Source organism: Zingiber officinale, chromosome 4B (genome assembly GCF_018446385.1).
Source record: "Zingiber officinale cultivar Zhangliang chromosome 4B, Zo_v1.1, whole genome shotgun sequence".
NCBI lineage: Eukaryota > Viridiplantae > Streptophyta > Magnoliopsida > Zingiberales > Zingiberaceae > Zingiber > Zingiber officinale.
Genome location: NC_055993.1, coordinates 13222657 through 13294745, shown reverse-complemented (window position 1 = coordinate 13294745; position 72089 = coordinate 13222657). Strand labels below are relative to the sequence as shown.

The 72089-nt window shown below is 37.1% G+C and overlaps 2 protein-coding genes across 3 annotated transcripts; one reads left to right on the top strand and one right to left on the bottom strand.

The window, feature by feature from the left end:
* Positions 1 to 22022: 22022 nt before the first annotated feature.
* On the top strand, positions 22023 to 25278 carry LOC121977410 ((S)-beta-bisabolene synthase). Of its 2 annotated transcripts, none has more exons than XM_042529992.1 (8): positions 22023 to 22152; positions 22900 to 23043; positions 23209 to 23464; positions 23550 to 23922; positions 23994 to 24215; positions 24291 to 24426; positions 24558 to 24809; positions 24956 to 25278. In XM_042529992.1, exons 2-8 carry the CDS (start codon positions 22924 to 22926, stop codon positions 25256 to 25258), a joined length of 1662 nt encoding a protein of 553 aa, XP_042385926.1. In that variant the 5' UTR covers positions 22023 to 22152; positions 22900 to 22923; the 3' UTR covers positions 25259 to 25278. The 2 variants fall into 2 exon arrangements, with proteins under 2 accessions (XP_042385926.1, XP_042385925.1); XM_042529991.1 differs by having other exon boundaries at positions 22047 to 22152; positions 22888 to 23043.
* Positions 25279 to 36626: 11348 nt separating this feature from the next.
* LOC121978120 lies at positions 36627 to 38150 on the bottom strand. Its single transcript, XM_042530499.1, has one exon. The coding sequence runs from the start codon at positions 38148 to 38150 to the stop codon at positions 36627 to 36629; it is 1524 nt and encodes a 507-aa protein (XP_042386433.1).
* Between the last annotated feature and the right edge of the window lie 33939 nt (positions 38151 to 72089).

The following is a 72089-nucleotide window of genomic DNA, read 5'->3' as shown; positions in this document are numbered from 1 at the left end:
GATGAGACCAAGCCAACTAGTGAGCCAATATATGATGAGGTACTTTATGATGATGATGATGGTAATCAACAATGCAATCAAGGTTCATATAACGAATGAAGCAATCTAATGCTTCAGATTTGTGAGAAATCAAATACACATGACCGAACCTAGAGAAATCATCAATAAATGTAATGAAATAGGAAGCTCCATGTCTAGCCTTCACATTCATTGGACCACAAATATCCGAATGAATTAACTGCAATGTTGATTCAGATCTAATAGCCTTACCAAATGGTTTCCTAGTTGCTTTTCCAGCAAGACAATGCTCACATATAGACAATTGAATCTTAGCCCGAGTGCCCAATAGACCCCCTCTAGCTAACTGATTCATACGTTCTTGTCCTATGTGTCCTAATCTAGCATGCCAAACCTCATCAGTTATATCTACATCACTAGTTAAAGCAATGTTTGAAAAACAACCATCAATTACATAATCGACATCTGGCTCTACATCAAGAACCATAAAACCATTTGTTAAAAAACCATATCTGATTGACACTGAGTCAATCTTAAGTTCAACAGACTGATTATAAAAATTAATACAATACCCTAAATCAAGAAGACACGTAACGGAAATAAGATTCCGTCGAATTTCAGGAGCATACAGGACATCATGTAGAAACAAAACTCTACCACCACGGAGGTTGAGATTGCAATTGCCGACTCCTTTGACTTCAACTCTTGCATTGTTTCCCACATAGATCCACTTGTTGCCAGCTGGTACCCGACGGTACTCAACAAATGTAACTCGTTCCCGGGCTACATGGTTGGTTGCTCCCGAATCTATAATCTACAAAGGATAAGAATCAGCTAACAACACTGAACTAGCAATAAAATGCTCTTGAAAAGAAGACACACTTGGATTTACCTTTTTCGGCTCAGTGCACTCCCGAGCAAAGTGGCCCTTTTTGCCACAGTTAAAACAAGTCAACTTGTTTTTAGGTTTCTTTCCAGTCTTCTTGACTATCTTCTTGATTGGGCCCTGACCCACACTAGCAGCTTCCCTTTTCTTTCCCTTCCTTTTCTTGAACCATTTCCTTTTTTTGGATCCATATGATCCAGCAGAACCAACAGCCACATAGGCTTGTCCAGAAATCCTTACGGATTCAACTCTCTCCGCCTCCAATTCTACATGGCGTGAGACATCAGTGAAAGTCTTGATACTCTCACTATGAGTTAAGGTCTGCTTCATGGTCTCCCAAGAATCTGGAAGTGAACGTATAACTGCTTGAACCTGTTGTTCATCAGTCAACTCATGACCAGCAGTTTTAAGCTCCCGAATCATGTTCGACATCTCCCTGAGGTGTTGAACAATTGATACATTTGGACGCTTTTTTTATATGTCAAACTTGATTGTCAGCTGTCGAAGCTTGCTCAGACTTACTCCATTGTATTTTTCTTTAAGAGCTACCCAAACTGCATGAGCCGTAAGATATGACTCATACTCAAAAGCTAGGTCGTCTACCATTGAACTAATCAATATACCCTTTGCAGTGGAGTCCTTTTTCTTCCATGCCTTATAGGCATCAAGATCTCGTCTGTGTTGTGTAGTGGGACCATTTACAAGTACTTCCATAACCTGATTTACAGTCTCTAGAACTTCTTGTTCCTCAAGTACATATTGTATCTTGAGGTGCCAGATCTTATAGTTATCCCCATTAAGTTTTTCACCTTTGTTGAGTTCAGCTATTATGTTTTTGGTTGCCATAATCTATCATAAATAAACACATTATTTAGTATTCAGTGTATATCATATGTATGCAATTTATGATTGACTTAATATCACTTTGAGTTGGTTTACAAAATCAAGTGACAACTATGTTTTCACTCATCATCCGTATGACCAATCAAATTAATATTAATTAATTATATTACATACATTCCAACAAATGAACTAATCATTTATCATATCATGAATTCTTTAATTAAATGAACTAATAATTTAATATATCATGTTTTTTTAATTAAATAACTAATCATTTAATACATCATGAACTAATCATGCATCATGTTAAGCAAACAGCATAAATAAATGAACACATCATTAACATAAAATTATGCTGCATATTGTTAACATATAACTAATTGACATGAATGAAATGGACTAACTATTGTTCATACAAAACGACAATAAAAATAACAGAACTCTAATAAACTAGATAGACAACTACCACTCCCACTAGGACAGACACTAGTGCAGTGGCCAAAATAATCCCTCTCAGCCTAAATTTATTTGGGGTAATCACAGGCAGGACGGCTTCAAGATTTTCAATTGGATCCCACACACACTCTCCCAGATCCTCTTCAGATTCATCTTGATCCTCCCATGGATTTTCAGGATCTTCTGAATGCTCTTCAGATTCTTCTAGATCCTCCTCTGGAGGATCTTCAGGATCTTCTGAATCCTCTTCAGATTCATCTGGATCCTCCTCTGGGTCTTCAGGACCCCAATAGAGATGAAGCAACTGTCTGCACATCTCTGAATACGAGATGTGTCCATCATAATCATCCGAAAGTTGGAATGCTATCTGCCTAAGGTTTTCTAGCAGTGAATAGACTAGAGCAAATCTTCTGTGTGTGTCTTCGACTGGAAATTCTTCTCGCTAGAGTTTCCAGAACAACCAATCGAGTCGACCAATAAGCCATCCGAGTCCTTGAACAGGGTCGAAATCAAGCTCCTTAATCTCCTCCCAAAGCTCATGTTGTCGTAAATCACGACTAGCCATATGAAAAATTGAAAATAAATAAGTCAGTACAAAACAGACTAACCAGTATAAAATCGGCTTATTTCAATTTATACAGACATAGTACCAACATAATAAATCAAGAAAAATAAATCTTCTCGATTTTCAGGAGTTTAAGTCGACAATTAGAACTAATCTAATTGGTTAGACCCATTGAATTGGTTGATTAGGGATCCAGATCCTAAGCTTGGTTCATTGTCCATAATTAGAACTAATCTAATTGGACAGAGATTTTTGTACCTATATTCTGTTACTTTTTCTCTAAGTCCATTTCTACCAATTTCAGACTTATTGATCAAACTCAGGTCCGTTTGATCAAACCAATGCCCATTGGTTTAAGTCCGACCAATTAGAATAAATCTAATTGTTTTGATCACATATGACCTAATAGAAGAAATCTGGTCATTTGATCATATTTGGTTCAAGTCCAATTAATCAACCCAAATTTATTCGGGTTTAGATCAAATTTATTTGATTAAACCAACTAATGATTCAATCTAAATTTGATCTAATTGGACCAATCAGATTAAACCCATATAATTAATTAAAAAATGGACCAATGATCCTAATTTTAATTAATTTCACCATGCATATAAAAAAAATTTAAACACATAAGCTTAAATTTTTTGCATGAAAAAAAAAACCATACGAAACTAAAAGTTTCGTTTTTTTTTTATTTAATTGCATGCAGCAATTCACGTTTTTTTTTATTTGATTTTTCTTAAATGAAACTTTTTCTCACGAAGTACTGTGCTTCGGCATTTTCACGTTTTCTTCACCGATTTTTTCGCCACTGCCCACGTCGCACACGACGCTCAAGCCACGCACGCCGCTCACACATTGACGAATGCTGGTCATGACCCATCACCTCCCCTCTGCAACCAGCCTCATAGCGACGAACACTATGCAGAAATTGCAAGAGGCCACCTCAAGCATGCCGCCGGCCAACATAAATGTTGTCGCCGGCCATGTATCATTTCCCTTAGTGTCCACAAATGACGCAAACCTTCTGCAGGAGGCTGCCATGAATACAGTCACCGACCAATATCGGAGACAAATTATTTGAGTGTTCCTTGGGGCCTATTGTGTCGACAATTGAAGCATATCGCGACATGGACAGGATTTTGCCATGGTTTTGACGACAGGCAACAAAATTAATCGGAGTGGCAGTAAATAAGAGGGCATCGATTTCAAACGGGAGATCGTACATGCATTTAGAACTAACACAGCTCTGATACCAATGTAGATCTATATTCTAAATGCATGATAGACGAATAAAATAAAAGCGATAAAAACTTATAGCGATCTCCCGCAGATCCGCAATCGGCAATGGTGAAACTCGCTGTCAGAAGAGCGATCACAGGATCAGAAAGCCCTCCGCAATTCCACAAACCAAATCCCACCGCCTTGAATATTCTCCTCGCTTACTCTCGTCTCCAACCCACGAATGATCTCTTGGACGCACCCCCTTTATATAGGGAAATAAACCTGGGGCATAATGAACTTTTCCATTATGAGTAGTGGAGAACGTGGCCATGTTCCCACATCCCCACTATCCCCATTTCCAACATGACTAGACTCAATTCCTGCTGCCATCCTATTGTTTGACTGGGCATCCACTCCGATGGCTTCTCCTCGACGTAACTGAGAACCTTATCTTTTTTAAAAAAATGCTCATCAAACATTTGTCAGCCATTTTAAATGCAAGGTAGTGTTGGTTGCTACTCGGAAAACCTATAGATTCCACTGTACAAAAATTTTGTACAAAGATCTGAACCTTTTCCTAGCTACCATGTGTTCTTTTAAATTAAATTTTGGATCGCCTGCGGAACTTAACACGTTTGATCCAAAACTTAATCTATTTGTTCTTTTAGGTTTTGACTTGGATCTCCTGCGGAACTTAACACGTTCGACCCAAGTCTCCTTAAGTTATTAATTCCATTAAATATTAATTTCCATAAAAGGTTCCCAGTACTGACGTGGCGAGGCACATGGCCTTCTTGGATATGGGAGCAACCACCACCGACTAGACAAAACCTTTAATAGAAAGCTAATATTTAATTTCCTAAAATAACTTTAGGTTAACCAAAGAGAACAATCAAATCACAAGGAAAAGAAAGAAACAAAAGAACACAATTTCGAAAAAACATATTCGAAATTCTAGAACGTAAGCCTCTTGTATTTGGTATTATTTCCATAAATAACTAGCATGATGCGGAAATAAAATTTACTAGTTATACCTTGTAGAAAAACCTCTTGATCTTCTACCGATTCCTCTTCTAACCTCGGACGTTGTGTGGGCAACGATCTTCCGAGACGAGAAACCACCAATCACCTTCTTCTCCTCCTAGCTAGGTTCGCCAACAAAGAGGAAGCTTCACCAAGGAAGAAAAACAAAATACTAACCAAGCTCCAAGAGATGCTAGCTTTCTCTCCTTCTTCTTCTTCTCCGAGTAGTATCCGGCCACCACAAGAGCTCCAATAGAAGGGTAGGGTTCGGCCACCACAAGAGGAAGAGAGGGAGAGGTTGGCCGGCCACACCAAGGAACAAAAGAGGGAGAGGAATAATAGATGTTGTGTCTTGTGAAGGCACCCTCACCCCTTCTTTTATATTCCTTGGCCTAGGCAAATTAGGAAATTTAATTACAATAAAATTTCCTTAATTTCCTTGACATGATTTAATTGAGAAAAATTAAATAAAATTTCCCAATTTAATCTCTAATGGCCGGCCACTTCTAGAGGAAATAAATTAGACAAGTTTTAATCAACAAATTAAAACTTCCTAATTTGTTTCCGGAAATTTTAAAAATAAAATTTCTCTTTAAAAATCTCTTCAGGGTTAATAAAATAAATTTCTATAATTTTAATTTTATCAACATGTGGATAATTTTTAAAGAGAAAATAAAATAACTCATCAATCTACAAATAAGGAAAGAGATCTAATCTCTTTCTTTAATCTTTTGTAGATCTTTTACAAGAGAGATATTTTAATTTTAATTCTCTTTAAAAAATTATTTCTTCCACATAATAAAAACTAAAATTAAAATCCCTTTTTAATTTAATTTGGCCGGCCCCACTAGCTTGGGTTCAAGCTAGGGCCGGCCACCCAATAATATACCTAGGCCGGCCCTAGCTTGGTTCCCAAGCTAGCTTGGCCGGCCCCTTATTAGTGGGTATAGAAGGTGGGTATAGGTGGGTATAAAACTTCTACAAATAAGAGGCTACGATAGGGACCGAGAGGAGGAATTGGTTTTGGTCTCCCGATAAAATTAAGCATCCCGTGTTCGCCCCGAACACACAACTTAATTTTATCAATGATAATTCATTCCACTAGAGAATTATCATTGAACTACCGCACCAATCCCAAATTACATTTTTGGGCTCCTTCTTATTATGAGTGTGTTAGTCTCCCTGTGTTTAAGATATCAAATGTCCACTAATTAAGTGAGTTACTGACAACTCATTTAATTAATATCTAAGTCCAAGAGTAGTACCACTCAACCTTATTATCATGTCGGACTAAGTCCACCTGCAGGGTTTAACATGACAATCCTTATGAGCTCCTCTTGAGGACATTATCAACCTAGTATCTCTAGGACACAGTTTCCTTCTATAATCAACAACACACACTATAAGTGATACCATTTCCCAACTTATCGGGTTTATTGATTCAACGAACTAAATCTCACCCATTGATAAATTAAAGAAATAAATATCAAATATATGTGCTTGTTATTATATTAGGATTAAGAGCACACACTTCCATAATAACCGAGGTCTTTGTTTCTTTATAAAGCCAGTATAAAAGAAACGACCTCAAATGGTCCTACTCAATACACTCTGAGTGTACTAGTGTAATTATATAGTCAAGATAAACTAATACCTAATTACACTACGACCTTCCAATGGTTCGTTCCTTTCCATCATGGTCGTGAGCTACTGTTTATAATTTATAAGGTACTGATAACATGATCTTCTGTGTGTGACACCACACACCATGTCATCTACAATATAAATTAATTGAACAACTACATTTATCATAAATGTAGACATTTGACCAATGTGATTCTTATTTCTAGATAAATGTTTATACCAAAAGCTAGGCTTTTAGTATACACTCCAACAATCTCCCACTTATACTAAAAGACTAAGCTGCTATATCTGCTGCCATACATCTGATTCCTAACCCTTCAACATGCCCATCAAAAGCTCTTGCCTTAAGGACCTCAGTGGAAGGATCAATAGGTCATCACCTGATGCAATCTAGGCGGCAACAAATTCTCCTCGTTTATACGATTTCTCGTATTGGGTGGTACTTGCGCTCTATTGTGTTTACTTGCCTTATAGACTTATGGTTTCTTCGAGTTTGCTACTGCACCAACATTATTACAATAAATTGTAATCTTTGGACAAACCAGAAATCATATCTAAGTCTATCTTGAGGTTATTGAGTCATACAGCTTTTAATGGCTACCTCAGAGGCTTGCCATATACTAAGCTTCTATGGTGGAGTCCAGAAAAAACACCTATGCTTATCACTCTTCCATAGTTATGACTTTACCTCCTAAAATAAACACAAAACCCCGAGGTTGACTTATTATTGTCCCTATCCGATTGGAGGTCAAAATCCATACAACCCATAGGAACCAAATTAACTGCCTTGTAAGCTAGCATATAATCTTTAGTGCCTCTAAGGTACTTTAATATATGCTTTACTGCAGTCCAATGTCCTTGTCTAGGGTTACTTTGATATCTGCTAACTATGCCCTTGGCAAAACAGATTTCTGATCTCGTGCATAGCATACATTAGGTTGTCTAACTGCCGAAGCATAAAGAACTGCCTACATGTCCTCAATCTCCTTTGATGTCATCGGAGACATCTCTTTAGATAAAGACACTCCATGCTTAAAAGGTAAGAAACCTTTCTAGGAATTTTGCATGCTTAAAACGAGCAAGGATTTTTCCGATGTATCAAGCTTGGGATAAATATATTTTTTCTTGCGATCCCTTATTACTTTGATCTCAAAAATATATACATTCTCCCAAGTCCTTTATATCGAATTATTTGGACAACCATACCCTTACTTCTGACAACATTTTGATATTGTTTCCAACTACCAAAAATGTTATCTACGTATAGTACAAGAAATACCACCACGTTTCCATCACATCTTTTGTATACACAAAACTTTATCCGTTTACTCAATAAATCCATAGGTGTGGATTACTTTGATAAACTGGATGTTCCAAGACCTTGAAGCTTTGGTTCATCCATTGATCGATTGAGCTTGCACACAAGATGCTCTTAGCACTTTGCAATGAACCCTTCGGTTGCTTTATATGGATGCTTTCTTCAAGACTTCTATTAAGGAATGCCGTCTTGACATCCACTTGCCAAATAGATAAAAGAATCGGATAGACTTAAGCATGGCTACCGGTGAAAAAGGTTTCCTTTTCATCAAGCCTGCTTTGAAGGTTTCTACCTTCCTCTCCCACTTTTCTATTATAGACCTTTTACACCCAAAGGCTTTTACACCACTTGGTGGTTCTACAAGCTTCCAGATTTTATTAGAATACATATATTCTAATTCTATTATTCATTACTCTTTACCAAGATGCTTCATATTTATCTTGGAGTGCTTCGTCATATGTCCGGAGATCAGGTTCATGTCCTTCAGGATCGAGTTCAAAACTCTCCCAAAACATGAATCTTTTAAGGTTGCTTAACAACCCTCCCACTACGACAAGGCATTTTCGCAATTGTGTATCATTTGTGATACGTGTTGCGGTTTTCTTGTGGTATCTCATCTTGTACAGTTGGTACTAGATTAGACATGTCTTTATTATTTTCTTAAGAACAAATTTACTTATGAGCACGTGGTTCATTATATAGTCCTTTTCTAAAATCATTGATGTTATCAATGACCTTCGATTTTAAGACTATAAACCTACTTTTGTTTATCTAGGATAACTTACAAACAAGTGAACTCCTATCCAACTTATCATTATCTCTCTTTAACATATATGTTGGATTACCTGAATCCGAATATGCTTCAAAATAGGCTTACGCCTATTCAGCAATTCTATATGAGTAGAGAGTTATGACTTGGAAGACACTATGTTCACTTTCATTTTCAGAGTTTATCCTTAAAACAAATTTGGTAATTTTCTGAATAACTCATCATCTATCTAATTATTCCATAAGAGTTCTTTACCTTCTTTCTACTACACCATTCTGTTGGGGTGTACCAGATGCAGTTAGTTGGGATTGAAATCAACTTCTGATAAGTGACTCCTAAAATCTCTCAAGAGGTACTTGCCACTACGATCTTCCATAGTGACTTTTTCTTTATTCCTCCACATCTACCTTGTACTCTTTGAACTAATCAAAGTACTTAGTCTTGCGGTACATTAAGTAAATTTATTTGTATCTTGAATAGTTGTCTATAAATTAGACAAAATATTCAATACTACCTCTTGTCTGGATAGTCATAGGATCACACAAATCAGAATGAACCGATTTCAACATATCTTTGACTCCATACCCCTTGGATTTAAAAGCTTCTTGGTTATTTTTCTTACAAGTAAGACTCGCAGGTTGGAAAGATTTCCACTACCAATGAACCCAAAAGTTCATCAGCTACCAATGAATCCTACTCAAGTATAACCTAGCTTTATATGCCAAAGATATAATTGGTTCATTTCCGAAGGTTGCTTTCTCTTAAAATTAGAAGATGTGTTACTAATTTCCATTTGTTGCATCGTGGGAGTTATTGGATTATAAATTGTCAACCATCATACCAGAATAGATAACTTTCCTATTTTTCTTGATAACAACTTTGTTATCAAAATAGACACAATATCTATAATAGTTTAGAAACTGAAATCAGGTTCTTTCTAAACTTGGTACGTAAAGACAATTACTTAAAATCCATATTTTATTCTTATCAAAGGATAAACATCTCCCACTGCAACAGCTACCACTTTTACAGTAGTGCCCATGTGGACGGTGATTTACCTTTCATTTAGTTGTCGGGTTTCTTGGAACCCTGCAATGAATTGCAGACATGATTAATGGCATCTTGTATCTACACTCCAGGTTCTGGTAGATAACACCACTGGACATGTTTCAACTAATGAATTAAATACATCTAAATTGTTCTTAGTTCTAAGAAGACAGTCTACCTTAATGTCCAAGTCCTATTTCCAATCATTACAATTGGGACTAATAAGTCTTTTTCTATAGTATGACTACTAGGGATTGACAAACATCCTAAGAATCACAAAAATATTTGGTCAAGATCAACTCCTTAAAATCTCCATGAATTTTGTGTATACAAAATCGAAGAGGAGATTTTATTCATTAATTTTATTATCTCGTCAACTTTACTTTATGATGAATAAAATTAATAGTTGATCTGTCTTTGATCAAATATTTGGTCAAAACTCTTTGAATTTAAAATAAAATATTGATTCCTCAAACAATATTATTTAAATTCACCAACACCTCAAACACCGTGAATTTTGCATGCCACGTTAGTGTGGACGTATACAAATTCAACATTTGTAAAAGGAGGTTTTACCCATTAACTATCTTGTCAACGTATCTTTATGACAAATAAAATTATCTCAAACACCGTTAATTTTGTATGCCACGTTAGTGTAGACGTATACAAAATCAATCATTTGTAAGAGGGGTTTTAACCCTTTAATTTTATTATCTTGTCAACCTAGTTTTATGACAAATTAATAGTTGGTTTCATTTGGTCACACAAATAATAGCAGTGACTCCGATGGGGAGGATACTATTAGATGTGTCTAAGTGTATACCATTACTTGACACTAAGTCCATTAATAAGATTATGCCCCTTCCGTTGGGGAAGATCACACGCTCTTAATTAACTTCCTATAGTCATCCAAAAATGGAAGTCTGTTCTAGTGATCCACAAACAAGCTCATCCGTTATGGAGGAAGGCACTCAGAGCCAACGCGCAAGCTTGTTTGCATCACTTACAAACCAGTAATGGAGACCATGGGATTTATTTAAAAATCCCTCTTCCACTTAGTTATTTATAAACGAGGAATTTTAACTATGCTAGCCTACTAGTCATGTATACTAACATGCACACACAGCACAATATAAAAGCAATAAATAGAAAATCTAATTTTCAACTATTATGGCTTTTATCTCTAGTTGTCCTCCGTGTGTTGTCATCCCAAGCTGCTGCCATATTTGGCCACCGCCACCGGGTCTAGCTGTCACATCCATCTTGCTACTAGTTCCGCTACGCCTCTGGTCCTTAGAAGGTTCCACGCTTTGCAAGATTCGATCCGCGACATACATAGAATTTTACATTTTGATCCTATATTCCATAAAAGGAATGTACATGTATCTAGATCAAAAATAAAATCCTAATAAAACTAAATACAACTCCTGCTGTATTTTAATACAATCATGCACACACAGATAAATGCCCTTGACATGTCCAAGGGTCCAATCACACACATAATAACTAAAAGTCATAATAGTTGGATCCTGCATCCACAAAGTTAGCACATCCTACTATTAACCTGCCTAAATTATGTATGACATGTGCATAATTAAACTAAAACCAAATACACAGAGGCAAAACCCTAGCTCTGATACCAATTGTTGGTTGCTACTCGGAAAACCTATAGATTCCACTGTACAAAAATTTTGTACAAAGATCTGAACCTTTTCCTAGCTACCATGTGTTCTTTTAAATTAAATTTTGGATCGCCTACGGAACTTAACACGTTTGATCCAAAACTTAATCTATTTGTTCTTTTAGGTTTTGACTTGGATCTCCTGCGGAACTTAACACGTTCGACCCAAGTCTCCTTAAGTTATTAATTCCATAAAATATTAATTTCCATAAAAGGTTCCCAGTACTGACGTGGCGAGGCACATGGCCTTCTTGGATATGGGAGCAACCACCACCGACTAGACAAAACCTTTAATAGAAAGCTAATATTTAATTTCCTAAAATAACTTTAGGTTAACCAAAGAAAACAATCAAATCACAAGGAAAAGAAAGAAACAAAAGAACACAATTTCGAAAAAACATATTCGAAATTCTAGAACGTAAGCCTCTTGTATTTGGTATTATTTCCATAAATAACTAGCATGATGCGGAAATAAAATTTACTAGTTATACCTTGTAGAAAAACCTCTTGATCTTCTACCGTATTCCTCTTCTAACCTCGGACGTTGTGTGGGCAACGATCTTCCGAGACGAGAAACCACCAATCACCTTCTTCTCCTCCTAGCTAGGTTCGGCCAACAAAGAGGAAGCTTCACCAAGGAAGAAAAACAAAATACTAACCAAGCTCCAAGAGATGCTAGCTTTCTCTCCTTCTTCTTCTTCTCCGAGTAGTATCCGGCCACCACAAGAGCTCCAATAGAAGGGTAGGGTTCGGCCACCACAAGAGGAAGAGAGGGAGAGGTTGGCCGGCCACACCAAGGAACAAAAGAGGGAGAGGAATAATAGATGTTGTGTCTTGTGAAGGCACCCTCACCCCTTCTTTTATATTCCTTGGCCTAGGCAAATTAGGAAATTTAATTACAATAAAATTTCCTTAATTTCCTTGACATGATTTAATTGAGAAAAATTAAATAAAATTTCCCAATTTAATCTCTAATGGCCGGCCACTTCTAGAGGAAATAAATTAGACAAGTTTTAATCAACAAATTAAAACTTCCTAATTTGTTTCCGGAAATTTTAAAAATAAAATTTCTCTTTAAAAATCTCTTCAGGGTTAATAAAATAAATTTCTATAATTTTAATTTTATCAACATGTGGATAATTTTTAAAGAGAAAATAAAATAACTCATCAATCTACAAATAAGGAAAGAGATCTAATCTCTTTCTTTAATCTTTTGTAGATCTTTTACAAGAGAGATATTTTAATTTTAATTCTCTTTAAAAAATTATTTCTTCCACATAATAAAAACTAAAATTAAAATCCCTTTTTAATTTAATTTGGCCGGCCCCACTAGCTTGGGTTCAAGCTAGGGCCGGCCACCCTAGGCCGGCCCTAGCTTGGTTCCCAAGCTAGCTTGGCCGGCCCCTTATTAGTGGGTATAGAAGGTGGGTATAGGTGGGTATAAAACTTCTACAAATAAGAGGCTACGATAGGGACCGAGAGGAGGAATTGGCTTTGGTCTCCGATAAAATTAAGCATCCCGTGTTCGCACACACAACTTAATTTTATCAATGATAATTCATTCCACTAGAGAATTATCATTGAACTACCGCACCAATCCCAAATTACATTTTTGGGCTCCTTCTTATTATGAGTGTGTTAGTCTCCTGTGTTTAAGATATCAAATGTCCACTAATTAAGTGAGTTATTGACAACTCATTTAATTAATATCTAAGTCCAAGAGTAGTACCACTCAACCTTATTATCATGTCGGACTAAGTCCACTGCAGGGTTTAACATGACAATCTTTATGAGCTCCTCTTGAGGACATTATCAACCTAGTATCTCTAGGACACAGTTTCCTTCTATAATCAACAACACACACTATAAGTGATACCATTTCCCAACTTATCGGGTTTATTGATTCAACGAACTAAATCTCACCCATTGATAAATTAAAGAAATAAATATCAAATATATGTGCTTGTTATTACATTAGGATTAAGAGCACACACTTCCATAATAACCGAGGTCTTTGTTTCTTTATAAAGTCAGTATAAAAGAAACGACCTCAAATGGTCCTACTCAATACACTCTGAGTGTACTAGTGTAATTATATAGTCAAGATAAACTAATACCTAATTACACTACGACCTTCCAATGGTTCGTTCCTTTCCATCATGGTCGTGAGCTACTGTTTATAATTTATAAGCTACTGATAACATGATCTTCTATGTGTGACACCACACACCATGTCATCTACAATATAAATTAATTGAACAACTACATTTATCATAAATGTAGACATTCGACCAATGTGATTCTTATTTCTAGATAAATGTTTATACCAAAAGCTAGGCTTTTAGTATACACTCCAACAGGTAGGGCATCAGTGACAACATATCAGTGCAATGATTTGATGCACCATCCATAAAAAAAATAATGCTTTTTAAAAAAATTGTTGTCTTTTAAGTGTTGGAAAATCTCAATTTTCTTGTAGTGCTCGCCTCTGACTCGTCCTTGGTATGCCCCTTTTACCACCGCATCATAAGTTTTCCCCTCAAATTTAGTTAAAGGAGGCTGTAAGTCCGACTGACTGGAGAAGCAGTGTCTTCAGTGACTTTTCCGCCCGATCGGACATTCTCTATTCTAGAGCCTCCGATCAGCTCACATCTTCGTTAATCAAGAGTTGTGAGTCTTTGGTATGCCTCTTTTACCACCGCATTATCTGTATTTTTAATTTATTTAGGAATTTTAGAATTACGATTCTTTTTCCTTTTTTATTAGGATTCCTTTCCTTTCTTCATAAGCTAGGAATTGAGATCTATAAATTGAGATTTATTTTCTTTTTTAGATATTAGGGTCTAGAATCTATATAAACATTTGTTTAGCTGTTGAGAAATTAATCCAACTCAGTTGGTATCAGAGATGGCAATGTCTGATTGAGGAAACCGAGCGACGGATCCAATGGAAAGTTGTGGTGGTGGTGCTTGTCGTCATGCCAAGCAGGTTCCAATTGAGGAAGCCTCGTACCATTGTCGTAGCACCCAAGACGTGGTTAAGGATTTATAGAGGCAAGCTGTAGATTCAATCTAGCATGATTTACAGAGGCAAGTTGCAAATATATCCTAGTGCCTAGCAGAGATGGTGCAAATTCGTGAAGATAGTGAGGTACGTGGTCGAGAGGATTGATATGGAGATCTCAAACTTTGAGTTGATTTATCTAAATTTTTGGTATGTTACAGATTGAGAATTTTGTTGATTGGATCAATAAAGTATAGCAGATTTTTAACTATAAGCAAGTTTCAGAACGGATGAAGGTAAAGTTGGTTGTCTTCAAGCTGTCCAACATTGACATGGTGGGAGCACTTGCGACGCTTACGGAATTGACAAGGACAATGCCAAAATCAAGGATTGTGAGAAGATGAAGAAGAAGATCAAGATGAAAGGTCACTTTCTTCTCTTTAATTATACTTAAACTTCGTCCAGGAATGATTATGTTTTGTCATAGAGAGTGATAGCTTCGACACTCAAGATGATCTTGATGGATTTGAAGATGATTTAGAGGAAGAATTTGACTAGAAGAAGTTAATGAACCTGACATACTATAAGTTGAGAAAGATGCAATAATTGAAGAGAATCTTGATCTTAAATTAGAGATGACGACGAGATCGAATTATTTAGTGATCCAACTTACGACGAAGATGACACCAAGCCAACTAGTGAGCCAATATATGATGAGGTACTTTATGATGATGATGATGATGATGGTAATCAACAATGCAATCAAGGTTCGATAGCTGCCAAGCTGTGGAGGTCTCGGGCGTGACCATCTCTTCTCTCGGTGATCGTCCCAATACGGACAAAATTCATTTATAGAACTTTGTGGGTGTCATAATCTACAATTGGATAAACATAGCATAAACAGTTGAGCAAATCACAACTGAGGGAGTCTAAGAAAACTCTACAAAAAGTGATCTACAATTGAATAATAATCTCTACGAAGGAAGACAAATTTATCGTGTTGGTACGATGGACCAATAAAGGGAGAGATGCACACCAGAACAGGTTCCAAAGGAACAACACACTGAGGATTCAAGAATTGTTCTTCCACTTGCCCTATCGAATTCAACAAAGCAATCAAGTAGGCAACAAGATTTGCAAAGTTCATTGCAGTCAGGATCCTCTGGACCACAACCCCTAATCTACTCTTAGACCATAGATTGTTTATAGGTGAAATTCTATAGATTCCACCTGTATAGTAGGTGGGGTCCATAAATCCTCACTTATGAATAAGTTGGTTCATCCTCTCGATCGCACTTTGCGGTCTAGAGAATCTATGCACAATTCACTGGAGCAAGTCTGCTTAGCATCAAAGGTTTCTGAACTCTTGAAAGCATTTAGGGAGAGTGAATCTAAAGCAAACTATCATATCATGTGGTAAAAGGTTATTCGTTCTTCCTCAACGTCCTCGTAAACTCATTCCTAGGTTAATACGGAGAAGATAAATTACGGGTGACTACTAGTCATTAGTACAAATGGTAAGGTATAGGAGAAGACATACTTGGATAGGTCGAGTTTCGATTCAAAGACCTCATGTGACAACACTCTATGCTTTAATCATCGCACCACCCCAAGGAGACACAAACTATGATATCATGTGACAAAAGACGATTCGATCACCCCAGCATCCCCGCCAACCCATCCCTAAGCTAATATATAGAAGATAAATCACAAATGACTATGAACCATTAGTATAAATGACCAAAATATGAAAAAAAAAAAAAAACATATTTGGATGCTTGAGTTTTTACTCTAAAATTTCATATGACAATATTCAATACCTAAACTACCGCACTATCCGAAGGGATAAAATATGATACCATGAATCAAGGGTAGGAAGAGTTGTCCCCAAGGCCGGCTCAAGGCATAGGCCATTAAAGCCTATGCCTAGGGCCCCAATATTACTGGGGCCCATTGATTGAATAATTAATTAGACATTAAAAAAATTAAATTGGATCATTAATATTAATTAATGATAGCATACGCATTAATAAATATCTAACTCATTAATTGTATCTTATCAATTAATTTATTATTCCTATTCATATCTTATACGTATCCTTATTTCCTCATCATTACAATTAGCTAAGATTTTATTTTATTTAATCTTATTTCCTCATAATTGCACTTGCCAAAATTTTATTCTATTTAATTATATATCTTATAAAACTAATAAACTCTTTCCTTCTCAATGTCTCTAAAAAATACTAATTATTCTCTCACCAGTACTTCGTGCCTATTTCTTTTCTAATCATTAATTTTGTACGTTTATGCTCTCGTCGGTATCTTTTGATTCTGTAAGTTTATGCTCTCTCGCGCGGGGAAGAGTGTTTATGCTCTCTCGCCGGTGATACTCTTAGATAACGCTCTTCTTCTCGCTTGTCAATAATATTTCTTTCACACTCTTTCTTTTTTTCCTCGATAATAACATGAATCGGAGATTTTTTTTTATCCATACAATGTAAAGTAAAATGCTTCATAAAAAAAAATTCAAAATTAAAATTAATAAAATTTTATTTACATTCAACAATGTCTCAAAAAGATCAAATAATTTAACAATGTTAAAAAAAATTATCTAAATATTAGCAAGAAAACTAAATTTTATAAAAAAAATAATATTTTATTTTTTAAAAAATAAATCAATTTTTTTTTTAAATCGGTCATTCTTAATCCCAAATTCAAATGAAAAAAAACTTGAGCAAAAAATTTAAAAACATATTAAAGGACTTTTATTATTATTATTATTATTGCCTAGGGCCTCGGAGAATCTTGAGACGGTCCTAGTTGTCCCCATCCTTTATCAATAAAAGTATCATGAATATGTTCCAATTAGATCAATTTGACCTTTGACCATCATTAGCAAATGTGATCATGCCGATAATCCAAAACATAAAGTGACTAAAATCCAGCCGACATGCTAATATATTTTATAAATTTGGTGTGAGATAATTTTTTTGTTATGTCATCATTAATACTATTTTAAATTTATGGATGAATTTTTTTTTAATATGGTATGCTTGATATAAGAGAATTTATATATTATTATTATTATTTTAATAATTTTATCATTTTTTTATATTTAGGATACTTTTATTCTTTAGGATATTTTTAATAATTTTTTACTTTTTATATTTTTAATTTGTTGAAGGATTTTAGAATTGTTAGTTGTTTTTCTTTTTTTTTTTTGGAGATTTTATTTTTTTTATGAGTTAGGAATTGAGATCTATGTTAGAATTATTTTCTTCTTTAGATATTAAATTTTAGAGTTTATATAAATATCAGCTTAGTTTAACACGGTGTTATTTCATCCTCTCCTTAAACTCATTTTCTTATTAATTTCACATAATAATTATTATTCTATCCGGCGTTAGAGACAAATTTATTTTGCGCTCCGTCAATCTTTGAACTCTAGTCACATAGGAATTCTCAAGTTGTGCTTCACATTAGCATATAAAATTTTAAAGACGACAACGGGCCATCTTTATCCTTCGAGGAGGCTCCCACATTAGCATTAGGGTGCTGGTGATTTTTCAATGCTGATATGAATGTTTGCACTATGCTAAAATGTTATTCTTCTCAATTAAATTCGTGTTTTTTCTTCTTATTTATTTTATTTTATTTTATTTTGACAATTCCTGTATTCAACTTTTATTAATTCTATGAGTGTTCATCGACCACTAAATTAAATTAAAAAAATATAGATAAGTTTGTAATGGACTATTCAACATCACAAATAATTTTAATTCCTTAAGTATATCCTAGTGGTTTAAATGTAGACGATAAATTTTACTTACCACTACATAGTCCGAGGGCTCAAAATGATGTATTTATAATATGTACCCTTTAACCAATAATTTCTAAGTATCAATAATAATCTTAAGGTTCGGAATATTAATTATATATAAAATATTAAATAGAAAAAAATTCTCACACCGTTTGATATTCGGCAATTTATCAATAGACAGATTTTTAAATTTATCAAAAGACATATTATTTTTATATTCACTAAAGAACTTAATTTTTTAAGTACATTTTTTATTTTATCCTTCTTACTTTTTTCTTTTTACTGTCGTTTCTTACTTTCTCTTCTATTTACTCTTTCCTATGTATACAACCAATTTAATTTTTCTTCTCCGCTCTTCTCTTTCCTCTTTTTTATTCCATGTGTGCATGTATAACATAGGCTTGATATTTAAATCATATCAGGCCACAACGTTTAAAGTTTAGTTATTTTTTGATAACATTTTAATACATTTGGAGAAGTCGAAATAATCAATAGATGACATATTTAAATTCTTTGTAACCCCAGAAATCAACAGAAACTAATCCATTATTTATTTTGACTTCTACGGAGGTGTAAAATTATAATAATCATGAATTGGTAAAAATCCTCATGTGTGGGCCTAATATGATTCATATCAGGCCCAATGTATAAGGATTATTTTGCTGATTCTTTCTTATTATATTTTAACATCTTTTAGAAGTCAAAATAAATAGTGGATAGTATATTTGAACTTCTTATAATATCAGAAATTCACAGGAACTAAAATGAATGCAATCGGAGTTCTCTAAGTCCATCAGTGAGTTTTGACCGAAATCCACTTATCGACCTAGAGGCCTCAGATTGCAGTCATTTAAGGTCATGTGGATTTTTAAAATTACAAGGAGTTCAAATATGTTCTCTATAATTATTTTTGATATTTCTAATGGTGGACCAAGGGTTTTGAAAATACTAAATCTCTCTTTCTTTCATTTTTCTTTTTTTCTATTATTAGATTTGATATCTCCCTATATCAAGCTCAGAGGCTCAACATAGGTTTGATCTCCTATAACAAAGTTGAGAAAAAAAAAATGATAAAAAAAAATTCAGTTAAATTTGTAAAGAAGATAGAATGAAAAGATGATTATAAAAAATGCACCTTTTAATAAATATTAAAATAATATGTACTTTTTAGTAAATTTAAAAATTTAAATACATCTGTAGGTAAATTATCCTTTGATATTTAATAGTGGTGCGGTTATAATTTTTTTTTTTAATTTTGAGATGGATGTCATGTGCAGGAGAAACGTAATCATATCGTGTTTTTTTGCTGTATATAAAATATTAAAGACGACATCGTGCCATCTTTATCCTTCGAGGGGACTTTCACATCCATCAGCGTGAGTTGATTGTTCAACGCTAATTAATGAACGTTTACACTATGCTAAAAGAACTTTCTTCACAATTGTATTCTTCATTTTCCTTCCCAATTATTTATTTATTTTATTTTATGATAATTAAGATATCCGGCCCTTTTAAATCATTGAAGTGACCCACTAAATCAACTAAATTAAATTGGAAATGTAGATAGTGCTAAGGACATCTCAACGCTACAAATAATTTAAACTCATTAAGTGTGTCTCATTCGTTCAAATATGGAAGATAAATTTTTTTGAATTCCTTATATTTTTGAACACTAAGTTCATAAAAAGTCTTACGATATTGATGTTCTTATCATTTATAGTCCAAAGCTCAAAATGATCCATTTATGATATGTACTGACTCATAATTTATAGGTAACTGATGGTTACTCTAATGTTTTGGGTCAATTTTTAACGAAAATAAAATACATTAGATTTCACCTCATATAAAAGACTCTTATGCTAAAATAAAATATCTTATCTATCTATATTTAATTTAATTGAGTAAGATACTATATTAATTTTTTTTCCATAATAATCTTTAGATTCAGAATATTAATTATATATAAAATATTAAATGCCACAACGAAGAGGCGGCTTTCACTTTTTTTTTTTTTTTTTTTTTTTTTTATGAAAGAGTCAAGAAGGTGACGGTTCCATTTTTGCTTCCATAAATAAATAATAGATAAATTCTTTTAATTTTTAGTAGAATGATAGATTTCACCGTCACCTTCAAAAAATAATACATGCATTAACATGTTTAGAGATAGCCCATACCTTCATAAAAAACAAAATAAGAGCATTTATTTTATAGTTATAAAATAAAGAATAACTCTCCTGGTTTCCTTCCTTCCGATCGACTACTCCCTTTATAAAATTCAATTTTCATTGAGAATTAAGACTAGAATTCATCTATAAAATCAGATCAACATGCAGATGGCTAATTCATCTATAAAATCAGACCAACATGCCGATGGCTCTTCAGGCTTTTGATCGCAAGGTTGCAGGCTTCGATCCCAGCTTTTGGGATGACTATTTTATTACAAATCAAAATCAGAGAGTTCTCTTTTGCTTGAAAAGCATGCCGAGTTTATATTGTGTAAATTTTGTGAGATCGTTTGTTTCCTAATAACCACAACTATATGCTCAAATTTCTAAGAAGACCCTTCGACAAATTATCAAATTCATTCCATAAGTTTTGTAAATTTATTTATTAGGACTAAAGAATTTATATATCTACATAATGATATGATATTGTCCACTTTAAACTTAAATCTTTGTGGATATGTTTTTGGACTCTATCTAAAAGACTTCATACCAATATAGATATCTTCCATCTTTTAAACACGTGTTCTTTTTTTATTATTTTCAATATGAAACTTTTATTATATTCCCAACATTTCTGACCCTTGAAACTCTACTTTTAGAGTTCCTAAATTTCTTTGGTCTTCTTGATGTCACAAATCCTTGGATAAATAATTTTGCTTACCCCCTTGTTGGACAATCCTCAATGTTGAAACATTTTTCTTCACATTCTCCTTGTATTCCTTCTTCCTTCTCTTTTTCTTCCGTCCGAGAAGAGGTACCATGTCTCTCTTTGTAATCTTCTTCAATCATGTTCTATATATATATTTTGTGAAAAAAGATGGTTTCCATTTGCAAATTTCAATAATCATAATGTTCTCCTTTGAAAATTAGAATCTAACTTGTTGGGTATAAGAAAATAGAGTTTGGAGTCGATAAAGTCATTTTTTCTTATAATTAATAGATGTGAATGCTGTTTCCAAGCACGCCTCTATTTTTCCAAGTTATTGTTTATTTTTTATTAAAGTAAGCAATAAGTCCATTCTTTCTTTTAAAATCAATAAATGTACTATTTTATTTATTGCATCGCATCATGATCAATATGTCTTCCTTTAGCAAAACTTATAAATAAATAAATAAATAATTATATTTAGAATTATTTATTTTTATCAATTTGATGTAAACAATTATTTTGATTTTTCTTACAATACTAAATCTATTAAAATAATCTTTTAATCAGTATGAATAATTATAAATTATAACTTAAATGTTAAACTGGAAAATCGGAATAAAGAAATCCAGATAAAATATATATTAGATATATTTTATAATTTTAAAATCAAAATAAAAGGCATTTATTTTATCATTTAAAATAAAGAATAACTGGCCTTTGTTTCAAACTTTGAATTGTCTTTAAATTTCCTTTTCATCCAACTACCCTCTTTAAAAAATTCAATTTTCATGGAAATTTAAGACTAGAAATCATCTATAAAATCAGACAACAAACAAATGTCTCTTCACGCTTTTCAAAATCATATACAAATCATGGAGCTTGTTGATACTCCATCAATCAAGGTTTGATTATTGATAGCTTTCAGATTTCGATCCCAGCTTTTTGGATGACTACTTTATTACAAATCAAAAATCACAGGTATGTACATATCAATACTGTTGAAAGAATGAGAAAAGGTGATAATAATTTTTTGAATGATTTTGTTGATGAAAATATGAAATCAATAGAATATTATTATTATTATTATTATTTAATATTTTTATTATTAGTTAAATAATTTATATAAGTAAGTCTTTTAATTTTATTAATAAAATTATTCAGAAATAATTATTTTCTATTTACTTTATTTCTATCTCAGATAACTCAGCCATCATTTTTTAAGACTAATGTATCTCTTTTAGAATATATAAAATCCTCATTTTCTAGACGTCGGTTTAAACTAGATTACTTATCAACAAAAACTTTGGCCGTTAGTATATTTTGGAGAAAATTCAAAGACACGTTCTTTCTTTTAAAATCAATAATATTATTTTATTTATTGTATCTTCCATCATTATATCTCTTTACCATAACTCTTAAATAAAAAATTTCGTTTAATTTTGGTAGAATAGTAGATGCACTAAATAATCTTTGAATCAGTAAGAATAACTATACGTTAAACTGAAAAATCTGAATAATAATCCAGATTAAAAAAAGATGTAACAGATATATTAAAGTCTGTAAACTCGTGTCCCTTCAAAAAAAATTAAAAATAGGAGCATTTATTTTATAACTTTAAAATTTCCCTTCCTTCCGACTACCCTCATTAGAAAATGCTACTTTATAAAATTTAAGGTTAGAAATCAACTATAAATATAATCTAACAAACCGCAGATGGCTCTTCAGGCTTTTCAAAATCATATACAAGTCATGGAGCTTGTTGATACTCCATCACTCGAGGTTTTCGAAGACGTGGTTGTTGATCGTCAGGTTGCAGGCTTCGATCCTAGCTTTTGGGGTGACTACTTTATTACAAATCAGAAATCACAGGTATCTATACACATCAGTACTTAGCTTGTTCGTATCGTTTCAATGCTTTGGATGATGCATCCTTCAGATATTAATTAGTATTGCATTGCAGTAATCGATCAATATATACATAATTCACTATATATATAGTTAATATATCAATTTTCCCGTGCATCCATGATGTAGTCTGAGGCATGGATGAATGAAAGAGCTGAAGAGCTCAAGAATGAAGTAAGGAGCATGTTCCAAAACGTGACTGGCATCCTACAAACCATGAATCTAATTGATACAATTCAACTTCTTGGACTTGATTACCATTTCATGGAGGAAATAGCCAAAGCTTTAGACCATCTCAAGGATGTTGACATGAGCAAATACGGGCTCTATGAGGTTGCTCTTCATTTTCGACTGCTTAGACAAAAAGGATTCAACATTTCTTCAGGTATATATTCAATGTTTTATTCTTATATATTTAGAGACCTAGCTTGATGGTTATTTATATATTTAGTGCATAATATATAATGCAGATGTATTTAAAAAGTACAAGGATAAGGAGGGAAAATTTATGGAAGAACTAAAAGATGATGCTAAGGGTCTCCTGAGCTTATATAACGCGGCTTACTTTGGAACTAAAAAAGAGACTATACTCGACGAAGCTATTTCTTTTACTAAAGATAATCTTACATCTTTGTTAAAAGATTTAAATCCTCCATTTGCAAAGCTAGTGTCTCTCACTCTCAAGACACCTATTCAACGAAGCATGAAACGAATTTTCACAAGAAGCTACATCTCTATTTACCAAGATGAACCAACACTAAATGAAACAATACTTGAGCTTGCAAAGTTGGACTTCAACATGTTACAATGTCTCCACCAGAAGGAGCTCAAGAAAATATGCGCGTAAGTTTTTGTCGTAAAATGAATCAAATATTTAGATGTATATGGGTGCAAGTATTTAAACCATTTTGCAGGTGGTGGAATAATTTGAATTTAGACATTATGCATCTAAATTTTATTCGAGACCGAGTGGTGGAATGTTATTGTTGGTCGATGGTGATACGTCATGAACCTAGTTGTTCTCGTGCTCGACTAATATCAACTAAGCTACTTATGTTAATTACTGTCTTGGACGACACCTATGACAGCTACAGCACACTAGAAGAGAGTCGACTACTTACAGACGCAATCCAAAGGCATGATTGACATCTATAATAAATTGTCACGTTTTAACTTTTTTAAGATCAGCTACCAAGCTTTTATTCATGCAGGTGGAACCCTAATGAAGTAGATCAACTACCAGAATACTTGAGGGATTTCTTTCTCAAAATGTTGAACATTTTTCAAGAATTTGAAAATGAACTTGCACCGGAGGAGAAATTTCGAATATTGTACCTCAAAGAAGAAGTATGTCTATGCATCTCGGTAACATTTATTTCCACTTCATATATATATATATATATATATATATATATATATATATATATATATATATATATATAACCAGGTCTTATTATCTGTCAATTAACTATTTGCAGTGGAAAATTCAATCTCAAAGTTACTTCAAGGAATGCCAATGGAGGGATGACAATTATGTGCCCAAGTTAGAAGAGCACATGCGTCTTTCAATCATAAGTGTGGGATTTGTCTTGTTTTATTGCGGATTTTTGAGTGGCATGGAGGAGGCAGTGGCCACAAAGGATGCATTTGAATGGTTCGCAAGCTTTCCTAAGATCATAGAAGCTTGTGCAACAATTATTCGTATCACTAATGACATAACTTCAATGGAGGTACATAATAAAGTAGCCATAACTTATAGAACGATTTTTTTTTTTTTTTTGTTTTGGTGAATTCATAATCCCAAAAGGAAATCTAGAACATATGCAAGTTCGTATATGGAATTGATATTATTTTATTTTATATTTTTTGGATGAAGCGAGAACAAAAGAGGGCACATGTTGCCTCAACGGTAGATTGCTATATGAAGGAATATGGAACATCAAAAGATGTTGCATGCGAGAAGCTCCTAGGCTTTGTTGAAGATGCATGGAAGACTATCAACGAGGAACTCCTTACTGAAACTGGATTGTCCAGGGAAGTAATTGAACTATCATTCCACTCTGCGCAAACTACAGAATTTGTATACAAGCATGTCGACGCATTTACAGAACCTAATACCACGATGAAGGAAAATATATTTTCTCTACTTGTTCATCCTATCCCTATTTGTTGGCAGTAGTTGCTGCAATCATCTACTATTTGATATCTTATATTGTTGTGTGCTTAAGTTATTATTGTTAGAAAATTAGTTTGGTGACTATTAGGTATAAGATGACTATTTCACAATTAGACCGTCGTAAATCAATTTCTCAAGTGAATGAGAAATTATTGTTTAATGAAGGATTGGTCTGATATGATCGGACGAAAATTTGATTCGCATACGAGTTGAATTCATGGATGAACGTTAACTTAAATATGTGGAACCATTGATGGGTATGAAATTATAATTAATTTTATTAATTAATTTATTGATTGATTAAAAGATTAATTATTGTGATATTAATTAATTAATTAATATTTACAATAGTTAAGTAAATAGTTAATCATATTAATCAATTAAATTAATTAATCATAATGAAAAGGTTTAAGTGAAAAGATACATTCCATATCCTTTCACCACTTGAAAAAAACCTTTCACCTCTTGGGAGTAACCCTTCATCACTATAAAACAAACTTCATTACTTCCACTCAATACACTCAATTCTCAAGTTGTGAATTCTCTTCTTGGGTTTTCTTCTCTTTCTCCTCGTTTAAGAGTTTCAAGGTTTCAAAAGTTCAGCAGGGTTCAAAATTTGGAGTGCTCTTATTTGAGACGCAAGTTGTTGTATCTTGGGAGACTATTGCCAATAAACCGTAAGCACCTAGGGGGGCAATATCGTCTTAAGGAAAGAAGGCCTAGCCTTCATCTCGACTTTAATATTCTTATCCTTAGAAATAAGTTTACCCAAAGGGGTTGTGTCAATATCCGAAGGGATAAATCGATGACCAACGATATTAAGTCGGTAGCGATAAAACCAAGAAGGGTATGTCTCTTACCCGAAGGGGTACTTCGATAACTGAAAGGGGACGTTGAAAGTATAAATGGGACAAGGTCCACATCGCCATACCGAGCTCCACCTATTAGAGTCATTGACTCATCGTCGAGATGACTAATCGGACCCAATTGTTGGATCTCAATACAAAGATCAATATACTTGTATTTTTCTTAAAGAAAAATATTCAACAATCTTAAGACGATATTGGCGATTATGACGATCGTGGGTCTCACTCCTACTAGAGAGAAATTGAAGAAATTCTCCGTAATCATCTACAAGCAATGACAGTAAAAGACATTGTATTACTTGAAGAAAATGCATTTTTTAAGTTTACTATCAAAAGATGTCTTAGCGCATCTAAAAGTGAACCTCATATAATGTGAGAGTTACTTGCAAGGAAGAATGGAATTTTCCTATGTGAGAATCATTCCTTAAAAGGATAGACAACAAAATTATACCATGTGTATAATGATCAAGGCTTTGTGGGGGTCATTTGACCAAAGTCACAAAGTTGAGGATAGTGAGTTTAAACTATCCAAAAAAATGACTAATGAAGGTCTTCAGATAGAAGATCAGGCCAACTTAGTAAAAAGATAGACTTGAGTCTAACTCAATAAGACCTAAGTGGAGATCAAAATAGATCAGTTAGAATGATTGCATTACATGTGTTGCAAGTGACTAAGAATTGAGTTAAGTGTCTTACAAAGAATAAATGTAATCATGGTCAGCACTGCAATCAAACGACTATAGCTACGGCTCGATAAGATTGGAATACCAAGGGATGTATACTTCTTGAGTCGAATATCTCCCAAAGAGTAGCACAATCTTAGTTAGCACTCCAATCAGACAAACTATATCTTTAGTTCGATAAAATTGGAAGACCAAGGGATGTATATTTCTTGAGTCGAGTATCTCTCAAAGAGTAATACAATCTTGGTTAGTACTCCAATCAGATAACCACAACTCTGACTTGATAAGATTGGAAGACTAAGGGATGTATACTTCTTGAGTCGAGTATCTCTCGAAGAGTAATACAATCCTGGTCAACACTCCAATTAGACGATCATAACTCTAGCTGAGTGAAATTGGAAGACCAAGTGATGCATACTTTCTAGATTGAGCACTTTTTTTTTTGACAACAATTATAATCGTGGTCATCATCTTGATTAGACAACCATAGTTTTAACTCGGTGAAATCAGAATATTGGAGTTATGAAGACTTGCTTTTAAGCAAGATTGAGGCCCTTGTAGTGTTTGATAAAGCACTAGAAATATGGTTGGAAAAATCAACTAAGCAAGATCATCCATGGTTATTGAGGAAGAGAATGCATGATATTGCTCAAGGAATATTTCTTACAGAAGAGCAACAGTCCAATAATTGACTATAACATATTTACCTCAATTCAACAATAGTGGCTTAAATATTGAGGAGATGATAAAAGCTATGTTTATAAGTTTTTGGTTTATCCTAAAAATTATGAAGGAAATTGACCTCTTAGTAAACGACAAGCCCCAATGAGATAGAAATGAAAAATCTCTATAAGGCATTGAAAAGTCATGAAACTTCTAATGTGGGGGTTAACCACTATGCCAATATATATGATACATTATGGTATTTAAAAAATTATGAGAAGGGCACTAGTGTAAAATAGTAAGTTTTGAAATGACTTAATACCATTAAAGCAGTAGATCTCTAGTGGTAAAATCTCCTTTGAATATGAAGAATTGTGCGAATCCGCTAGGCCTACCAAGAGATCAATTATACTATATGTCTAGGGGAATGAGTTTAAAACTTAATATTTAAATCGATTAGTGATAAACTAACTATTTTGACTGGAGATCCCAAGATCATGGTTCAGAGGGGATAACTAAGTTACAAGATTCAAGGCACATAGGAGTAATTACTCCAACTCATTCCTGGAGACAAAAGGGTGCAACCTGTGAAATGAGTAAAGGATGAACAAAAATTCTTAATGATTCCTATATTATATTGTAAATGACAAAATAGAGTATTGCAAAATACTCTTAATAGGAGATCTCCTATATAAGTGTGAAATCGGGCCGCTTCAATGAAACACTTATGAATCTCAAGCTTTATCCATGGCCAAAATGGACATGATAGAGAACTGGTAAAAGCCTAAGGGTTATTGTGTGGATATGATTGTCTTGGTTTACAACAACGGTTGAACAATTCAAAATATAATTTATTAGGCAGCCAAGTAAATCTGATCGTATTCTACTGTGGAAGATTCAAAGCCACAAGCTACCTCTCATGATGCAATAGTATTTCGATGAAACTCTTTTTTAAGACTTGAAACTTATCCATAATTTTCATTCGTACGGGTGATTGTTGAAAAATTAACTTGGTGATCATTATGGATAAGACGACTATTTCATGAGTAGATCGTCGTAAATCAATTTCTTAAGTGAATGAAAAATTAATGTCTAATGAAGGATTGGTCGGATATGATTGGACGAAAATTTGATTCACATATGAGTTAGATTCATGGATGAAACACTAACTCGAGTATGTGGAACCATTAAGGGGTATGAAATTATAATTAATTATATTGATTGATTAAAAGATTAATTGTTGTGATATTAATTAATTGATTAATTAATATTTATAATAGATTAAGTAAATAGTTAATCATATTAATCAATTAAATTAATTAATCATAATGAAAATGTTTAAGTGAAAAGATGCATTCCATATCCTTTCACCTCTTGAAAAAAACATTTCACCTCTTAGGAATAACCCTTCATCACTATAAAACAAATCTTATTTCTTCTACTCATTACACTCAATTCTCAAGTTGTGAATTCTCCTCTTGGATTCTCTTCTCTTTCTCCTCTTTTAAGAGTTTCAAGGCTTCAAACTTCAAAAGTTCGACAGGGCTCAAAATTTAGAGTGCTTCTATTTCGAGATGCAAGTCGTTGTATCTTGGGAGAAGATTGCCAATAAACTGTAAGCACCTAGGTGGAGTAATATTATCTTAAGGAAAGAAGGTCTAGCCTTCACTTCGACCTTAATACTCTTACCTTTAGGGATAAGTTTACCCAAAGGGGTTATGTTGATATCCGAAGGGATAACTCGACGACCGACGAGATTAGGTCGGTAGTGACGATATCAAAAAGGATATGTCTCTTACTTGAAGGGGTACTTTGATAAACCGAAAGGGGATATCAAGTGTATAAATGGGACAAGGTCTATATCGTCATACCGAGCTCCACCGATTAGAGTTATCGACTCATCGTCGAGATGATAATCGGATCCAACTGTTGGATCTCAACACCGAAGATTAATATATCCATATTTTTCTTAAAGAAAAATATCCAACAATTATAACAGAAATAAAAGGGAGAGGATTAAAGATATAACTTATCTTGTTATTGTTGAAGCCAGACAAGATTATATGTACACAATGTCATAAATTATGATAATACTAATTATGGTATGCAATCTTAGAATTATGGTGACAAGAATTATGATAAGTACATACCTAATCTATTGAATTGTATGTTAAATTCTTGTTGATCGGAATCGATTGTAAATTTTGTCACAACTACTACTTTTGCTATCATTACTCCCATCACCACTGCGGGGACCGCCACAGCACAGACCGTGTTCACAAACTAGGGGCTTCGATCGGTCAAGGGCAGGCTAGCTTTTGTTGATGATAGGGAGGACCAGGAGTCCGATCAATCGAAGGCGGTGGTGGTGGTGGCAGAGGTAGATAATAGAGGAAAAAGTCGCACAAAGTAAGCACATTAGGAGGGAAGAGTGAGGTGGCTGATGATAGTGGTGGATTGAGCACCAACAAATCTGCAGGACAGGAAGAGGAAGGGCATACTATTCCATTCCAAGGTAGTCTTTTGCCCGTTATTTTATGCTGGTTATCCTTTTTAAAAAAGGTTGTTTTTTCAGCTCGTATTCTTATCATTTGCTAAATACACCACCATTTTATCCAGATTGGTAATCTTGTGTGTGTTGTTCTCATATGTGAACACCACACCCACCTGTTTTTCTTTTGGGTATTTCTTCGTGGATTGTTACTTACTGTAAATGTTTTTTTTTTCCTCCCTCAGTACAATCATGCTCTGTAGATTCAGCAATTAACCCATGAAATAGATAAATGTCAAGTAGAAATAACTAAATGTCTATGAAATCAGACAAAAAGAGGATATACATTAAAAGAACAACCGTCAAGCTGTGGAGAGACACTAGGTGATAATTTATTGGTCGTAGTAACAACTCTCATTGACCCAAAGTTCTCCGAGTCAGAATTTTATGCACATCCAATAGTTGCAATGCATATTTTCAATAAGATGTGAAATTGAAATTTAAGCTATTGATACTTTTAAGAAGATGTCATATTACCAATTACTTTCCGTGAATGGTATTACAAAGTATAATCCAACAAAATAAGACAAACTGATAGACAATATCCTTTTTAATTACAATTTTCTTTGCTGTCCTAGTTCTTAAAAAAATTGAAAAAAATAATAATTCTAATTAGTCTAATTGATTATTCCTAAAGGTGATCGGTCCGATCTCATGAAAATTTTCTACTTACCACTAGGATAAATCAGGAAGCACACGTAACAGTCATCCCAAAAATCAGACATCCTTTGATTGCGCCCCCCTCTATCTGAAGAAAAAATTCCTGTAAATATATCATAGTTGGAGAACCACGGGTACTTGGAAGACAACTTAAATATTCTACTATGGCACCATAACCCATGGACTATTTAGTTCCTCTCAAAAATTGGTCCTTAGAATCTTGCATTTTTTTTTCCCATACAAATAGATTGCGGTCTTTTGATTTAATCAGTTTTCATTTAATTTGGTCCAAATCGTGTTGTTTAATATGGTATTTGGTAGATTACTGGGTTCAATCGAGATAGTAGTTAACGGTTTGACCCTCAATAAGAAAAAATATGCCCAATTTTTTTGTTTTACTAAGTAGAGGATATATATATATTTATAGAATGTTCATGAATGCCTATCTAATGTAATGGTAATATTTCAGAAGATTATCTTTATTTGGGAACTATTTACTATATGTTTCTAACTGTGTATTTATATTTATCCTTCTATATTCATAAGACCACTCTGGAGGGAGCGTCGATGTGATGATTTCATTTTTTTTTTATTTTTTTATTTGGGAACCGTTGTTTCTATATTTATGTGGTATCAACTTTTTCCTCATCTTTTGTTTTCGTTTGCTTGAGTATACCTTTACAACACGTAATACGGAAGCTTGGTTTCTTCCTCTATTATAAGGTTCCACTTAGACGGCATTGTATGGACATAGGCATTCTTTCTGACAACAGGCGGAGCTTGCAACTATAAGGTCTACAATTCAATGTACCATTAACTTTTTATCTTTTACAGCGTAGTGGATCAAGATGTACAATATTTTGAGTTTTTTAAAATGATCAGATTTTATACAATTGACAATTGACGGTATGTATTATAATTAAATATTTATATATCAATTTATAATTTTTATTATTTGGATTGTAATTAATTGTATTATTTTTTTTATTTTATTAGGGTAATCTAAAACAAAAGGATACTATTGAAAGCAGATATTATGTGATGCAATACATGAAAAAAAAAAATCTTGAATGAAGATCCACAATGAGAGAAAAAGGTAAAAATTTCTTTTTTTTTTTATTAAAATATCTTCTTTATAAAATATTTAGTCATTTTTTTATTAAGTCTCAAATTTCTATTAATGTTTCAGTTCGCAGCATCAATCAAGAAACAGTATGATAATCAATCTCAATATGATGAACTAAGAAGTGAATGGAGCAAATTCGTCTACGTCTATGGGTCTTGTACGTTGTGATATAAGTCTTTTGTGTTGTATTTAAAAATTTGTGGATACAAAAAAAGATAGATCCGCTACCTTAATGATCCCTTAATGTCGATCTCATAAATATGGAGGGACGTAAATGTAGGTATACAAGTGTTAGACACGTGATGTTATGAAGTTGGCTAAACAAATATGATGGTCATCAAAATTTTACCTCAAGCAATACAATAATATATAATTGGTTCCTGGCACATGATGGTAGCCGGGGTTATCCTTAAGATAGTTATCTTTGATCACACATTTAATCAAAATTTATTGGACTTTACTTTTCAGTCCGACTTGAAAGAGGAACATTTGATTGTAGCCGAGATTTTACCTCTGAGCAATATGATAATATATAATTAGTTCACAACAATATAAGTCAAGATCTCTATTCAAAGAAAATGAGGTCCTCTGAGCAATATAAGTCAAGATCCTCTGATCAAATCCTTCGAGTAATGTAGCTAGATCTTCCAAGCAATATATCATAAAGTTTTATCATTAAATTTCGTAGAGCAATATTACTAAAATTCTATAGTGTAATATCATTAAGTTTTGTTGAACAACATTACAAGTTCCACAGTGCAATATTATTAAGTTTCATGGAACAACATTATTAAAGTTACACAAAGCAATATCATTAAGTGCAATATTATTAAGTTTCACATAACAACATTATTAAAGTTACACATAACAATGTCATTAAGTTCTATAGAACACAATCATCAAGTTCCCTAGAGCAATATATCATTAAATTTCGTAGAGTAATGTTACTAAAGTTTCACAATGCAATATCATTAAGTAGTGGAGGTCAGAGGCAATTCCTTTGATGTCTTCCTTATCTTGCATGGCGATCAAGGAGTGGAAGAAGGATTACAGATTATTAGAAACTTCATCTTCACTTACTTAGGCGGGAAGAAGTAGAAAGACATGAAAGCAAATGACGTAGAGATTCCTTTCAGATATTTATAAAAGTAACAGAAGAGGTAAAGTACAAGGGGTTGGTTATCTTATTCTTGTAAGTGGAGGCTCATTTCTATTAGCTTTCTTCTCCATCTTCTTCCCCTTTAAGTCTTCTTTTGCCTTCTCTGCTCGATTACTAACTTGAGCGTCAGAGGGGCCATGTCGATAAGTTGGTCTAAGCTCTAATCGGTATTACATCTTAGGGTATTTGGATTTCACTAGGTGGGAAGTTGATCTCATCTTTGGTATTACCTTTTTGGTATCAGGTGCGGAAGCCTTCTAATCTTATACCAAAGATAATTGCAAAAAGAACTTATAAAATTGCAAAGACTTTGATTACAAGCTTAGGAACTTAAGAACTTACAAGCTTAGGAGATCTCAGAGTAGAACTTGTGTCGGTGTCTCGACTTGTGTTCTGCAATGAGTTTATCTAAGGACTTATATAGAGGTATGAAATGCTGAACAGGGTGCTCATTGGGCCCCATCTTCATTCAAGCAAATCTACCTATATCTAGCCCTTTACACGCATACCTAGTGTGATCTGACAAGGCATCTTTATCTTTAGAGTAGTGGACGGCTCCCCGAGGCTCAGTCCATTTGTCTTTAGAATAAAGTAGCCGAAAATAAAGCTATAAAGCTAAAGGCTAGAAATAAAGATAACTAGCAGAGTACTATCGTATCTACTTTCTTTGGATTTATGGGTCCATCATGCTTCCTTATGGTGGCGTGTCCCTTATTCGCTGAATGATGTTTTGAGCTTTGATGAAGAGGTCCAATAATTCTTCTTTAGCTTTTGTCACTTGAGGAAGGGAATCTTGAAAGTAGAGGCCACCTCTGAGTTGTCCTCGGTAGGCAAATTCTGCTTCTTTGGAATTGTTGATAAGCTTGAGCTCTCAAATACTGCTGAGGACGCGACGTGATGCTGTCCACTCGATATCTTCAAGATGGGCTCGGAGATCTTTTTCTTGTGGCCCAAAGATCCTTGGGTTTGGCATCCTACTCCTGCTGAGTTCTTCATACTGATCCAGTAATTGATAAGGTCCTTCAGGTGCTGGGATGCCTTGGTATTGGGCTTCCTCACTAGCTGGATCATTGTTTCCTCCATTTGGGCTAAGGCTAAATAGTCTTCTTCTTGAGGTAGCCATGGGCCTGTAAGAGAACAGATAAGTTGTGATAAGGCGTCAGCAAGTGTATTATCCTTACCATCAATATGCTGGAATTGTATATCGATTCCTAGTCCGGTAATATAATCTGTAAAAGATAACCATCGGATTCTTGAGGGCTTATTTTGAGCAGACTTGTTGAAGAAACTTATAATTGCCTGGCAATCAGTTCTGAGGATAAGCTCCTTCTTGTCAAGGTAATAGATTTTGAAGCTGCTCAAGCTGTTCATCACAGCATGAATTTCGGCATCAATTGTTTATTTCAGAGGAGAATACTTCCCGCTAGCGTATGCACACATTTTTTCTTCAGTTCGTGGGTCATCTTTCTTCCTCTTTCATTTACAAATGCCGCCCCATCCCTCCATGCACCCATCAGTCTCCAGAATAATAAAACATTCTTCAGGAGGGATTGCAAGATCTGGGAGATCAGAGATTATTCTTTTGATCTTTCGGACCAAGCTCCAATCTTGTGAATTCATCTTTCTTTCCCCAGTTGGACTGGTTTTAGAGTAGAGGGGTCCCAATAATCTGTCAAGGTTAGGGATATAGCTACGAGCATAATTAAGAAGGCCTAACCAAGATCGTAGGCCCTTAATTGTTTCTAGCTCTGACTCCTTGAAATAAGTAATTTTGGAGATGATGTGAGTCTGCAGCTTGATAGTGGAAGGCCCAATTGTTGCACCAAGGAATTCCACAACAGGGGTTCCTATCTTCATCTTAGTAGGACTTAGAATAAGTCCGTTCCTCTGGCAAATTTTTAACATAACCTCCAAATGCTCTTTGTGCTCCTGCTCAGTTTTTGAGAATACCAAGATATCATCAATATAAACAGCAATGAAATTTTCTGTATCTTTGAAACAGTCGTCCATCTTCCTCTGAAAGATGGCTGGAGCATTTTTCAGTTCGAATGGTATTACTAACCATTCATATAACCCATTAGGAACCCAGAAGGCGGTCCATTCTACTGACTCGGGGTCCATAGCAACTTGGTGGAATCCGGATTTTAAATCAAATTTTGAGTAAATGCTACTTCCTCCAATTCGCTTAATAATTGTTTTTATACCAGGTAAGCTGTACTGGTCTTTATGAGTGTTGTCATTCAGCTTCTTGTAATTAAAAACCATGCGCTCCTTTCCTTTAATTTCTTGCTTGGTTGCCGGGTCAATGGTAGTTCCTGAGTGAACTATTATCGCTGTTGTCCTGTGCCTGCTCTTGGATGGCCTAATGACCTTTAAATCTAGTAGTGCTTTTATGTGTTTTTGAAAGGAGTCCTGCATCTGAGGAGTGACATGTTTTAGCGGTCGATCTTCAATTACCAAATCTGGGTTTTTAATATCCAGTTTGCACTTGATCTGGTTTTGCTGCCAATACTTCATGGGGTCATTTCTAATATAACCAGTATCCGTCAGCTTCCGTATTATGCCCTCAATCTTTGAAGTAGTTTGCCAGGTACAAACTTGCTCTTTGATTTGGTAGTATTCATCTTCTTCTAGTTCAAGTTCTTCAATGGCTGGAGCTGTAGTCACAGTTTGATGAGTTTTGATAGTTGTTATATTTTTATAGAACGTTACCTCATCTCCTTCTATCCTGATGCCTCCATATAAGGACCGAATGAAGTTGCAGCCGATTATCATGTTAATATTCCCCCCCAGTGTTAGGGGAAAAGCATATATATAGGGAATACGGAAGGAATGCTCCCTAATCTTCATGTTCCCATACTTCAGCTTCTTTGTGGCTGTTGTTTTTGAATTAATACCACTGAAATTAACCACAAATGTGTTATCTTCAATACCTTCTGGTGGTATGGATTGTTGGTCTATACAGCATGTTGTAGCACCAGTATCCAGAATAGCATTTGCTTTGAATTCCTTGACTCCGGGAATGTAGATTTCAACACTTAGATTGAATAAGCCATTTGTTTTTTTCTTTGGCTGGGTGGCTTCTTTAGCTGAGAATACCTTCTCCCTTCCTTCTGTGATAAAAACATTAAACCCTTCTTCTTCAGTTTCATCTGGATCAGAAACATGGGTTCCATCTCTGTATTCCTGTAACTGCTTCTTGAGGTCATGATTTTCTAATTCCAAGGCCTCAATTTTTAATCGAAATTCTTCATTTTCGGTATCAGCCTCTAGTTTGTCTGCTGAAGCTATTCTGATAAGTTCCTCTTCTTTTATTTTGAACTCTTTAACCAGTTGTTCTTGCTGGATCTTGGCCAATAATTTATTTGTCTCTAATTCTTGTCTTAGCCTTTCTATTTCAGCCTCAGCCCAAGTAGCATATGCCTGATGTTCTTTTATGAAGCTCACCGGATTGTATGGAATAGCTGTTTCTCGTTGAACTGGAATTGTAATATCAAAATAATTATCAGTGCACATACCACAGGATGTTATTTTGCAGCTTGGGCAATGCATTCGATGCTTCTTCATTGTCTCCCTTTTACAGCAGTGGCACCTTTCATATGGGGAAGGGATTTCATCATTTATTATCCAGACATATTGACAGTCATGCTGCTCTTTTGTAACTCAAACCATAGGTTGCCAGCTCCCCATTTTTCCTATCATGTAGCAATTTCTTTGTTCAATAAAAACATATAGGTGTTCATAAGCAAGTACCTGCTGGTCTTCCCCTTCAGAGATGCTATAGATAGCGTCGGATTGGTCATCGCCTTCTTGTACTGACATTATTTCAAAATCATCAGGTAGCTCAAGTCCTTCAAACATGGCTACTCTTCGTACATTCTTATATTCTTTGGGACAATCCCTTGCAAAATGCCCCTCCTCGCCACATAAGAAGCATTTACATTTCTTATTGCGAATTAAATGTTTCTTCTTTTCTATTCGGGCATGGGATTCATGAGGCTTTCCTTTGTATGTAGTAGACTTCCTGGCTCCATATCTTTTGCCTGTCTTTTGATAATACCCAGGGATAGGTATCTGGCTGTAAAATGATAGATCCTTAAGGGATCTACTGAAGGCTTCCTTTTTACATTCTTCTTCAAGGTACCTATAGGTGAATATTATTCTGGGATGTACCCCTATAGTGTTACCTTGGTATTTTTCTTCGAAGGCTGCTTTTACTCTTTTTCCCAGGTCTCCAGGGAGCTTTAGCCAGAACTTCTCGGAGAGTTCAGTCCCAGTAAATAACCTTCCTGTTTTAGATGCCAGGTTCATATAATCATTCATGAATGGGATTATATCTTTTACCTGGGTATAGGAAATTCTTTCTAGGTCTTGATACGCTCTATCTTGGATATCTGTTGATCCCTGAAAAGGGTCTTCAAGTAAAAATATTCTTCTGATTTGGGAAATTATATTCTGTGTTCCATTCCTCCCATCAGTGGAGTTGACAAGCTTCTGGTATTCAGTAGGATAGGCCATTCGCCACTGAATCCAAGTTAGTCTTTTGGTTTCTCCAAGTAGATTTTCAATAAAGTCTACTTTATCCTGCACATCAGAGAAGTTTTGTAATGCCACAATATTTTTTGTTATACCTTCCCATCTTAGGAGGACATCATCAATCTTGTTAAGCTGGGTTAGCAATGTTAAGATGGCACCCGTTTGCTGATGAGCAGAAGGTAGGTTCCACCATTCGGATGTATCTTGTTTGGCGAACCTTCTGGGTCTGGTAGATGGCTCAGGAACATAACTCATGGGCTCTGGTTTAGGTCCTGGTGGCTTTAGAGGGAAACCTACCGGGTTCATAGTTTCATTAGCTGGGGGTCTATATTGAGAGTTTGCTTCTTGTGAATAAATATGTTTAGTAAGAGCCTTTAACTGGGAATAATCAGTTATCCATTCTGATTCTTCTGTGACAGCAGCAACCAGCTGTGGTGGAGGAGCATCAGTTATCTCCCCACCAACTTCCGCAATAGTCTTCTTAGATTGAATAAGCCATTTGTTTTTTTTCTTTGGCTGGGTGGCTTCTTCAGCTGAGAATATCTTCTCCCTTCCTTCTGTGATAAAAACATTAATCCCTTCTTCTTCAGTTTCATCTGGATCAGAAACATGGGTTCCATCTCTGTATTCCTGTAACTGCTTCTTGGTCATGATTTTCTAATTCCAAGGCCTCAATTTTTAATCGAAATTCTTCATTTTTGGTATCAGAGCAGTTCAATTTATGGCTGAGTAAAAACTTTATCAAGGTATTCATTGGAAAGAGGTTAATGGGTTTCCATTTCTGAAAACATATCAACCTAGATTTTAGACAAACATTAATGAGTGTCTTTCTTTAAAATCTTAGGAAAGTGAATTACAACTGTTGATCAGTTATAACGATTCCTAAGAAAGAGATTAGTGAATTACAATTGTTGATCAGTTATAGCGAAATCTCTTACTGATGCAGCGCTTTAATAACCAAAGTCCTCTTCAAAAATTCTAAGTCTAGATCTTATTGTGATAAGGCGACCAGGGAACGACGGGTGGATTGGGAAAGGACAGATCCTAACTTGGCAGCAAGGGTAAGACCAAGGGCACATCTGTATGAGCAAGAAAACCTTTAGAACCCTCTAAGCTGTAAGCATAAGATTTAGAGGAGGAATTAGAGGAGGAAAGAAGTTATGAATGTTTTATGTCTAAACATTGGGAAGAAAAGATTCAGGAATGGTATTCCAAAGCCCATACCTCAAACCTTGAATATCTTGATCTTGCAGAAACTAAGCCAACAGTAAAAGAACTAGTTCACAACCTAGCAGTAGTTTACGACCGACTTTGTCTCTCTTGCAGAGTTCATCTTAAAAATTTTAAAAAAATACAAGAGGAAATTGAAGAACTAAAAAGTCAAAACCTAGAACTAAGAAAATCCTTGATTTCTCTCACTGAAGTAGTCTTATCCCAGCAACCATTGATTGAGAGACAACTCAAAAGGGCAATCGCTAGTATAATTGAACAACCAAAACTCATTGAGGATTTGAACAAAAAACTTGAAAGGATAGAAAAGCTTCTTCACAAAGTAGAAGCTTGGGTCAACGCATGAGCTACATTAATACCCAAGCAACAACCAGCTATAGAGAAGCTCTTCAAGCAACTGAAGGAATTGAAGCACCAGCCCTTGGTTTTCTTAGACCAGCTGAGTATCAAGGCGCTATAAAAGGATCTATTGCGGCCATCAAGCAAGATAACACTCAAATACAACTGTTAGTAACGATCCTTGAAAAGCTAGAAAACCTTGAGGAAAGAATCAAGAAGCTTGAAGCAAAAGCTGCAACTCCAGCATCTTTGCCTGACGAGGTAATCCAAAGCTTATCAGATAAAATTAAAAATTTATCTGTCCAGGAAAAACCCAAAGAAGGCAAAGGCAAGCTCCTAGTATTCAAAGACCCTTACGACATCCTGAAGGAAGTCCAAAAACATCAAAAAGAATGATGACAAGAACTCAAAATCCCCCAGTCACAACAAGAACCGATACAGAAAATACTCCATTATTTGATGACCAGATACGTGACTACCGACAACATTAAAGAAGGAGGTATAATGCCCAAAGAGCTTTGCAGAGAGCAGCCAGACGAATTCGAGGCCAAGGAGCGTACAATTACACTCTGGAGCAGCAGTTGGACCCTCAAACACAGCTGCAATTATCTATGCAACAACGAGCTTCCCTAGTACCTGCAGAGGTCCTGTATCATTCTAGGCAAGATGATACCCATCACCGTGTCTATACCCACAGATCAGAGGAAGCAGTCCTCGTTACAAACAACCAAGTTGACCGAGCTTTTATTCAAGAAGAAAGTTTCCAGCAATTACAAAGAAGTAGAATGAGATTCCTACATATGGGAATAATTCAAGTCCGAATCCAAATTCTCCATTGACAGGAAGAAGGAACTTTACTCCTTGTAGTATTTCGAGACAACCGCTGGCAAGGAGATCAGTCAATCTTTGCTACTATGGAGATTGACCTCACACGAGGAACACAATTGGTATACGTGATACCTGATACAATGCTAACTATTTCTGATTTCTATAGAAATATACAGGTATCATTCTTGGCCAGGGGATATGAGAACTGGCAAAACGGTGAAGCAAATATTCTTGTTACCAGAGGACTAGTTGGTCGATTATCCAATACTCCTAATGTTGGATTCGCATACGAAGTACAGAATGTTGTTGACTACTTGGCAAGCCATGGAGTAAGAGCACTTTCTGGAAGGAGCTATAATACAAGGGATGTCCTAGTCCAAAACTGGATGATCAGACAATCAACAGTAAACATACCTATGCAGCCAATAGAGGTAAATACACGAAACCTCCTAGATGGAAGAATTTCTATCAGTTTTAATAATTATCAGGCAGCTGCAATAACAAATCCTCCAGTATATAACGCACGAGATGAAGAGATACCATCTGATGAAGAAGAAATTACAAATCACATAATTGTAGTGTTTACTGAAACAGAAAAAGAAAAGGAGGAATTATTAGTAAAAAGAATATCAGCAACAGCGGCACTACCAATAAGGAGAAGCCCTGGAGCGGCAGGGTACGATATTGCCATAGACAAAGCATGTATTATAGTCTCTCGAGAAAGAAAGTTATTAACCACCGGAATATGCATCCAAATTCCTCAAGGACTTTATGCGCGCCTGGCCCCCCGATCCAGCATAGCATTAAGGGGAATAATTATTATGGGAGGCGTCATTGACACCGACTATAGAGGTGAAATCAAAATCTTAGCATACAACACGACCAGTGAAGACATTTATTTTGAAGAACAAGAATATATAGCTCAACTCATTCTTGAATACATTGCCACCCCATCCATACGGGAAGTTGAAATATTACAACCAACTGACAGGGGATCACAAGGCTTTGGTTCCACAACCATACAGGTCTGTTCCAAATACAAAGCTAATCCTCAATGTTCTGGTTGTTACTATTGTTGCAGTGATGACGAATACACACAAGAGTATGATTTCTATGTTGCTAAAGAACATATGCACTCTAAAGGCAAGACAATACGAATGGAGTCTTCACAAGAAAGACTGAATGTCCTCAGCCGAAAGGCTAGGGATTATCGAGTTACTCAGCACAAATTCCATGAAGAAGAAGCTTATTTGAATCTTGCCGAAGGACCACATACAATGGCCTCTTCCATATCTCAAACAGCAAGAATGTTGCAAGATTCAAGAGAATACCGACGGCAGTTACAAAGGCAACTTGATGAATCACCACAGTCATCAACAAAATTTTTATGTACGTTTACCAACTCCGATGATGACTATTTGGATTATTTGCAATATCTAGCGTCACAGGAAACAGCTACCGAGGTGTTTTCCAATCCCTTTGCGGAAGTTGGTGGGGGGATAACTGATGCTCCTCCACCACAGCTGGTTGCTGCTATCACAGAAGAATCAGAATGGATAACTGATTATCCCCAGTTAAAGGCTCTTACTGAACATATTTATTCACAAGAAGCAAACTCTCAATACAGACCCCCAGTTGATGAAACTATGAACCTGGTAGGTTTTCCTCCAAAGCCACCAGGACCTAAACCAGAGCCCATGAGTTATGTTCCTGAGCCATCTACCAGAACCAGAAGGTTCGCCAAACAAGATACATCCGAATGGTGGAACCTACCTTCTGCTCATCAGCAAACGGGTGCCATCTTAACATTGCCAACCCAGCTAACAAGATTGATGATGTCCTCCTAAGATGGGAAGGTATAACAAAAAATATTGTGGCATTACAAAACTTCTTTGATGTGCAGGATAAAGTAGACTTTATTGAAAATCTACTTGGAGAAACCAAAAGACTAACTTGGATTCAGTGGCGAATGACCTATCCTACTGAATACCAGAAGCTTGTCAACTCCGCTGATGGGAGGAATGGAACACAGAATATAATTTCCCAAATCAGAAGAATATTTTTACTTGAAGACCCTTTTCAGGGATCAACAGATATCCAAGATAGAGCGTATCAAGACCTAGAAAGAATTTCCTGTACCCAGGTAAAAGATATTATCCCATTCATGAATGATTATATGAACCTGGCATCTAAAACAGGAAGGTTATTTACTGGGACTGAACTCTCCGAGAAGTTCTGGCTAAAGCTCCCTGGAGACCTGGGAAAAAGAGTAAAAGCAACCTTCGAAGAAAAATACCAAGGTAACACTATAGGGGTACATCCCAGAATAATATTCACCTATAGGTACCTTGAAGAAGAATGTAAAAAGGCAGCCTTCAGTAGATCCCTTAAGGCTCTATCATTTTGCAGCTAGATACCTATCCCTGGGTATTATCAAAAGACAGGCAAAAGATATGGAGCCAGGAAGTCTACTACATACAAAGGAAAGCCTCATGAATCCCATGCCCGAATAGAAAAGAAGAAACATTTAATTCGCAATAAGAAATGCAAATGCTTCTTATGTGGCGAGGAGGGGCATTTTGCAAGGGATTGTCCCAAAGAATATAAGAATGTATAAAGAGTAGTCATGTTTGAAGGACTTGAGCTACCTGATGATTTTGAAATAATGTCAGTACAAGAAGACGATGACCAATCCGACGCTATCTATAGCATCTCTGAAGGGGAAGACCAGCAGGTACTTGCTCATGAACACCTATATGTTTTTATTGAACAAAGAAATTGCTACATGATAGGAAAAACGGGGAGCTGGCAACCTATGGTCCGAGTTACAAAAGAGCAGCATGACTGTCAACATGTCTGGATAATAAATGATGAAATCCCTTCCCCATATGAAAGGTGCCACTGCTGTAAAAGGGAGACAATGAAGAAGCATCGAATGCATTGCCCAAGCTGCAAAATAACATCCTGTGGTATGTGCACTGATAATTATTTTGATATTACAATTCCAGTTCAACGAGAAACAGCTATTCCATACAATCCGGTGAGCTTCATAAAAGAACATCAGGCATATGCTACTTGGGCTGAGGCTGAAATAAAAAGGCTAAGGCAGGAATTAGAGACAAATAAATTATTGGCCAAGATCCAGCAAGAACAACTGGTAAAAGAGTTCAAAATAAAAGAAGAGGAACTTATCAGAATAGCTTCAGCAGACAAACTAGAGGCTGATACCGAAAATGAAGAATTTCGATTAAAAATTGAGGCCTTGGAATTAGAAAATCATGACCTCAAGAAGCAGTTACAGGAATACAGAGATGGAACCCATGTTTCTAATCCAGATGAAACTGAAGAAGAAGGGATTAATGTTTTTATCACATAAGGAAGGGAGAAGGTATTCTTAGCTGAAGAAGCCACCCAGCCAAAGAAAAAAAACAAATGGCTTATTCAATCTAAGTGTTGAAATCTATATTCCCGGAGTCAAGGAATTCAAAGCAAATGCTATTCTGGATACTGGTGCTACAACATGTTGTATAGACCAACAATCCATACCACCAGAAGCTATTGAAGATAACATATTTGTGGTTAATTTCAGTGGTATTAATTCAAAAACAACAGCCACAAAGAAGCTGAAGTATGGGAACATGAAGATTAGGGAACATTCCTTCCTTATTCCCTATACATATGCTTTTCCCCTAACACTGGTGGGGGGGGGGGAATATTAACATGATAATCAGCTGCAACTTCATTCGGTCCTTATATGGAGGCATCAGGATAGAAGGAGATGATGTAACGTTCTATAAAAATATAACAACCATCAAAACTCATCAAACTGTGACTGCAGCTCCAGCCATTGAAGAACTTGAACTAGAAGAAGAGGAATACTACCAAATCAAAGAGCAAGTTTGTACCTGGCAAACTACTTCAAAGATTGAGGGCATAATACGGAAGCTGACGGATACTGGTTATATTGGAAATGCCCCCATGAAGTATTGGCAGCAAAACCAGATCAAGTACATTAAAAACCCAGATTTGGTATTTGAAGATCGACCGCTAAAACATGTCACTCCTCAGATGCAGGACTCCTTTCAAAAACACATAAAAGCACTACTGGATTTAAAGGTCATTAGGCCATCCAAGAGCAGGCACAGGACAACAGCGATAATAGTTCACTCAAGAACTACCATTGACCCGGCAACCAAGCAAGAAATTGTTGCTACAGTCTGACCTGGCTGTTGTTTTGATGTTGACACGGATTTAAGTTTGGATCAGATATTAATTAGACTCAGACTGATTAATGATCAAGGTTGATCATGTGGAGAGGAAAAGTCCAAGTACGGATACTTGGCACGTGAAGTCGGAGAGGGCTCGGCAGCTCGTTCTCTGGACCGGACGAAGTCGGAGAGGGCTCGGTAGCTCGTTCTCCGGACTAGGTCAGAGAGGGCTCGGTAGCTCGTTCTCTGGACCGGACGAAGTCGGAGAGGGCTCGGTAGCTCGTTCTCCGGACTAGGTCAGAGAGGGCTCGGTAGCTCGTTCTCTGAACCGGACGAAGTCGGAGAGGGCTCGGCAGCTCGTTCTCCGGACTAGGTCAGAGAGGGCTTGGTAGCTCGTTCTCTGGACCAGGAAGACGTTAGGGTTTAGGGCTGGGAGGCTCTAAAACTAACATCGGTTGACTGGATCGGTCTGCAGATCGATCCAGTGATACCTCAAGTGAACTGATCGGTCTCGTGACCGATCAGTAACCACACAGAAACAATCTGTGGATTATCTGATCGGTCTCGTGACCGATCAGTAACCACACAGAAGCGATCTGTGGGCTATCAGATCGGAACCTAGACCGATCAGTAACGAGCAACGAAGACTCAGAACCATAGGGGATCGGTCTGTGGACCGACCCACCCATAGGCTGATCGGTCCACAGACCGATCAGCATAATCCCAGACCGATCAGGGTGTGTCCTGATCGGTCCAGAAGGCTATGGATCGGTCTGTTGACCGATCCACAACAATGTCGTTTGTTTCTGCTGCTTCTCTGATTTTTCTAATTCACTTCTGATTCACTGATCAAATCTTCTGCTGTGAGATTGTTGAGTTACAGGTTGCAGGTGTTGTGTCATTGGTTAATTTCAAATGAAGCTCCATAAGAATAATAAGAACAAGTGCCCTTTATGCTGTATTTCACTGCAAGTGGTGCAATTCGAGCTTCAACGTTCACTGGCCACGATCAGTTGGACTCTTGCTCATTGGTTCGAGCTCAGAGACACCAGTGAAGACCATGGATGGTATTGGTGTGAGTTCAGAGAACCAGATGAGAAGGGAGAGTGATTGGCGACGCCTGAGTTGGTTGCAGTGATCCGACACAGGCGACAGTGACTCGGGACAGTGAGAAAGAAGAATAAGAAGAAGGAAGAAGAGAGGTTTGCTAAGGTTCTGGAAAAACTCTCTGTCGATCAAGCAAGAGGTTGTGTTGTTGAGCTCTTGGCTGAAGCTTCCTTCTGTCTTTGCATTTTTCACTTCGTGGCTGTAAGTTCATTTGCTCAATCCTTTAGCCACTGAACTCTGTAAGTCATTGTGCTTTATTTTCAAATCTGTTCTGTGATTTTTGTGGAGAGGTTACTCCACCGAGAAGGAGAAATACTTAGCCAGAATTTGTCCGGGGTGTGATATACCGAAAGATCAAGGGATCGTCCACCTTACGGACACGCCGATGAGTAGGGGCAAGTTATCCCCGAACCTCGTATATACTTGTGTAAGCTGTGGGTTGGTTTTCTTTCCTTGCATCAGTTTTTGTTTTGTTTATTTCCGCTGTGCTAACAAAGTTTTGTGAGAAAATTGATTGAGTTTTAGAGGAGGCTATTCACACCCCCCCTCTCTAGCCATCCGAAGGTCCTAACAAGTGGTATCAGAGCGAGGCGCTCTTCATCCAGATTAACACCCTAAAGAGCAAGAAGATGGCTATGAAGGAAGGTTTTAGTACCAATCGCCCACCCTACTTCGACGGAGCGGACTTCCAATATTGGAAGAGCCGTATGGAGTATTATCTCAAGACCGACATCTCCATGTGGTTCTCGGTCAAGGAAGGTTTCACACCTCCGAAGGATGAAGAAGGTAAGGAACTAGAGTCGTCAAGGTGGTCCGCCGAGCAAACTCGCAAAGGACAAGCCGATGCCAAGGCGGTGGTCACACTACAATGTGGAATAGCCAAAGATCAACTTGTCAAGGTAGGTCCATTTGTGAGTGCAAAGGATTTGTGGAACAAGCTCATCGAGCTCCAAGAAGGTACTTGAGACTCTCGGATCACCAAGAGAGACTTGTTCCTAAACCAACTACAAAATCTCACCATGAAGGAGAGCGAAACGGTAAGTGAACTACACGGAAGGTTCAAAGAGATCATCAATGGTCTTCATTCCGTAGATGAACGCGTAGAAAATCGCGATCTCGTAAGGTACGCTCTCAAAGCCTTTCCAAGGAATGCCTTGTGGTCATCTATGGTAGATGCCTACAAGGTCTCCAAGGACCTTTCAATTGTTAAGTTAGATGAATTCTTTTGTGAAATGGAACTTCATGAATTCGCTAACAAGGGTCAAAAAGAGAAAGGTATTGCTTTAGTTGCAGGAGAAAAGAGCAAGGATGGAAGAAGGAAGAAAGAAAAGAAGAAGGAGAAAGAGATTCCTACATCCTCATTCTCTTCCGAGTCCGATGATGAAGGAGGATCATCATCAAGCGAGATGGCCAAATTTGTGAGAAGAATCATGAGAAGGAGCCGGAAATACAAAGGGAAAGGTAAGTCTATTGATCAAAATATTGATAAGACTAACGTTACATGTTATGAGTGTAGCAAGAAAGGACACTATCGGAGCGAGTGTCCAAAACTCAAGAAGAAGGAAGAAAGGACCAAGAAGAAGAAGGCTCTCAAAGCCTCTTGGGATGAATCCTCCTCAAGCTCATCGGAGGAAGAGAAGGAGAAAATCACTCGTCAATTAACACTCATGGCAAGGGAGGAATCGGAGTCCGGAAGTGATACATCAGCCGCGGCTTCATCATCTTCGGATGATGAAGAGGTAACTTCTCCACATTTAGAAAAATGCTATAAAACTATTGCACATTTATCAACTTTGCTTAAGAAATCAAAAACTGAAATCAAATTATTAAAAGAAGAAGTAGAACACTTGAAGACTCTTAGGGAAGATGAGGTTGATGACCTTCATCAAGAGCTTCTTGAGGATGAAAACAAAGCTCTAAAGAGTGAAGTTGAGAAACTCAAGAAAATGCTTGAGAAATTCTCAACTAGCTCTAAGACCTTAGATATGATTCTAAATGCCCAAAGGGCGGTCTACAACAAGGCTGGATTAGGATATCAACCTCAGGAGTCTAGTTTCATTTCCTTAGTGTCTAGAACCCAATTTCATAGATCACATGCTTCTAGGGTTCATGAGACTAGGAAGGGTGTGACCAAGGCATGGGTTCCTAAGTCTTTCATTGTAGATGCATTAGGTCCCAAGATTTGGGTACCTAAAACATCTATCTTTCGTGTCTTGTAGGCATTTGTCAAGGGGGAGCATCTATCAACTTGGTTTGTTGATAGTGGATGCTCCAAGCACATGACCGGGGACAAGTCACTCTTTACTACCCTTCAAAACAAAAATAGAGGTAATGTGTCCTTTGGTAATAATGGTAGCCTTAAGGTTATAGGAGTTGGAGATATTCAAATATCCGAATGTCTCCAAATCAAAAATGTCCTTCTAGTCAAGGGGATGACTTTTAATCTCCTAAGTGTCAGCCAATTGTGTGACACGGGTTACACAATTGAGTTTCATTCAAGTCAATGTCTGGTCAAGCACATTGACACACTTGACACGGTACTAGTAGGCACAAGGGTAGACAACATTTATCAAGTATCTTTTAAAAGTGCTACTAATGCCTCTGCTAAGTGTTTCATGTCAAAAGAAGAAGAATCATGGCTGTGGCATAGAAGGTTGGCCCACGTAAACATGAAGAACATTCGAAAGCTGGCCAACAAAGGATTAGTGCGAGATTTACCAAGCATCAAGTATCAAAAGACAAAATTATGTGATGCATGTCAAAAGGGTAAGCAAACAAAAGCGGCTCATAAAGGTAAAAGCGTTGTAAGTACATCTACTGCTTTAGATTTATTGCATATGGATTTATTTGATTGCAGTAATGTTATTTCATTAAATGGAAGTAGATACTGCTTAGTGATCATTGATGATTTTACTAGATATACATGGACCTTATTTTTGAAAAATAAGGATCAAACCATAGAGGTTTTTGTTTCCTTTTGTAGAAGAACTGAAAATGGAAAATCAACAACAATTAAAACAATTAGAAGTGATCATGGTGGAGAATTTCAAAACCATAGATTTTTAGAATTTTGTTAAGGAAAAGGATATAGGCATGAGTTCTCTACTCCAAGGACCCCACAACAAAATGGGGTTGTAGAGAGAAAGAACCGAGTCTTGCAAGAGGCTGCATGAAGTATGCTCAATGAGTACTCACTACCGAGCTACTTATGGGCTGAAGCGGTAAATACCGCTTGCTATGTGCAAAACCGAGTCTTGATACATAGGTTTCTAGGAAAGACTCCCCATGAACTTTGGTTTGGGAAACCCCCTACAATTAAACATCTTAGGGTGTTTGGTTGTAAGGTGTTTATCTTGAACACCAAGGATCATCTTAGAAAGTTCACGGCTAAGGCTGACGAAGGGATACTAGTCGGGTACTCTCTCACCAGTAAAGCTTATCGAGTCTACAACAATAGGACTAAATTGATTGAAGAGTCCTCGGATGTAGCATTTGAAGAAATCCCTAAATCAAATGATCAATCAAGGGATGTAGGAGAAATTCAGTTTGAACTTAGAAATCTAAGTTTAAATGATCAAAACATAGAGAGAGACGAAGTTGACTCTGATGACGATGAGCAAAGGCAAGAGAGAGCTCAGTCTGATCCTTTACTTGATACTGAGCCCTTGCCTGTGTCTAGTGAGATCACTCATGAGGCACCGTCAACACCAAGGCAATCTAGGATAGCCTCTAGTCATCCCCAAGACCAGATTGTAGGAGACATTCAACAAGGGGTTAGGACTAGGTCATTCTTTAGAAATGAGTCTAATGAGGTCGCCTTGATCTCAGAAATCGAACCAAAATTAGTTGATGAGGCATTGCACGATCCTGATTAGATCATAGCTATGCAAGATGAGTTAGGTCAATTTGAAAGGAGCCAAGTGTGGGACTTAGTTCCTAGACCTAAGAAGACCACCATTATTGGAACCAAATGGGTCTTCAAAAATAAGTTAAACCAAAAGGGAGAAGTCATGAGAAACAAGGAAAGACTTGTAGCCAAGGGCTATAGTCAAGTCGAAGGCCTCGATTATGATGAGACTTATGCTCCTGTGGCTCGATTAGAGTCCATTCGTTTAATGCTAGCTTTTGCTGCACATAAAGGTTTCAAGCTCTATCAAATGGACGTTAAATCAGCCTTCTTAAATGGTTTCATTAAAGAAGAGGTCTATGTTGAACAATCACCGGGGTTTGTGAATACCGAAGTTCCAAACCACGTGTACAAGCTCAAGAAAGCTCTTTATGGGCTTAAACAAGCACCTCGAGCATGGTACGAAAGGTTGTCAACTTACTTATTAGAAAAGGGTTTTGTAAGAGGTCAAATAGACCCAACACTATTTCTACGTAGAGATGGTGAAAACATATTTGTAGCCCAGGTGTATGTCGATGACATAATTTGTGGCTCAAATAACAAGGGCTATTTGAATGAATTTATCACTCACATGGAAAGTGAGTTTGAGATGAGTCTGGTGGGAGAATTGACATTCTTCCTTGGACTTGAAATCAAACAAACTCGAGATGACATTTATGTTCATCAAACAAAATACACTCAAGAGATGCTCAAGAAATTCAAAATGAGTGACTCTAAGGAAGTATCCACTCCAATGGCGACAAACACTCGCCTTGACAATGATGAGAATGGAAAACCAGTTGATCTAACGCAATATAGAAACATGATCGGTAGTCTTCTATATCTCACGGCTAGTCGACCTGACATACTTTTTGCTGTGGGCATGTGCGCTAGATATCAAGTCTGTGCCAAGGAATCTCATTTAATTGCAGTTAAGAGAATTCTGAGATACCTTAAGGGCACAATTCGAGTAGGTCTATGGTACCCTCGTACGGAGTCTTTTGACTTGATAGGTTATACCGACTCCGATTATGCTGGGTGCAAATTGGATCGGAAAAGCACTAGTGGGGGTTGCCAATTTCTAGGTTCATCATTGGTTAGTTGGTCAAGTCGAAAGCAACATTGCGTTGCTCTCTCCACAACCGAGGCTGAATACATTGCCATGGGAGAGAGTGTGTCACAATTGTTGTGGATGATCCACACTCTAGAAGATTATGGACTTTCATATAAGGGAGTGCAAGTGTTGTGTGACAACATCAGCACAATAAACCTAACAAAAAATTCAGTCCATCATTCAAGGACCAAACATATTGAAGTGTGTCGTCACTTCATTAGAGATCACGTAGCTAGGGGAGACATTGCACTCACATATGTTGAGTCAAAGTCAAACCTAGCCGATATTTTCACCAAACCTCTTCCGGAAAATGAATTTAGTCATTTGAGAAGAGAATTAGGAATGTGTTTGGCTCAATAAGCCATTAGGACCCCATCATGATCAATAAGGACAATTAAAACGACAAGAGAATTTGGAAAATTAATTTGGGCAACTTGGGGATATCTCACACAAACTATAGGATTAACAAATGATTTTTGTTTGCTAGAAATGGGGTGAGATGCTAGGATCAGCCGAATTATTCAGAATGTATCATGCTTCCCTTGAATAATTAGGTTGAAGAGACATAAATTGAGTATGGGAAAGACCATAACATAATTCATGTGTATTTGGTTCCTAGATCTTACTCATATATTCCAACCAAGGAAACTTGGTTGGATCTTTATCTAGAAATAATGTAATTTTGGTTGATGGACTGTTTGATACATTTGAACGATACTTTTCATGATTTTGATTGAAACTAGGACAAGTTTTTGAAAGAATGATAGCAAGTTGGTTATATTTTGACAAACTTGAAACTGAACATAACAAGTCGAAAATTTCAGTTTTCAGGCCTTAAGTTGCCTGTTTTCTAAATGTCTGAAATCTTTGGGCTATAAACAATTTCAGACCATAATTTTTAGGAAATAGTTATGCTTGTAGATCCTCCAGGTTCTACGTACTGAACTTAGAAGTTTTCCTGGAGACACTTCTACGAATTATCGAACATCTCTACGAATTTCAGTTACTAAAATTACTGAAAAATTTAAGTATCAGACACTGATCGGTCTACGGACCGATCTCTCCACCCTTCTGTGTGTAATCTGATCGGTCCGGGGACCGATCAGGTCAGCCTGGCACGCAGAGCCCGCTACTGATCATTTTCTGATCGGTCTACAAACCGATCAGGTAGTTCCCTGATCGGTCCGGGGACCGATCAGGTCAATCTGGTACGTAGAGGGCTACTGATCGCCTTCTGATCGGTCTACAGACCGATCAGAAGGTTCCCTGATCGGTCCAGGGACAGATCAGCGACTGCTGATCGTCTCCTGATCGGTCTACAGACCGATCAGGGTGTTCCTGGATCGGTCCATGGACCGATCAGGAGGCTCCTGATACCTCCTGATCGGACAGCCGTCCGATCATTTCATCATCAGTACACCCATCAGTAAGCCCTTAAATCTTCCCGATCCTTTCTTTTCCCGTTTCACGCGGAAGCCCTAGCCGACTCTTCCCTACTCCTCACTTCTTCTCCTCTCTTTGCACGCCGAAACCCTAGCCAAAGCTCTAGCCATCCGAAGCTCTAGCCATCCCAGCAGCCACACGATACTTCAATGGCACCAAGGTAACTCCTTACTTCTCTAGAACTTGGCATTTCGGTTTCATTTCTCACCATATCTGTGCTTTTTGGTGTTGGTGGCTCCGGTGCTCACTTACTTGACCCATTATATCACATTGTTACACCTTAGGAAGAAACCAGTGGGTGAGGGGACCTCTAAGTCACCTGAGAAGTCTAAGTCTAAGGCTCCCTCTCAACCTCAACCATCTGTCTCTGGGAGATTTCCAAACCACCAGTTTGAGGAAGCTTTTAAACAAAGAACCTTTAAATTACTCCCTTGTAGGTCTGTGGATCGAAAATTCATGGACGAATTTTGTCCAACTGTGTCAGAAATCATTGCCTACTACAAACTTGATACACTTGTCTATTTAGAACGAGATATCAATTATGACTTAGTATCGGAGTTTTATAACAATCTTCATCAAACTAATGATGTAAGTTATAAAACAAAGGTTGCTAAGCGGACTCTTGATTTCAGTTTCTCAGCCTTCTTTGACTATCTAGGTTGCCGGAGGTGTTCCGGAAATGTCTTTTCAATATATCCTGACTTACCAGACCCCTTACCTTCACCTTTTGATGTCACATCTGACTCTATTTATGAGTATTTCTTCAGATATCCTAGACCAGGTGGGCTAGATGAATTAGATGTTGATTTTCCTACTTTTGCAGCCTTGAGATTATCTGCCCACGATTACATCCTCTTTAAGATTGTCACAAACTGCCTTCTGCCAATCACATCTAAACCCTTGTCTGAAATCCGACCATATCATTGTCTGATGCTTTATGGATTGCGTCGGCGTCTCGACTTTGACATCATGTCCAGCATCTACTCTTCGATCATTTCCTATAGTGAGCCAAACAGCTTCACTGTTTATATGCCTTATGGGCATATCATTACAGATTGGCTCGAGACCCTTCAGGTTGATGTCTCCAAGGGTAGAATAGTCAAGATGGTCAGGCAGGACTGCAGACTTGGGAAACAGGCATTTTCCAAGTCTGGCATCATAGGACAGGATGGGGGCGTTCGGTGGAAGGATGGGAGAGCACTAGGTGAGTTACCACGGGGACCTCCACGACAGGTTGTTGTTGCTGCTGCTTCTCCTGCTGACGATGGAGAGGCAGATCCTGATCTGCGCTGGCAGATCGCCGAGCTGGAGAGTCGCTTTGATCGGCACAATGAGCTGCTGGTTGCTGAGCTCCACGGGCTGCGCGTTCGGATTGACCAGCGTTACGATGATTTACGCAATCAGCAGCTGGCGACACATCAGGCGATTATGGGATGGATGGCCAGATACCCACCTCCGCAGGATTTCCCGGGCTATCCATCCTCGAGCGGCGGCATGCCACCTCAGGGACCCACTCCTCCCGTTGATGATGCTGATGCTCCTCATAATGAGGAGGCTGATTGATACACATTGTTCTATGCTGTCATTCTGATTATCTATGTTTTGGATGTTGTTTGTTGGATATTTATGTCTGACCTGGATACTTGCTGCTTTCATCTATTTATGCTGTTCATTTTCTTGTTTTTCTTTATGTTTCACCTCTTATTGGTTTTTAATATGCTGTTCATATGTCATGTCTTGTATGTCTCTTATCTCTTTATCCCTGTCTTATAATACACTTAGAGGGTATTCTAGATGAATTAAGAAAAAGACAGTATGGGTTAAGGAGGAGTCCTTTAACGTTTTCTTACCTAATACGCACCTTTTCAGTGTTTGACAAAGGGGGAGAAGATAACTAAGTTTAGAGATAAATGAAAGTTTGGTTTTAGGGGGAGGACCTTAATTCCCCTATCCTTACACGGTGTTGTATCTGTCTTAGGGGGAGGATCTTGATTCCCCTAAAATTAGGGAAATATGAACATTTCCGATCTAAACTTAAATCGTGTTGTCAAACAACAAAAAGGGGGAGATTGTTGGTACAGTCTGACCTGGCTGTTGTTTTAATGTTGACACGGATTTAAGTTTGGATCAGATATTAATTAGACTCAGACTGATTAATGATCAAGGTTGATCATGTGGAGAGGAAAAGTCCAAGTACGGATACTTGGCACGTGAAGTCGGAGAGGGCTCGGCAGCTCGTTCTCTGGACCGGACGAAGTCGGAGAGGGCTCGGTAGCTCGTTCTCCGGACTAGGTCAGAGAGGGCTCGGTAGCTCATTCTCTGAACCAGACGAAGTCGGAGAGGGCTCGGTAGCTCGTTCTCCGGACTAGGTCAGAGAGGGCTCGGTAGCTCGTTCTCTGGACCGGACGAAGTCGGAGAGGGCTCGGTAGCTCGTTCTCCGGACTAGGTCAGAGAGGGCTTGGTAGCTCGTTCTCTGGACCAGGAAGACGTTAGGGTTTAGGGCTGGGAGGCTCTAAAACTAACACAGGTTGACTGGATCGGTCGACAGACCGATCCAGTGATACCTCAAGTGAACTGATCGGTCTCGTGACCGATCAGTAACCACACAGAAACAATCTGTGGATTATCTGATCGGTCTCGTGACCGATCAGTAACCACACAGAAGCGATCTGTGGGCTATCAGATCGGAACCTGGACCGATCAGTAACGAGCAACGAAGACTCAGAACCATAGGGGATCGGTCTGTGGACCGACCCACCCATAGGCTGATCGGTCCACAGACCGATCAGCATAATCCCAGACCGATCAGGGTGTGTCCTGATCGGTCCAGAAGGCTATGGATCGGTCTGTTGACCGATCCACAACAATGTCGTTTGTTTCTGCTGCTTCTCTGATTTTTCTAATTCACTTCTGATTCACTGATCAAATCTTCTGCTGTGAGATTGTTGAGTTACAGGTTGCAGGTGTCGTTCCATTGGTTAATTTCAAATGAAGCTCCATCAGAATAATAAGAACAAGTGCCCTTTATGCTGTATTTCACTGCAAGTGGTGCAATTCGAGCTTCAACGTTCACTGGCCACGATCAGTTGGACTCTTGCTCATTGGTTCGAGCTCAGAGACACCAGTGAAGACCATGGATGGTATTGGTGTGAGTTCAGAGAACCAGATGAGAAGGGAGAGTGATTGGCGACGCCTGAGTTGGTTGCAGTGATCCGACACAGGCGTCAGTGATTCGGGACAGTGAGAAAGTAGAATAAGAAGAAGGAAGAAGAGAGGTTTGCTAAGGTTCTGGAAAAACTCTCTGTCGATCAAGCAAGAGGTTGTGTTGTTGAGCTCTTGGCTGAAGCTTCCTTCTGTCTTTGCATTTTTCACTTCGTGGCTGTAAGTTCATTTGCTCAATCCTTTAGCCACTGAACTCTGTAAGTCATTGTGCTTTATTTTCAAATCTGTTCTGTGATTTTTGTGGAGAGGTTACTCCACCGAGAAGGAGAAATACTTAGTCAGAATTTGTCCGGGGTGTGATCTACCGAAAGATCAAGGGATCGTCCACCTTACAGACACGCCGAGGAGTAGGGGCAAGTTATCTCCGAACCTCGTATATACTTGTGTAAGCTGTGGGTTGGTTTTCTTTCCTTGCATCAGTTTTTGTTTTGTTTATTTCCGCTGTGCTAACAAAGTTTTGTGAGAAAATTGATTGAGTTTTAGAGGAGGCTATTCACACCCTCCCCCTCTCTAGCCATCCGAAGGTCCTAACAGAAATTAAAGGAAAGGAGCGCATGGTTTTTAATTACAAGAGGCTGAATGACAACACTCATAAAGACCAGTACAACTTACCTGGTATAAACACAATTATTAAGCGAATTGGAGGAAGTAGCATTTACTCAAAATTTGATTTAAAATCTGGATTCCACCAAGTTGCTATGGACCCCGAGTCAGTAGAATGGACCGCCTTCTGGGTTCCTAATGGGTTATATGAATGGTTAGTAATGTCATTCGGACTGAAAAATGCTCCAGCCATCTTTCAGAGGAAGATGGACGACTATTTCAAAGGTACATAAAATTTCATTACTGTTTATATTGATGATATCTTGGTATTCTCAAAAACTGAGCAGGAGCACAAAGAGCATTTGGAGGTTATGTTAAAAATTTGCCAGAGGAACGGACTTATTCTAAGTCCTACTAAGATGAAGATAGGAACCCCTGTTGTGGAATTCCTTGGTGCAACAATTGGGCCTTCCACTATCAAGCTGCAGACTCACATCATCTCCAAAATTACTTATTTCAAGGAGTCGGAGCTAGAAACAATTAAGGGCCTACGATCTTGGTTAGGCCTTCTTAATTATGCTCGTAGCTATATCCCTAACCTTGGCAGATTATTGGGACCCCTCTACTCTAAAACCAGTCCAACTAGGGAAAGAAAGATGAATTCACAAGATTGGAGCTTGGTCCGAAAGATCAAAAGAATAATCTCTGATCTCCCAGATCTTGCAATCCCTCCTGAAGAATGTTTTATTATTCTGGAGACTGATGGGTGCATGGAGGGATGGGGCGGCATTTGTAAATGGAAGAGGAAGAAAGATGACCCACGAACTGAAGAAAAAATCTGTGCATACGCTAGCGGGAAGTATTCTCCTCTGAAATCAACAATTGATGCCGAAATTCATGCTGTGATGAACAGCTTGAGCAACTTCAAAATCTATTACCTTGACAAGAAGGATCTTATCCTCAGAACTGATTGCCAGGCAATTATAAGTTTCTTCAACAAGTCTGCTCAAAATAAGCCCTCAAGAGTCCGATGGTTATATTTTACAGATTATATTACCGGACTAGGAATCGATATATAATTCCAGCATATTGATGGTAAGGATAATACACTTGCTGACGCCTTATCATGACTTATCTGTTCTCTTACAGGCCCATGGCTACCTCAAGAAGAAGACTATTTAGCCTTAGCCCAAATGGAGGAAACAATGATCCAGCTAGTGAGGAAGCCCAATACCAAGGCATCCCAGCACCTGAAGGACCTTATCAATTACTGGATCAGTATGAAGAACTCAGCAGGAGTAGGATGCCAAACCCAAGGATCTTTGGGCCACAAGAAAAAGATCTCCGAGCCCATCTTGAAGATATCGAGTGGACAGCATCACGTCGCGTCCTCAGCAGTATTTGAGAGCTCAAGCTTATCAACAATTCCAAAGAAGCAGAATTTGCCTACCGAGGACAACTCAGAGGTGGCCTCTACTTTCAAGATTCCCTTCCTCAAGTGACAAAAGCTAAAGAAGAATTATTGGACCTCTTCATCAAAGCTCAAAACATCATTCAGCGAATAAGGGACACGCCACCATAAGGAAGCATGATGGACCCATAAATCCAAAGAAAGTAGATACGATAGTACTCTGCTAGTTATCTTTATTTCTAGCCTTTAGCTTTATAGCTTTATTTTCGGCTACTTTATTCTAAAGACAAATGGACTGAGCCTCGGGGAGCCGTCCACTACTCTAAAGATAAAGATGCCTTGTCAGATCACACTAGGTATGCGTGTAAAGGGCTAGATATAGGTAGATTTGCTTGAATGAAGATGGGGCCCAATGAGCACCCTGTTCAGCATTTCATACCTCTATATAAGTCCTTAGATAAACTCATTGCAGAACACAAGTCGAGACACCGACACAAGTTCTACTCTGAGATCTCCTAAGCTTGTAAGTTCTTAAGTTCCTAAGCTTGTAATCAAAGTCTTTACAATTTTATAAGTTCTTTTTGCAATTATCTTTGGTATAAGATTAGAAGGCTTCCGCACCTTTTGCATATGGGATAAGCATTCGTATGTCACAAAATGGGTGTATCAAAATCAATTAAATACCGAACTCTCTCTATAGTAACTATGCTTGATAAATCTCAGAATTAATTTTATTCAAATAGGGGATTTCAAATGCTAAAGCTAAGAACAAAGAGTGAACATAAAAGCAATTCATCAAGATGGGAATTCAACTAAGAACACAATGGACATAATGGAAGCACAGAGTAATGCAACTAATGGAATTGAAATAAGAGCATACTAAACTACAATCACGGTACAATTCATGAAGAACTATGCAACTAATAGAGGTTATGTAATCTATACTAAGGATTTAATTCAACTCATGAAATTGGAAAGCAAGAAATCTATACTAACCTAGTCTGCCAAACTGAATGAAACTAAAATAGTAGTGATCCTGTTTGAAGGCTATGATATGATGTGCTGGCTCCGATGATTAAAGAACAACGAGCTTATTAAGATCTAAAGGAACTCCTCAATCATCCTGCACACAGTCAGACGATTCAACAAAGCGTTAGTGACCTAAAATTGGAGTGAGAATCCCTAGCTAGTCACTCCGACCTCAAGTAAGCCTCCTTACTCAAAAGTGGAAGAAGGACAGTAGAGAAGATGTCAGAAAGTAGGACCTCAGATGCAAATGATTCCATATCTTGTCAGCAGAGAGAATTTCCTTTTTATACTATTTCACATAACCTCCGCGATTCTGAGGTGGTCTCCGGTTTGTTAGAGTTTGTTAGGTGATGGAAGAAAGTATAACCTAGGTGTTTCATGATAGTTCCGAGGAATTTTTTTTCTACTCCAGATATATTTTTTTTGTCGTTTATGACTTGAGTCAGTGATAACATGTCTCAAGGAGTATATCGTTGTAACTGGTTGATTATTGAGGATGGTTCGATAGAGAATATTCTCCGACAAGTTTGTCAGGCTGTTCTAATGTTGTCGATTACTTGATTATTGAATATGTCCTGACCAGTCATTAAGTCGGTCGTATATTGAGAATACCATCTGTTGAACATATCTCGACTGACGTATATTGAGAATACCATCTGTTTAATATATCTCAGCCGATTATTAAACTAGTTGTATATTTGGAATGTCTTTTGTTGAACATATCTCAGTCGACCATTAAACCGGTTGTATATTGAGAATACCTTCTGTTGAATATATCTTGGTCGGTCATTAAACTGATCATATGTTTAAAATGCATTTTGTTAAATATATTTCATCTGGTTATTAAGCCAATCGAGCGCATATAAGAAACCTTTCGTTCGATCGACCTTTACTGAACCGATCATATATTAAGAGTCATATATATTGCTGAGGGCCCTTATGCTCGCTTGGACCTTGACCGGTCGAGCACCCTTATGCTTGCCATAATCCATATCAAGTAGCATAGCAATCAATCAACTAAGATCAATTAACCAAGAACTCAATCAATTTCAAATCAAGTGTATTCGGGAATTGATCATAGCACGCATCTGCCAAATTGATCACCAGAATGAGATCTACAACCAACAATGTATGAATCTAGAACTCTAAATGATGCTTACAAACCAAGCTAGGATTTCCCCTACCTTGTATCGGCTCGGCTTCGTCATGAAGGCTGATCTTGGAGATGGATGGAGCTGTCGATGGAGAGGTAAACTGTGGATGTGGGAATTGATGGTGTGAGGAAGACTGCTGTGAGATGGCTTCTAGATCCAGAAGTTTCTTGAAGAAAAAGTTCATCCGACGGTGGTGAATGCTCTGTTCAGATCTGGATCGGGGAAAAATGGAAGTGGAAGGATCGGCCGAAGGTAGGAACCTCTCCCACTCGAGAGAGGTGCGATGAAGAAGCGACGGTCAGCAAATGGAGGAGATGGGATTGGCGTCCGACGATGGAGTCTAGCGAAGAAGATGAAGTGCGAGTGCGATCCCCCCTCTCCACTGCGACTCGTTAAAACAACTGAAGACTTCTCAAATTCTATCCAACGGCAGCAATTACTTCAGATTTGAAGCAACGAATGAGATCAAATCTGAACGAGTGGTTCAGATCAGCTCAGATCTGAAGCAAAGGCTAAGATTCCCAATCTAAATGCACGGTCCAGATCATCCTCATTTGATCAGGTTGCCCAAATCAAGCCTCTTTTGAATTGAACGGCTATGATTTGACAGATCTGGCTCCTATGATTGGATTGCTCTTGATTAAGATGAGAGGCTCATATTTCACTAGAATTCAATGTACATTAACTTTTTATTTTTTTTTTACAATATAGTGGATCAAGATGTATAATATCTTAGGGTATTTCAAAGGATGGATAGGTACATAATTATGTATTTAGTCATAAATTGATAATTCTTATTATTTGAACTATAAGTAATTACATTACATTTTTTAATTTCATTAGGTTAATTTAAAATAAAAGGATAGTATTGAATATAGATATTATGTGATGCGATACATGAAAGATAGTCTTGAATGAAGATCCACGATGGAAGAAGAAGGTGAATTTCTTTTTTATAAAATATATTTTTTATAAAATATTTATTCATTTACATTGAGTCTCAAATTTTTATTAATATTTCAGTTTGCAACATCAATAAAGAACCAGTAGCATAATCAATCTCAATATGATGAACTAAGAAGTGTATGGAGTGAATTCGTCTATTATGTCTATGTGGTGGCCTAAGGGTTATATATGTACATTGTGATATAATTTTTTTTATTCTATTTAAAAATTTGTGGATATAAAATGTAGATCCGTTACATTAATGACCCCCTAGTGTCGACTCTACGAATATGGAGGGAGGTACATGTAGGTACACAGACGTCAGATGCATGGTGGGAGAAACTCCAAGTCGTTTGTTCCTGAGAATCGAGCCCTAGACATTATGCCAGAGATGTCATGCACCCACCGTTTATACTACGCTTTGGGGGCATATATATATATATATATATATATATATATATATATATATATATATATATATATATATGTATATGTTATGCTACGGACTCTATCCTACGGATTGCTACGGACTTTACCATGTCATTTTAATTTTAATTTTTTAAATGCAACTTTACCTTTTTTTTCTCTCGTTGCCGAAACCACGAACACCGTTCGTGTGCCAAGCCAGACGACCATCGTGCCAGGCGGCCATCATGCCAGCCTCGCCGCCGGCCACCCGCCCATCGCCCACCGCCGCCCACCGCCGGCCGGGGTCTGACCGTGATCGGATTCCAGCCGCGATCACGTCGGATTCCGGCCGCGATCAATCCAGATGCCAGGCGGCCATCGTGCCAGCCTCGCCGCTGGCCACCCGCCCATCGCCCACCGCCGCCCACCGTCGGCGTGGTCGCGTTCGAATTCCGGCGCGGTCGCGTCCAAAACAATTGGTTCTCGCCGAAACAATTGGTTCTCGCTGCTCACTGTGCTCACCGCGCCTCCTCGCGCGCCCACCACACGCCCTACCACCGGCCATCTGCCCACCGCCGGCGGCCTCCGGCCGCCTGGAGACACCCATACTATAGACCAGAAGGTGAACCCGTCGGGGATAGCGTCCGGAATCCGACCGCTATCGCGACGTACTGGACGCTCGCGACTGGACGTGATCGCGCCAGATTCCGGCGTGATCGCGGCCGGATTGTCTAGTCGCGATCGCGTCCGGAATCCGGCCACGATCGCGCCGGAATCCGGCCGCGATCTCGTCCAGTCGGCAGCGTCCAGTCGGCACGATCGCGTCCAGTCGGCAGCGTCCAGTCGCGAGCGTCCAGTCGGCAGCGTCCAGTCGCGAGCGTCCAGTCCGAAATCCGGCACGATCGCGTCCAGTCGGCGCGGTGAGTGTTTCGTTACAGCGAGAAGAAGAAGAAAACAATTAAGAAAGAGAAAATATTGCATTTAAAAAATTAAAATTAAAATGACATGGCAAAGTCCGTAGTAATCCGTAGGATAGAGTCCGTAGCATAACAAATCTATATATATATATATATATATAAAAGTTGGTCAAATAAATATGATGGTAGCCGGAATTTTACCTCCAAGCAATATGATAATATATACTTGGTTCCTAGCACATAATGGTAGCCGGGGTTATCCTCAGGATAGTTATCTTTGATCACACATTTAATCGGATTTCATTCGACTCGACTTGAAGGAGGAATATCTGATGGTAGCCTGGATTTTACCTTCGAGTAATACGATAATATATAATTGGTTCACAACAATATAAGTTAAGATCCTCTCTTCAAAGATCATGAGGTCCTCCGAACAATATAAGTCAAGATCCTCTATTAATAGATAATGAGGTCCTCCAAGCAATATAATTCAAGATCCTTTTATCAAAGGTAATAAGTCTTCCGAGTAAGATAGTGTAGATCTTCTGAGCAATATATCATAAAGTTTCATAGAACAGTATCATTAAGTTTCATGGAGCGATATTACTAAAGTTCTATGGTGTAATATCATTCAGTTTTGTAGAAGAACATTAACCCCATGAAATTATTGGTGCAGGGAGTATCAGACGATCTAACCTGTGTTTTGATTATGGTAAAGGGTTCAAAAGTTAAGATGTTTTGTGACCTAACAAGTGTGATTGAGCTTGCAGAAAAGTCCTAAGTGTTCTTAGATAAAATTCTTACTAGATTCTAGGCAGGTGATAAACCGTAGGGGGAGGTAGGTCCTAGGGGGTGATAATCCTAGGTTGTGGAAAGTTCTAGCTGCGGTTAGGCAAGGAAGTCCTGGTCCGGGGGATTGGGCGAAGTCTTGGAGGGTCGAGGACTTTGGATGAAATCCTAGAGTTGATGAGGATTCTAGGTAAAAATCATGGCGCGGATACCACATAGAAGTCTAGACGGGTTGTGGAGCGGATGTTCAACATGAACTCTTGGAGTCTCAGACACTAAGCAAAAGTCCAGATGGTTTGGAGGACCAATATAGCAAAAGGTAAATTCTCCTGAAAGGAATAGGTGAGGACGCATTACCCAAAGAGGGAATAGTAGGCATCGATCTGATCTAGAGTTTCAACAAAACAAAGTCAGGATCGGACAGTCCGAAAGCCATCAAAACTTATCTTTATATACTGTTTTACGTTTTATTCTAACTCTATTTTACAGGAAGACTAACGTTTTTACAGGTTCAGATTATACCTTGTTTGGTTGACTGAACCTCTGGATCAGTCGAACGAACCTCTAAGCTAGAAGAGTAGATTTTAGCTCGTGATGAAGTGTAGACTAAGGGATCGATCGACCGAACAGGGAGGTTCAGTCGACCGAATAGTGGATAAACTTCAGACCAGGTTGATCGGACCAGATAATCCGTCAAGGAGTGTTGAGGGTTCGGTCGATCGAATGATGGGATCGGTAGACCGAACGAAGATTTTATCCGAAGCGACAGGATCTAAATGGAAAGCATGGCGGGTTCAGCAGGTTCGGTCGACTGATTAAAGTTGAGTCAAACCTGATCCCAAGATTATGGATCTGGATCAGGCTCAACTTGGCTATAAAAGGAGGTCTCGACCCAGCATTTCGGTATAACGAATTCAGATAATCATTAGCTTCTGCACGCTACTCCAAGAACCTCTACGAAGCCCAAACTTTGCTCCGACGACGGAAAGCTCAGCCTTTTCAGATCCTTAGAAGTCATCGGTATAATTTTAATTAAGAGTACTTCAATTGTATTATTCTTGTACTTCATATTTGTATTTGTAGTTTCTAAATTGATAGTAAATTGCCTAATGAAAGCGATCAATGATCACGGACCTTGGAGTAGGAGTCGTCAAAGGCTCCGAACCAAGTAACTAAAAGTGTTAGCTCTTGCTTTATTTTATTTCCGCTGCATTTTACTCTGATTTATTTTAAACGAAAACTTGAAAAAAGCATGAGTGCTATTCACCCCCTCTAGCACGCATCGATCCTACAATTGGTATCAGAGTGGTGCCGCTCTTAATCGGTACAACTACCGTTCAAGCATTTTTCATCCCTTTTTTGTCTATTTTTTTTAAAAATAAATTCTTATGCCTTTTTTCCGTTTTCAAATTTTTGCTATAAGTCAAGATTTGTCTAATAATTTCTCTTGACAAATTCGTTGATTCGTCAAATTTTTTCTCAAAATTGGTGCAACATCATTTGAGCTGATTTATTGTCTTATTTTCCTACCGCACTACTAATCCAAGACTAAGTCTTGGAACAATTTTCATCATCTTTGTCTTTGCAAGAGTCTTTTTCTAAATGACCCACCAAGAAGGCTACAACTCTGCTCTCCCACCATTATTCTCCGGCAATGATTTTAGCTACTAAAAGGGCCGAATGGAGTACTATCTGAAGACTGAGATAAAAATGTGGATCATCATCCAAACGAGCCTCTCCCTACCAGTCGATGCTACCGGAGCACTTGTGTCATGCGAAAACTGGGATACACACTTGATGAAAAAGATTGAGGATGATGCCAAGGTGACTTGAGCCCTACAATGTGAATTAACTAAAGATGAGTTGAATCGAGTTGGACCATTCAGCAGCACAAAGAATTTCTGGCAAAAGTTGATCAAACTTCACAAAGGAACCTCTAACACTAAGGTATGTAAGAAATATTAGTTATTAAATAAATTATATAACATTAAAATATAGGAATGTGAGTCAATGAGCCAGTTACATGCTCACATCCAAGATCTTCTGAACAACCTCCACGCAATCAAACAAAAAATGGAGAATCGCAACATCATCAAGTACGCGCTGAGGAATACCTTGTCAGCATTGATGGTAGATGCTTACAAAGTATCCAAGGATCTTTCAATTATTAGATTAGATGAATTATTTTCTAATTTTGAGTTATACGAACAGACTAATGCATGCCCGACCAAGAAAGGTAGACTTATAGGAGTACGGCTTAATCCTAAGGGATTGACTCTTTGGTGGTACACTTGGAGGTGGGACCTCTAAGCAAAAGGTAAGCCTAGTAGGTCAAGTAAACTTACAGGATTAAGGCTTATGTTACTTGTTTGTGTTGGATCGTGATGTTTCGATAGAGGGGGGGGGGGGGGGGGGAATATCGATTAAAATTTTCGTTCGAAAAGAGTTAAGCGCACAGCGGAAATAGAGTAAAGACAAAGTAAGAAATCAAGGCAAGGGTAACACAGTTCGGTTTTACTTGGTTCGGAGCCTGTGTCGACTCCTACTCTAAGGCCCCCACTCGTCGAGTGCTTTCGTTGGGCAATCCACTAGCAGTTCGAATATTTGATTACAGTAAGTTAAGTACAGAAGTGCTAATAAAAAACAAAGCTATACTGACAAGGGAAGAAAATTAAAAGAACAGGAGCGAGTTGTCGGAGCTTCGTTAGCGTCGCTGGAGCGTAGAGCAGCAGAGCAAGCAATCTGAGAGTTCTGAGTTGTGTGTGAGGCTCCACCCCTGCCCCTTCTTTTATATGACGCTCGGGGCGCCCCGGATCCCTTCCAGGTGCCCTGGTGAGACATGGCAGGTCCAACCAGCGAGCTCTACGTGGCGACGCGCGATCGGGAGAAAACTTGCATCCCGGGCGCCCGGATCCCTTCCGAGCGCCCGGACCACCTTTCTCCAGAAATCAGCTTTCCTGCAAGACAAGGTTAGTCCGAGGCAAATAAATAATATATATCCTGCAAAACAGAGTGTTAGCACAGTTCATAAGTTTGACATAAAAAGTATGGCTTAGATTCCGTCTTTCCGAGACCGGAATCTAGTCACGATCTTAACTTAGATATCCGAAATGGATCTAAGCCGGATCGACGCCTAATGTTCCCTTCCCGGGAACGCGTCCTCACAGTCACTCCCTTCTAGTGACTTACTTTTACTCACCTGCCAGACGTCCGGTCAGTCCTTTGACCCGTCTGGACTTCTCGCCAAGCTTCCGGTCAGCCCGTCGACCCGCTTGGACTTCTCGCCAGCTATCCGGTCAGCCCGTCGACCTAGCTGGACTTCTTGCCAGACATCCGGTCAGCCCGTCGACCTGTCTGGACCTCGTCTGCACACTCGGTCAGAGTGTTAGATTACAACAAACCTAACTTAACCCGATTTGTCATTCATCAAAACCCGAGTTAGATCATTAGTGCTAACCGCACCAACAATCTCCCCCTTTTTAATGAAATGACAACCTGGTTAAGTTAGTAAAAATATGCGAGAAAAAAAACAGGTTAAACATTTTGTTCTAGCATGAGGTTTAAGTTAGTTTTTAATTTTGATTTTCTAACTTAACCACCTATCCCTCCCCCTTTGGCATTCATCAAACAAGGATATAATTAAAAAAAAAAACAGAATACATAAAGAAATGTAGGAAATGATGTCAAGTTAACTTGGGGGAGTTTTAAATTCCACCATAAATGAATTTAACTTTTGTAATATGACTAAGTTTTGAAAGATAACTAATTTAGCAACATAACTTAGTACGAATTTGCAGACTTTTAAAAGCTAATTTTCAAGTATAGGTATCCAAATTTCAAGAAATAGAATTTTTAAAATAAGTTTCAACTTGGAATTCTTTACAAACATGAGTTTTCAAAATAAAAATTTTAAAATTAAGTTTGAAAATCTACTTTTCAAAACCCTTAGTTTATAAAATCCAATTTAAACCCTTAGTTTTATTTTAAGACTAAGTTAAAAATTTTTTGCAAAATCCAGATTTTCAAAATGAAGTGAAGTTTAATTTTCAAATCAAAATTTAAGGCTAGATCTAATTATTGAAATTTTCAAAATAATCTTGTAAGGTTAAAACACCTTTTTAAACATAAGTTTTATAAAGATAATTTTGCAAAAAGTAAGATTTTCAAAACCAAGTTTATTAGATTTTACAAAGATAAGTCAGATTTGTTAAATAGATTTAACGTATTTTTAAGAAAGAATTTTTCATAAACCAATTTTAGTAAAGGAAAAATAAATATGAGACTAATTAATCCTCCCCCTAAACCTGACATCTAAAATAGCTGTCTAACCAATTAGTTACTTACTGATTATCAGAAGATGACAGCTTTCACTTGGTTAGTCAAGTTAAGTTCATTGTGATCAGTTAGTGGTTGACTAAGCTGAATAACTTAACTTTATTAATGTAGGTTTTGTATTTAACGCACAGACTTATATCGATGCACTGATATAAGCATCTTAAGTCCAACCAATTGGCCTATACATCTCACCCCTTTCTAAGTTTGTCAATCACAAGCAAGGTAATCCTAGGGTGTTGGTGAGATGCTCAAATACTAGTCTTGGGGGAACATGATTTCTAAGGGGATTTTTCTAGTCTAAGGCTAAAGTTGTTTTGAAATTCTAAAAGTTGGAAGGTTTTAAAACAAATGAAAACAAATTTAACCTAGAATTTAAAACAGTCAATTTGAAAGCAATTTTGAATTTTGAAAATCCTAGTATATTAAATTAGAGTATAACTAATCAGATCTGAAAATGAAGCTCAATAGAATAATATGTACTACAAAAAGTTGTAATAGTGTCATAACAATGCTACGTAATAAGCATGACTACTGAGATGATGACGGAGGTGATCCGGAACCCATCGACCGAAGCAGTGCCAATATCTCAGTGTGACGAGCCCGGTCGTCCTCTCGTAGGTCTGGTCGCAGGTCAGAGATATCCTGTCGCACATCTCGCCGTAAATCAGAGACCTCCTGTCGCACTTCTCGCCAGAGATCGGAGACCTCTCGTCATATGTCTCGGTGGAACTCGGAGGACTCCTGCTGGAGGCTCGACATGGCTCTCTCTAGCCCGGATACTCGATCGGCTAGAGTGCGAGGAGCGGGACGTGGGGCTTGAGCTGTTGCTGGGGCAGGAGCGGCCTCGTCAGGAAAGAGTGCGAGATAGAACTCATCGGCCTCCTCCTGTTGTGCGTCTGGGTCAGGCTGGTGCTGTTCCTCCCTCTGCCAGGTCATGATGCCCTCATCATCTATATGAATACTAGCTAGGGAAAAGTTCCTAGCTCCTATAATGTCAAACTCGGTCATATAGCGGATGTCACCTCTGGCGACATCAATTCCCAAAGAGGACATATATGCTATCAGAATGTGACAGTAGGCATATGAACTTGCCCACTCGTCACATATCCGGCCGAGTAAATGATGGTGGAAAAGATATGCAGGCTAATGTCAATATCTAGCCTATGACACAGAGCATAAAGGAGGAAGGAATGGAATGGGCGCATCATCGCGATGTCGCGAGTGCTCAGTGGTAGAATGCAAAAGACTAAGACCCTATAAAGAGCGTAGTCCTGGACTCGAAGGGTGCGTTTGGTTCGGGGTTATTCTTGATAACCTTGGTTATCCATCCAAGGTTATCAACAAAAACCTTGTTTGGTTTAGGTATTCGATGATTCCCAAGTAATATTCCATGCCCGACACGTCAGCAAAAGGGTCATGCAGCCCGGAATCGGAAAACCTCAGAAAACTAAGGTTTTTGTTGATTCCGAGGTTAACGAATTTTTTTTACCAAAAATACCCTCCGATAAGAAAAAACATGAAAAAAAGAGAAAAAATGTAAAAAAATATTAAAAAATGTAAAAAAATAAAAAAAATGTTTTAAAAAATTTAAAAATTTATTTTTTTTAAATAAATAATTTTAAAAAAATAAAAAAATAAAAATTTTAAAAATAAAAATTTTAAAAATGTTAAAAAAAATTTTAAAAAAATTTAAAAATTTTAAAAATTTAAAATTTTTTAAAAATTTTAAAAAATTAAAAATAAAAATAAAAATAAAATAAATAAATAAAAATTAAAATTTAAAAAATGTAAAAAAATAAAAAAATATAAATATAAATAATACAAAAATATAAAAACATTAAAAAATAAAAAAAAAACACATAAAAAAGTAAAAAAATATACAGGAAAAAAAAGTAAAAAAACATTAAAAAATAAATAATAATAATAATAATAATAATAATAATATTATTATTATTATTATTATTATTATGTATAGTTGGTTTTGTAACTGAGGGTAATATGGTAAAATATTAAACTAGGGTATTCATTAAAACCTTCAAACAAACAAGTTTTTGTTGCATTATCTAAGTTAAACCAAACAACATTTGGTTATGTTTTATTCCCTATAACCTTGGTTATGTGATTACCTGGTAATCACATAACCAAGATTATACATGATGACTTGAACCAAATGCACCCGAAGGGTAACTGACCTAAACTGGGTCACTGTGGGTACTCGCTCGCCCTCGAAAAAATACGAATAAATCGTATCAAGAGTGATATGCGAGTAGTGATCTCCAAAGGGTAGCTCCCTGGGAGGATAGCACTGAAACGGACAGGTAGACTCTCGTAACTCCAAAAACTCTTAGATGGCAGTGGGGGACAACGTGATATCAGTTCCAGTTGCCCTAATAGTATAGGTAAAGTCGTCTACTTTTACTAGGTTGTTATAAAATTCTGCACACAAACTTATGTTTACCGAGCTAGTACATTCAACAAGGTTCTGAAGGTTGTAGTGGTTGATGGCCTCCATAGCCGGAATGCAAGAGCGTAAAAAGAACGCTTTATCTATACATTTGGTCCTAATGGTCATGTAGATGGTTGACTCAAACTTAATCCTAAGCTCATCAGTGGGAAACCTAGGATCAACACTGGGAGTAGAGGGCCCAGCACCAGATTTAAAACGTTTCCTAAATAAAACAATACTAATTAAAGAAAATAAACAGGCAATAATAAACTTTAAATAGAAGACAAGAATTTTACCGAGGAGCTATTGCTAAAATAATTTTGGAACTGACGACCTCGGTTGATTCGCGAGCACGTATTAACCGCGGAATGAGAGAAAATTTTAATTTTGAATGCTTTCGCAATAACGCTTGGAGAAAGCTTGAACGAAAGCTTGGAGGTGCAAAGGAAGGGGGCGCCCTGCCCCCTATATATAGGGGAGTCCGGGTGCCTGTATCCCTTCCGGGCACCCGGGATCAAGTGAGGCGGGGCGCCCAGATCCCCTCCGAGCGCCCTGGGTCCGTATACCAGGGGCGCCCGCCCCTGGTTTTTTACTCCGATTTTTTTTTTTTAAAATGAAGTTTTAAAATAAATTTTTAAGTTAAAAAATTAAAATTTAAATAAAAAAAATTTAAGGTTTAATTTTAAAATAAAAATTTAACTTAAAATATTTAAGTTTCAATGAATTTTTTAAGTTTAAAGAAAATTTAAGTTTTAATTTTAAGTTTTACAAAAAAAATTTAAAAGTTAAAAAAATAAGTTTTAATTTTGAAAAAAAACATTTAACTTTAATTTTAACTTATTTAATTTTAATTTAATTTAATTTTAATTTTAATTTTAATTTAATTTAGTTTTAATTTAATTTAGTTTTAATTTAATTTTAGTTTTAATTTTAATTTTAATTTAATTTTAATTTTAATTTTAATTTTTATTTAATTTAATTTTAATTTAATTTAATTTAATTTAATTTTAATTTAATTTAATTTAGTTTTAATTTAATTTAATTTAGTTTTAATTTAATTTTAATTTAATTTTAATTTAATTAAATTTAGTTTTAATTTAATTTTAATTTAGTTTTAATTTAGTTTTAATTTAATTTTAATTTAATTTTAATTTAGTTTTAATTTAATTTAATTTAAAATTTAATTTTAATTTAATTTAATTTAATTTAATTTAGTTTTAATTTATTTAATTTAATTTTAATTTAATTTAAATTTAAATTTTAATGTCCTTAGTCATCTCACCCGATCTATGTTTTCAATCAGGGAATCCTATAATTTTATAAGATGAATTAGATTCAATTTTGGAGTTTGTTTTTAACTTGTGTTAGATTCAGGTTTAGCTTTGGGTTCAACAAATAGGCGTTCTCTGGATAAATTTCTGGGCTATGGTGAGTCACACGGACATCATTAAAGTAACCATGCCTTCGAGATTTTCCAAATAGTCCTATCCACTGGACTTAGTATAAAACATTGGTCTAACTGGTTAGGATTCATAAAGGGTAGCTTCGGTCAGTTCCACTTAGCCAAATGCACCAGGTCGAAGCCATATCTTCCTAGACATGCATAGACTAAGTTTCCCTAACGTACTATCATCCAATACTTCACCATTACCATTTTTCAAGTTAAACTTGAACCCTTTTTAACTAACATAATTACCCTGCGGGGTAGGTTGGTTAGGGTTACCCTGTCGGGTAGGTTAGTTTTGGAGGTGCCAGCTATTCTGGAGCCTCCCCCTGAATTAATGGCCGTTAATTTAATTTTTGTTCTTTGGTTTATGTCTGTTTCTTTTATAATTGTAATTAACTTGGTGATAGTCTAATTTTTGATGAGTTTTAGATTTTGAATTTTTTTATTTAGGTTTGTATTTTAGTTTTTGATTTGGTTTATTTGAATTTATATAATATATTTTTTCTTTAGGTATGCAAAATTGGTTAAGTTCTACTTGCGTGGTGAGACACACTTTCGGAACCCAAGCTTTACGTGTTGGTTTGTGTTGGGTTATTAATGATTTAAAAGTTTTGGTTGAACCTGATTTCTAACCAAGTCCAGTTTTGTTGTAACTTGCTTTTTGATTGTTTACAATTAAGTCTAAGTTCTTGAACCTCGTTGTGAATTTTTCTAACATTTCTTTTAAATTTTTAATTTCTAATTTTAGTGATTGATTCTCCTTCTCAAGTGTTAGATCTTGAGTTGGACTTGAGTTTTTGATTTGTTCCTTGAGGTCTTGATTTTCCTCGAGGAGTGACTTATTTTCATTTTTTATTTTTACTAATTTATTATTTAAGCAGGAAATAATTTTAAAAAATTTTCTGTTTAGATTTCGGTATACCTCTTCGGAACCTTCGGAAACGAGTACGGACTCGTGGCTTGATTCAGGTTCAGACCCGTCTTCCGATTCATCCTCCGATTCTTCTTCGCGGGCCATCAGCACGAGGTAACTCTGGTTCTTCTGTTCTTCGGCTTCCGATTCATCCGAGGAAGTGTCGTCCCACGTCGCTTTGAGCGCCTTCTTTTTTATCAGCTTCGGTTTGTCGTTCTTCAGTTTTGGGCACTCGTTCTTGTAGTGGCCCTTTTTGTTGCATCCGAAGCACGTCACGCTCCTTGATTTGGGGGAGTTGATTTTCTGAAGGTCTTTCTTGCTGAAGCCCCTCTTTCTCCTTGTGAACATTTTCCTTACCAAGTTCACCAGGTGCTCTTCATCTTCAGAGTCCTGGTCAGAATCTGCTTCAGGCTCAGGCTTGTTCTTCTTTTCTTTGGAGGGACCTGCAAACAAAGCAATTCCTTTCTCGCCCCGACGTTAGTTTGTTCGTGTAGTTCTAATTCACAAAACAACTCATCTAATTTAAGTTTCGATAAATTCTTAGAAATTTTATAGGCATCTACGATAGATGCCCACAAACTATTACGTGGAAATGCGTTTAATGCATACCTTATTAAGTCCCGGTTCTCCATTTGGTGGCCGATGGCGTGGAGCCCATTGAGGATGTCCTTGATCCTCGCGTGAAGTTGACTTGCAGTTTCTCCTTCCTGTATTTTTATATTAAATATTTTATTTAATAATAAGTCTCATTTTTGTTACCTTAGCGTCACTCGTTCCTTCGTGCAGCTCGATCAGTTTGTCCCACAATTCTTTGCCGTTCTTATGTGGTCCGACCCGGTTCAGTTCTTCTCTGGTCAATCCGCACTGTAGGGTGTT

Excerpts from the sequence above, each read along its gene's own strand:
- LOC121977410 (XM_042529991.1), top strand. The coding sequence starts at position 22,888 with ATGGCTCTTCAGGCTTTTCAAAATCATATACAAGTCATGGAGCTTGTT. Across the intron at positions 23,465-23,549 it reads AGGATTCAACATTTCTTCAG|ATGTATTTAAAAAGTACAAG; the intron begins GTATATATTCAA and ends TATATAATGCAG. Across the intron at positions 24,810-24,955 it reads ATGACATAACTTCAATGGAG|CGAGAACAAAAGAGGGCACA; the intron begins GTACATAATAAA and ends TTTTGGATGAAG.
- LOC121978120 (XM_042530499.1), bottom strand. The coding sequence starts at position 38,150 with ATGACCAAGAAGCAGTTACAGGAATACAGAGATGGAACCCATGTTTCT.